At 38.1% G+C, this 72,089-nt stretch overlaps 1 protein-coding gene and 1 long non-coding RNA gene across 3 annotated transcripts; both read right to left on the bottom strand.

Moving 5' to 3' along the window:
• Nucleotides 1-22,781: 22,781 nt before the first annotated feature.
• Nucleotides 22,782-31,207, bottom strand: LOC109022472. The gene is made up of 2 exons (XR_002001364.1): nt 31,120-31,207; nt 22,782-23,771 (listed from the first exon to the last, which is right to left on the bottom strand). It is a non-coding gene; the product is annotated as an uncharacterized LOC109022472 (long non-coding RNA).
• Nucleotides 31,208-41,909: 10,702 nt separating this feature from the next.
• INHBA (inhibin subunit beta A) lies at nt 41,910-57,722 on the bottom strand. Of its 2 annotated transcripts, XM_015618991.3 has the most exons (3): nt 57,633-57,722; nt 54,458-54,979; nt 41,910-43,473 (listed from the first exon to the last, which is right to left on the bottom strand). In XM_015618991.3, exons 2-3 carry the CDS (start codon nt 54,843-54,845, stop codon nt 42,587-42,589), a joined length of 1,275 nt encoding a protein of 424 aa, XP_015474477.1. In that variant the 5' UTR covers nt 54,846-54,979; nt 57,633-57,722; the 3' UTR covers nt 41,910-42,586. The 2 variants fall into 2 exon arrangements, with proteins under 2 accessions (XP_015474477.1, XP_018861225.1); XM_019005680.2 differs by lacking the exon at nt 57,633-57,722 and having other exon boundaries at nt 54,458-55,264.
• Nucleotides 57,723-72,089: the final 14,367 nt, after the last annotated feature.

Genomic DNA, 72,089 nt, shown 5'->3' with positions numbered 1-72,089 from the left:
CATCTGGAGAGGGAGGAAAAGAAGGGAGAAAATGGGAGCTGGGTATCTGTACTGTTATCTGAAGGAAAAGATACTTGTGTTTGCACAGAACAGGTAGATAGACCTGACCTTGTGCTACCACTGCTTTTTGAGGAGAGTCAGTTGCTGCCAGGGATTTACTAGGTAGTCAGGGGCCAAGGTTCTGGCTGCCAGGAGCTAAGTGGAAGGAAAAGGTTTGAGATTTAACCAGTAAACTTTTTTCTTGGAAGATTACATAAATGAGAGATGTTCATTGAATTTTAAGCCCTCCAGCCTCTCTGGGAATTACATGTGTCTCCTACACAGTGCAACGCTCAAAAGGCTTCTGGGGAGGGGGAAAAGGCTGTGTCTTCAAAGTTTCTTCATACATCTCCTCAAGGGATTTATTACTTTCAGATGCTGTTTATCACTCAATGTGTGTAATCCCACTCTTCAACATAGCTCTGACCTTTACTCAATAGGATTCAGTTCTTGTCAAGCCCTACAATGGGTCAAGACTGTTTTAGGAACATTTTCTCTTGTGTTGAATCACAGGCTCTGCGTAAGACTCAAAGGAGCACAGGAACTGTTTGGCTATGGCCTTTTAGGACTGCAAACCTGTTTCATACTCCTGTTACCGTATCTCTTTCCTTCTGAGATGCCTATGAAGTCCTTGCTGTAAGGAGGATAACATGGTATAAAGAGCAGCACGAGGTACAGCAGATTATATTCTTCACATTTATTGTATGTTACTGCAAATGCATTAGCTTTCTGTACAATGTGTTTTACTTGCACCTCCTTTTTTTTTTTTTGCTTTGCTTGCCCTGAAGTGGCTGATTTATGTGTTTTTAAATAATTGGTGTAAACAAATGAGTACATGAGACCTTTTGCAGCACTTGTGAAACCCCTCCCAAGTCCATCTGTCCTTTGCAGTTGTTCCAAGCCACAGAAAGGGGTGTGTACATGTGCTTGTGTGTGCATATGTAACTATATATATATATAGCTTAATAACAATCAAACCTATCATTTTTCCATTAAATTGTACTGAAAAACGCTCAGTTTTAATTACATTATGGCTTCAATACATGATTGTTTTTTTTTCCTTTTCACTAAAAAATAAAAATAAAAAAGGTATCATGCAAAGTTGCACCATTTGCTGAAGAAATCTGAAGTGGATGTCATGCAGAAAAACACTGCTTTTTGTACTGACTTAGTTATGAGAAGAAAAGGAAAATAAACAAGGACTGAAAATGGGCAGTACCTATATTTTCTTTGCAGCAACTTGTGATGTGAAGTCAGATTTTCTTCTTAATGTCCTATTCTCATCCTTCCCCTCCAAATGTACCCCCCACCCTAGAAATGTTGCAAAAAGGAAAGTTTTTAGCTATATATAAATCAGAAAGAGAGCAAACCTCTCTTTCCAGTGTGGCAGTTAGATGTGTTTGGAAAATTGAAAAATTTTCATTAAGATATTTCCTGGTCCCTTTGTGAAATCCATAATATAAATAGCCAAGACTTGCCAATATTTCAAATATTTAAATCAGAGAGTTGCAACTGTGCTGAAATGTTTATTGAAAACACAGGCCATTTTCTCACTGAAATTTTACTGCCGATGAAAAGTATTGCCACTTTTTTTCATCAAATCTAATGCTGTTTTATTTAAAATTAAATGAACAGCATATTAATGACTATTTGATGGATTGTTAAACATTATTAAGTAAGTTATCTCAGCTGGTAAAGATTTTTAAGTTTTGGGGTCTTTGTGTGCATGCGTGTGTGCGCATGTGCATGTGTGTTTTTAGTACAGAGATTGCAAACCCCTGCTGAGGCCATGCTCTAATATAACTAGTGGCATTTTGGAGCTAAGACCTGAGCATAATTAAAATTGATACCCATTTTTTCATTGTTGTGGATGAGACAACATGTCTAAATAAATTCTTCCACCAGTAAGCTATGCTGTTCTGTATCTGGTGTTTAATGTCATTCTGTGATTCTATGGTATTACTGGTTCTTTATCATCTAAGGAGTGCCATTTCAGTACTTGTGTGTGAACTCATGTGCAGTTTTATTTTCTGTACATACAAAGATGTGATGTGCAAGGGCTGTGTGAGCCCCAGTTATGGACAATCATTTAGGTTAGCTTTACTGAAGAATTCCAATGTATTTGTGGAAAGAGTTTCTTGATATTTCTTTATATCTGAATATCATGCAATGAACTACAGTCAAATTTCCCTCCAGATAAATGATGGAAGTGCAATTAACAATTTTGGGAGTAGTTTTAACCAAACAATTAAAATATCCGCTGTTTTCAATTCTGTTATTGTGCTTTTAATGGTGATACTTGCTTCAGTTTTCCTCCCATAATGCTATAGTTGAATGAAGCTTTGAAATACAGAGAGATAATAACAAGAATTATATAAATAACTAAAGAGGTGAGGAGAGAAAAGGGAAAGAACACTTAAAAGAATCCAAAGAGAAAAGGGATCTGTGTGCATTTTGATTTTTAAGGTGAGGTGTTCATCTGTTCTTAATTTATCCACACTAATACAATCTTCCCTATCCACCTCATCATCTCCTGATGAATAATGCATGGATAAATATTGCTAGCTATGAATGCAAAAGTAGTTTATAATTCCCCAGAAAGGTTTTATTAATAGTACAGTGTTAACCACCTTGGTCTGAGTCATAACTAATTGTTACTGTATATTTGTGAAACCCAAGGAAATGAAGACAAGAGGAGGCAGAAGACAGGAAAAAAAATCCAAATCTGGAATTAGTTGTATTAAAAGAATAAGTTCTTTTTAGTCTGAGCAGGAAGCTGGTAATACTTTTTAATGTAGTCGTTCTTTAAAATAGTCTTTCAGATGATTAAGTTAGAAATCTTCACTATGCTCTAGCCCTTAACAGAAACCACCTGAATTTTTGGAAGGAAGTCCAATGGAAATAGAGTTATAATATCCAGAAGCCTCTGTAATGGCATGCTAAAGTTTTCCATTGAATGGTTTCAGCCCTCATATTCCCTTCTCACTTTTAAAATATACTATTAAGAAGAGATGAGCATGTTTGATATATTATCCATTTGTTGTTTCACAACCTATTAAAGAGAATGATACCACTTAGTTTAAGAAGAAATAAATCTAATTAGTAACATTAAGTTACATTATACGCACACCACTAACCTTGTGCTTCACACTGTTTCCAAAAAACCCACATTGGAAGGTGACATAGCAGATCACCAAGAGGACCAGAAGTGAAACCTGAATGTGCAAAATGTAACCCAAAGTTCCTCTGTTCCTTCATCAGTGTGCAAACTTTGTAGAAGATAAAGTCCAAGAGAGATCTGGCAACAAAACCATTCTTCTCTTAGTGCAGTTGAATGGATTGGACAGGAGAGAAAGCCTGGTAAACAGTGAAAAGCACTAGTAAATAAATATAAATTTAATGCTCTGAACTCCTCTGAACCCTGACAGTGGCAATTCATTCCCAAAGAATACTTATTTGTCATTCCACCCACTGCTGTGCTATAGCTGACACTGAAAACATATTAGGAAAGTGTATGTAATGTTCAAGGCATCTTCAGACTCTTTCAGATCTGAGAAATCCAGACTGGTTGCTCAACCACCTTTTCTACCAAAACACCAGCTGGAGAGAAGCTCCTAATTATTTGGAACTCGGTGTGCTAGTATGAGCTTGAACAGATGAAGACTAGATGGAGCCAAATTGCCCTTTCACACCACCTTTACACTGGTATAACACCACCAATTTAAACACTATTAAGTGACAGATGAGTGTGTCTGCATATCTGTGTATAGAGTGCAGAGGAAAATGAAAACTTTTTCTCTAAAATTATCTTAGGAACTGTTGTGGGCAGAGGAGGGAAGAGGAAACAAAAAATATTAGGTGGTCAAAAAAAGAAATTCAATCAGTTCACAGGGGAGGAGAAAGGAAGTTCACGAGGGGAACAGAATTCCCATGTTGAGAGACCTCTGTGCATGGTGTGTGTTTCTTACTGTCATACCTGCAGTGTGTAGCAAACATGGAAAAATACTGTGAGTATTTGTGATCACAGATTTTTCATTTCTGTGCTGTGGAATGTCCAGGTTAAACTGCATGAGCACTGGACATGCATGCCGTAAGTAATAACATTTTGTTCAGGAAGCTGCAGAGGTTTTGGCAGCTACTTCAAAATTAGCACAGATACTTGGAGATTTACAGAATCTTTTTGTTCTCTGTCAGAACAACATTTCACCCTGTTATCACTTGATGTAAATTTATTCTTGCAAGAAATTCCATTGAATCTATTTAAGGAAATAGGAATTTAGAAAATAAATCTTTCATGACTTGTAATGCTGCTGGTTTCACTTTTCCTTTAGCCCACTCTAGAATGTAATTGGCTGGATTTTATTACTTGACTATTTAGACTAATATACGTCTAGGCAAAATCTCAGGCAGAGAGTATGTATGCCATCCCTGAGCCACTGATAATAACATCATTAACATGACCTATCAGTTTTCATGTTTTTTAGCAAGAAAAGCTAACAGAGTCAGACTACTTCATTAGAAGAACACAACTGTGAGTCTCTGAAGTGTAAATTACATCTCTTTTTGCTGCCTTTGTCTCTCCAAGTTGAGGGAGCATTATCAAACCATTTCTTTACACTGCAGGGTAGCATTACTCTTTTTAAGATCTCCAGCGGATGCTGCAATAAGCCCTTTAGGGGCAGCTTTCCACAGTTCATGCTGCTTTCTTCTTAGTAGCATGGAGTCAGAAAAGGGGACCATGCACAGGCAGAGTTTTGTTATCCTCCATGAAAGAGCCTGAAAGATCTCTGAGTAGTCCTCTCTCCTCCAAGACACCCAAGAATGAAAGACCTAGTTGAATGAAATTGCCTGTTAATAATAGAATCATAGAATATCCTGACTTGGAAGGAACCCACAAGGATCATCCAAGTACAACTCCTGGCCCTGCACAGGACATCCCCAGTCACACTGTGTGCCTGAGAGTATTGTCTAAACACTTCCTGAACTCTGTCAGGCTTCATGCTGTGACTGATCCCTGAGGAGCCTGTTCCAGTGCTCAAACACTCTCCAGGTGAAAAATCTTTTCCTAATGTCCAACAAACCTCCTTGACAGAGGTTCATAATGTTCCCTTGGTGTCCTATCCCTGAGCACCATAGAGTAGAAATCAGTGTCTGCCTCTCATGAGTTCATTGTAGAATGTCGTGAGGTCTCTCCTCAGTCTCTTCTCCAGGCTGAACAGACCAGGTAACCTCAGACTTCTCATTTGACTTCCACTCAATAGGCACATCTTCATTGCCCTCCTTTCAACACTAACAGCTCAATATCCTTCTTATATTGTGGCACCCAAAACTGTCCCCAGGACTTGAGGTGAGGTGGCCCCTGTGCAGAGCAGAGGGGACAGTCCCCTCCCTTGCCCAGCTGGCAATGCTGTGCCTGATGCACCCCAAGACATGAGTGACCCTCCTGGCTGTGCAGGCACTGCTGACTCACATTCAACTTTCCATTGGCCAGGACCCCCAGGTCCCTTTCCATGGTGCTGCTCTCCAGTGTCTTGTTTCCCAGTCCGTCTGTACATCCAGGGTTGACCCATCCCAGGTGCAGAATCTGGCATTTGTCTTTGTTCATATGCTTGATGGTTGCCCAGTCCTCTAACTTGTCCAGGTCTCTCAGCAGGGCATCCATACCTTTGATGGACTCAATGATTTCTCCCAATTTGCTGTAATTGGAAAACTTGTTTTAGTGTACTTTTGAGTCCTGTATGCAAGTGATTTATGAAGATGTTGATCACAGGGCCTAGGCTGGAGCCCTGCAGAACCCCACTAATGACAAGTCACCAGTCTGATGTGACCCCATTCACTGTGACCCTTTTTGCCCAACCTGTGAGCCAGTTGCGCACCCATCACATGATGTGTTTATCCAGCTGTGGGCTGCAAATTTTGTCCAGAAGGGTCCTGCGAGAGACAGTGTGGAAAGCTTTACTGAAATCCAAAAAGATTACATCAACTGGCTTCTCTTGATCAGGGTTACTTTGTCATAAGTGGAAATTAAATTTGTCAAGTAGGACTTTCCCCTCATGGAGCCATGTTGGCTGTGACCAATGACTGCATTGTCCTTCAGATAATCTTCTCCATAATTTTCCTGATCACTGCAGAGACACCAACAGGACTATAATTTCCAAGGTCATCTTTCTTGCTCTTCTTGAAAACTGGAAGAAGTCCCTACCCGATCAGCTGGAACATAAAAGAATAGGAAAAAGGTTCTTTTTTTTTATGGTACTGTAAACAGTACCTTAAAAATGCAGTCTCTGTTTTAATATACCATCTTAGCACTATAATCCTGCTAGCATTATACAGTATACTTGAGTTACATAGAAACAGTCTAGTTAGTGCACTGAATACACTATTCAAGACATAAGAGTTTGACATGTGGAGAACATACAGCCCCCATGTAAGCCAAGAAAAAATGTTGTTATTATACATAGAACTACAAGGAAATTTACATTATCAATGAGGCAATAGTATGTCATGTATTTCAGTTCATAAAATTGACATTTTTAATAAAAGGTGTTAGTTTAATTTAGAGCACAAGCAGAGAACCTAGGCAAATATTTTCCAATTCATTAGGCCACAGGCCCATAGCATGGAAATAAATTCTTCTGATGAGTCCTGTCACCACATTGTAATTCCAACACTGACATTTTCTGAAATTAAGCAGACCCATGCCACCCTTTTCTCTGCTGATGTAACTCCAAATATTTCACGTGAGTTTCCCAGGGCTGTGATGCTGCATAATAGTGGGAGCCATCTCACAGGATGCATATGGGGAATGGAAGGGGTGTTTTTCCCTGAGTAACTGGTTTAAGATTAAGTTATGAGCTCATGAATCAGGAAAACAAGCTATTTTCAGTTGGTCCTCTCTTCCAAGTAATCATCTTGATGCCCACTCACACAAGCATATTTGTTCTGCATTTGTAGGACTCTAACAAGAGCAGGGTTTTGAGGATCCGAATATAAGCTGTGGATGCTACCCCAATGTAAGGAAGAGAAAAGAAGAAAGACCTAAGTCAGTGCTACAGCTTCTGTGTTTTTGGTAGGGAGGAATTCTATCATGTGTGGCCTGTTGGAGGGGTTTCCCTACTTTATTGTGCCAACTGGCAAATCTTTTACTGAAACTTCTGTCAGTTTTCAGTATTACTACCAAAAATCAGTTGGCAGTTGTAATCCTTTTGTTTAGATAATTGCAATCCACTGTAGAACAAAAGATTTACATCATCTGCAAAAGTATCCGTTTGTAGAAAGTGCATCGAATTTTTTGTTATTGTTGACATTTCCTTTCAGCCATTCATATTTATAAAGGAGTAAAATCTCTTGGCACAGCTTGCCTGGTGATTGCATTCAGGATAGATATTTGGAAACAAATATTGCTAAGCTATAGCACTGTTGATATTGGTAGGTGAGGTTTTTCAGATTGTCTCATCAGATGTGAACTGGCTAGAGAGGTGAGCACACCCCTTTTGCATTTCTCCTCTTTTTATGAAACAGTTCATCATTAATTGTGGAACACTTAGTTTAGCATAAATTATGCAAAAAACAGTTCACTTACGGGAAATACTTGGAAAACATTTCCAAGTGGAAAAAGTGGATCACACCACTTAACAACAAAGATAAAAAAATAGTTGGTTTTTTGGGGTTTTTATTTGTTTGGTTTTTGGGATCTGGCTAATAATTTCACTGTGAATGATGTCTTTGCCCAACTCATAGATACAATATGGGCATGCTGGTGTTTGGGAAAATACCTTTGCTCTCCCAAGACCCCATTTGGAGTGCTGCATCCAAGTCTAGGGTATCCAGCAAAAGAAAGATATGGACCTTTTAGAGAGAGTCCAGAGGAGGCCACGAATATGATCCGAGGGACCTATCCTGTAAAGACAGGCTGAGAGAGCTGGGGTTGTTCAGCCAGGAGAAGAGAAAGCATTGGGGAAGCCTTACTGGGGTATTTTCAGTATTTAAAGGGGGCTTTTAAGAACATTTTTGCCAAGGCCTGTTAATGGTAGGACAATGGGCAATGGTTTTAAACAGAAAGAGGGAAGGTTTATTCTGTATATAAGGAATTAATTTTTTTTTATTGTGAGGTTGGTGAGAAACTGGAAGAGGTTGCCCAGAGAAGTTATGGATAACCCATCCTTGGAAGTGTTCAAGGCCAGATTGGATGGGGCTTTGAGCAACCTGGTCAAGTAAAGGTATCCCTGCCCATGACAGGGAGTTTGGAACTAGATGAATTTTAATGTCCCATCCGATCCAAACCATTCTAATAATTCAAATAATTTTGTCATTCTGTGATTCTATGAAAATTAGACTTTCCTTCCATTTCTATCGGCAAGATATTGGGTCCAAAGGGAAAACCATGTGATCCAACACTGGACACAGCTGTCCTTTGTCCTGCAGCCCAACTTCCTTGGCCTCAATGTGAGTGCAGCCATCTTATAGTGATTATTAGAGAAATGGTCCTAATTTGATATTGAGAGGAACTTTGAGGGGAAACAAGAAATTGAGATGCAACAAAAAAAGGTTCCTGGAGACTGAATTTGGAATTAATCTTCCAGAGGTTTATATTGTGTCTACAAAAAGTAGCATCATATACACAAATTTTTCAGTTACTGTGATTTAGGAAGTAATAATATAAGAAGATTTTGCAAAAATTAGACAATTTAAGTGTACATTTCATGTAATTCTCTCCTATAGTTAGGAAATGAAAGAAAGTTTATGTGTGAAAGTATTGTTTCCCACTATCTTTTAATGAAAAAACCTTGGATTTGGTTGCTGAACAAAATTTTCAGATTCAACAGTGCTAAGTACTATTCTCATACTTTTTTCTAAAGTGTTAAAAGCAAATATTGCACTTGAGGTAGATTTTTTCCTAAAGGTTTGTCACAAGAGCTTTTTAACTTGCTCCATTTCAGTGCCATGGTAACAGAGACATAAGATATCTGTGAATGTGGTATTTACAGTGCTATGTTAAATAATATAATTATAATCCTCTTAAGTACTTCTTGCATAAATCTAGATAGCATTAAACATATAGATTCTCTAGAAAGTATTGAAAATACAGTACGTAGTCTTACATTAGGTAGCCCACAACAGAATAGCCATTGAATTTGACAGTGCTCAGCCTAATTTGAGTATTATTTACATTCTTTTGTTAAAGAAATAATTCACTATGTCTCCTGGTTATCAGAATTCTTATGTGGAATTGTAATGCTTGTCATAGATTTGCACTAAAATCAGTGAAAGTATGCAAATTCTTAAAGATCTGTACTTTAAAATATTAAAAAAATCTGAATTAAAATCTGAATCCTGATTCAGATTTATAAACCCTAAAGCATTGGAAGTCTTTTCACTGATACTAACAATAACTGGGTAGGAATATGAACTGCAGTAGTAACCATATTTTTACCATAAGTGGTAAATAGAAGACCCTATACTTGTCTTACATGCTTGTATTTTTCTGTTCTATTCCCCTTTTTTTGCAAACAAGTTGGTGTAGCTGTGCTAATTTTTTTTTTTTTTAATGGGAACAGTTTCAAGACAAAAGTTTTCAAACATCTTTAATGGTTTCCTCTTAAAGCAGTAATAGGTACTTCCATCTTGAAGCAAGGAATGTCTGGTTTTTGTTGGTTATTTTTTTCTGTTCCCCGGATAACATAAAACCTCAAATATGCTTAGGCATTATGTATAGTGATTAAGGTTTACATAGTAGAAAACATAAGTTATATATTCAGTTTTGCCACAAAATAGAAGTCCTTTTTTGCAAAGGAATGTCTGTATTTCCCCTATGTCAGTCTGGTTGAAGAGCACATGATTTTCTGTAATTTGTTTTGGTGTGTATTTTTTTTTTAAGGGAAGCTTTTCTATATTCTAGTTTTAAATAGTTTCTGAGAGAAACTAATAGGGTGCTAGAAGGAAGTTTGTCTTATTCAGTAGCCAAAAATAAGCATAATTGGAAGTTTGTGGAAGGGCATCTTATTAGTCTGGGTCTTGATTCAGATTTGTAGTTGTTGTTGATGTGGTGGTGTCTCCTGTTGCATCAGGCAAGTAGGTGGAATGGGGCAGGTGGTCCAGCTAATTGCGTTAGTGTTTATCATGTCTTGCATGGGGATTTTTACATCTAGGCACAGGATGAATGGATGATTAGGAGTTTGGCAAGAATGTTTTGTGGGAAGTAGCCTAGGAGGAATATCACTATTATAAGCATAGCACAAAATATAAAGATAAGAAGAAGAGAGAGCTTACAATGGCAAAACACAGTGTGTATCAGCTTAAACTTCTGAACTCATAGTTTGGAGAAATTAGAGCAGTAGCTATTATCTGAGATCTACATGGGTCACTGAAATCTTTTACTACAGTCTGTGTGCAGACAGCACTTCCATTTCTTTTCGTCTAATTGACAATCAAGAGGAAATTTTGGTCCACAGTCGGGACATTTAGCTTGCTGGATTGTGCTCACTGAGGTGATTTCCTAATACATGATGTGGTTGGTCATTTCAAATACCTTTAACCTCTGACTCTCACTACTAATTAAGAGGTGATTCTGTCATTTTGAAGATGAGCCTTCATCTTTAATAGATTTTGCATATTTCGTAGTAAATTCTCAGCTCTGATTTTATCTCTTTAGTCAAGCAGCATAGAGGGACCCAACCCAGATGTCTGCTAGAAATCTGAGGAATGCTACAGATGCTTTTAGGAATCTCCAGCTTAGCAAGATCTGGCAGAACTTAACTACAATCACCATCCCTCTCCTAGGTGCCAATGCATATGCCTGTCATTCTCAATATTTGTAAAAACCTGCTTCTCAAGTAGCTCCTCATTCAGTTTTGAGGTTACATGGGCAGAACATAAAGTATCATACAGCTGGGCCAAATATCATATCCATTGGACTGCTGGTTATTCCATATAGTTAGGAAGTACATTGTCTGTGTAATATCTAAATCTCTACTTTCTTCCTCTTTCATCTTTTTGCAGCCACCAATTCACCTCTTCTAGGTTTTTTTTTTTATTAATAATTTCTATAATTTCTCTTGAAGACTTAAATTTTGACTTTTTTTTCCTTTTTGTAATTTCTTTTCCCCAGCTTTTTTCTTTTGACACAAATGCTTTATTTATAGCTACCTACTTCATTTCATATGATTTTAATGAAACCCATCTTGCACAGCTACACAGGAGTATACAGCATTTATGATATTTTGACTTACTGATATGAGCAGTAATAGAGGTAGTAGAATTATCAATGACTCAATGTAAACAACTGGAAATAGGAGGAATAAAGTGCAACAAAATGAACAACTGACTGCACCCCCCATCCCCTGTCCCTGACCTGAGCTTAAGGAGAGGCAGAGCTAATTCAAAACTGCGGTTGAACAAATAATCTGTGGAAGATAAAAGCAGTCCTTTGAAGTTATAAAATACAATTTATGCTCTCTTGTTTTCCTTTCTGGCTGTCTTGGAGGCAGTTCTCTCAGAAATGGCTAATCTGCATGTTTTGCTATATGTATTTCTGGCAGCTATGTTTTGCATAGTTATTTAAATGGAGAAAAAGGTTAACTGAGTAAGCGAATGTAATAAAATTCTCCAGTGATAGTAAACACTAGGCCCAAACTGAGAGGGAGAATTGAGCTTAGAAAGCAGTTTTACACTGCTGGCATTAACATGTAGTCTTGAAAACACTGACTGGGCTCTGCTTCTCATATTCAGAGCAGGAGAAACAATGAAGCATAATGCTATCTGAATGTAAAAATACTATACTCCAATTTAGTTTTGAGTAGTATGATCCTAGTGAACAGAAGTCAGGTCAGATCAATTTGAGACCAAAAATCATTTCACAAGCCCACCTCAAAATGTTAAAGCTGTTTTTGCCCTCACAAGGGTATTTTGAGGATTAATGTCCTGTCAGCACTTTGAAAATGTAAAGTGCTAAGTATATATTATTATAACCCTTTCCATTTATTACTTTTATTGATGGTCTCGTGGTTTCCATGACGCTATGTTGATTTGCACGGGATTTTCCTGCAGTGTGCATTTCATCTCATGAAGAATAAAAAAACAAATAGTTCTTTTTAGGCCTTGTGCCTTGTTGGATAATATCCAGTTACTGGGGGACTTGTTTATGACCCACTATCTCTGCTGTGAAAGCCTTACTGCAATACATTATGCAGCTGTTTGTTTTCAACTTTGTTTTCTCAACTGTATAAGCCTCTGCTGCTACTGAGACCCATGTGCTGCTCCTAACTGACTCCTAAGGGGTTCCTGAGTGAAAAGCAGACTTACCACCCACTGAACTTCTGTATTTTTTAGTAGTAGGTGCCTTTTTCTCATAGCTGTTCTGTTGTGTTGAAGGTGTGGGACTGAAGCCAGGCTTGTCAATCATTGGCAATCAGGGAGCATCTTTCTTGTTGAAGTTCAGTCCAGTTTTTTCTGCCTCTTCTGGCATTGGCATTACAGTCAGACCTCCTGGTAGCCAAGCTTTTCTGAGGAAAATTCTGAAATTTATTTCAAAATTTTAGATTTACACTTTGGCTCTGCAACACGTCTGTCTAACTCCCAGCCAAGTCCCCAGGCGGCATTTACTTTTGGAGCAGTTTGCCTCCTCAGCTCTGCTTTCCTGCAGACTTCAGGGATCAAGTTAGGCCAAGAAAAGCCAAAAGCATATTAACCATGTGTGCCTTTTGCTTCCTCTTCTATTGAGACTCTCAGCATGGAGGTTGGCCCTGATCTGTCAACAGTGTTCCCTCAGCTGACAGCTTCAACCAGGTGGGTTTTCCTTGGCGCTCATCTCCCCTTAAGACATAAAGAGCTGTGGAAGCCACAGCTGCAGGTCAGACAGCCCGTCTCTTGCAAAAGGTCATGTGACAGGGCAAAAGTGCAGCAGGTAGTTCCCAAATGCATGGATGAATTGCCACACAATGCAGATACCAAAGCTATCGAAGTCTGTGCTCTTGTGACACTGCTGACATTTTTTAGGGCCTGTATCAACTGCTGTACCTTTAACTATATCTCTCCACATCTTTTTCTCCAGGGGTCCAGGGGGCTTGGGGGTGGAAAAAGCCAGAAGGTGTTGCAAAGAGCCTTGGAACTGCTACCGCTTGTAACCTTTCATGTCCCTTGCTGAATCATTTCACAGACTGGCATCTCCAACACAGGTCCACTTCTTCCATGAAATACACACAATAAACTTTTTATCACATAGAACAGTGGACTAATGTAGGTTGGAAGGGACCTCAGAGGGTCAACTCCGGCTCAAATCCAAGCTAGGGTCACTAGGTAATAATCAGCAGTGTGGAGCATGCAATATGGTTTCTTTTCCAGAAATCTATCCTGAATATTTTTCTACAGCATTTTCTTAGCTTAGTCTTCCTCTCTTTTTCAATTTAGTGAGAGAATAGAGTGCAGAGAGAAGAGATAAGAGGATAAAGAATCTAATGATGCAATCAACAATGTTTTGTTTAGCACCTTTGTGGACAAGAGCAGACGTGATATTGAGGAGTAATATTGAAACAACAAACCCTCAAATCTGATGATTCCTCTAGACAGACAGCACTCCAATTCTGTCAAAGCAATTCCTTCTATTAGTGAGATAAATTCCAGCTGTCCATGCTGGAGGAATAAGTAAAATATTTTAGCGTCTTAGGATGTTGATTAAAAATAATCAAAGAGCCAAAGGCTTTAACTTTATCCAACAAAACTTAGAAGTTTTGTTCTAAGAACAAAACTTGTTCTTAGAACTTGTTCTTGTTCCTTGTTCTCTATGAGGAAGAACAGCCAAGTTTTCCTGATACACCTAAAAGATGCAGTTAATGTATTGAATGTGCCTAGTACCTGCTGTATATTCTTCTCAAGGCATTAACTGCAGACTGCTATGGTCTCATGCTCACAGTATTGGTCCAAAAATGCTGCCATATCTACTTGGAATAGCTTATCTCCCTTCTTCTGTGTGCACTCCATATGACTGATGTGAAAAAAGAGCAAAAGTCCAGACACTAAGAAAAAAAAAAATGCGCAAAAAGGAGCCTTTTTGACAGAATGCTTTTGGTATAAAAAAGGAGTAGGAAGTTGTAACGCAGTGACTGCTCAAGACACAATTTAAGATCTTTGGGCACTGCCCCTTCCACAGGCATTGAGTGTCCCATCATGGTGCTTTGAAGTGTCTGGCATTGTTCCCACCCAAGTCAGACAAGAACAATCAGCTTTATCTCCAAGAGAAACTGTCCTGCTTCCGGTGGAGATCTATCTCTGTGTGTGCTGTCTGCTGAGAGGAAAGAAAAACACTAAGACATATACAGAAGAATTGCATGCAGAGGTACCTTTCTTGCATAGCTTTGTGGGCTGGCAACTGACTTCTTTGGCTGTCAGAATAGTCAACAAGAAACATCATGCAATCCATCTGTATCTTGTGACCTCACAGATGAGTTGATAAATGATGTAAAGTTCAGAAAGTTCCTTGGTCTATGTGTGTCACAGTCCCATGTTTTCCATTGTTCCTCAAGGTGATGCTGAAATAGTGAAGAAATTGAGAGGTGATGCTTGTTATGCCATTCTGTCTCTGAGGTTACAACTGTCATGTCAGATAAACAAAACAGATCTTTAATCTTAGAAGTTCCAAAGAAGAGAAAAGGACACATATTCTCTCTGGGACCAGTTAGGCTCAAAATAATGAGTAAATGAAATAATATTTCTCTGTTGATCTCAATAAAAAAATAAAAAAAATAAAAAAAAAGAAAAATAAAGAAGTAGAAGATGTTGCAGGGTTTGAGTTTTTTGTTTTGATTTGTGTATACATTTAAGGCCATTGTATAACTAATATAATCTAACCAGTGGGATGAATTCTCCACTAATGCCAAAACAGAATATTCAAATCTCTCTCAAAACCAGGAAATTATCTGCAACTTGGAACGTTAAAGATGATATCCTTAGGAGATTGCTCAAATGTATCAAATCCTGAAATGTAAAAAAGACAACATTTAACGTTATTTACTACCTAGAGTAAACCTTAGAGGGGATAACTATATTTCATGTGCCATAAGAACACTTTCTCTTACAGGACTCTGATATCTACCGTTAATTCTGCACCTAATCTTCAGAATTGCAATAGTATTCACTCTTAAGCTACTGTTTCTTGAACTTACTGAAATATCCAGCTACACTGTTTTACAACACTATGGGATTTGGGATCCGTTGTTCTAGAACCATGTTCCCCTACCTGTGATAAGCAGTCAGCTTATCACAGCTGGCCATCAACACATTAAATACTTCTGACAGCAGACAACCATCTCTTTTTTTTTTTACAGTTTTTACAGCTTTGTATTTCTTGCCCCGAAAATTTTTCTTCTTTTCTCCTGAGAAATTTTCATAAATCTGCACTGCTTGGATAGCCATACATAAAAAGTCTTTTCTACCCTTCTACATCTTTAGATGTGTGTGAGAATCCATTTGTTACTAAATCTACATATGAATATGAAGGAGAAGAGAGATATTTATCCATACGCATTTAAGTATTTTGATCTTCTGGAAAATAAGATTCTAAAATCTAACTCTTCACTGGAAAGAATATAATCCTAAATAGAAATGAGTATTGATGTCCAAGGACTGAAGTTTTTCTTGGAGCAGAAGAAGTCCTTCACGCTTTTTCCTCCTAGTGCTGAATTATATTTAACAAGATTGGTGGTCTGAGAAAATATGTCAGAGTTAGCCCTACTGTGCAGATTACATCAATTAGAGAGAATGTTGGGAGGCAGGGGATCCTCTGGTGTTAATGCCTTGAACAGTCAAATTTTGTGCCTATGCATCTAGCAGGTTGAAAAAACACCCCATGGATGGACTTTTATGTTGTGTTACCTGATTGCAATACATTTGCAGCTGACCAAAGATTAATTGTCCTCAATTCTTGTTTTTCAGAAAGGCCGAGACCACATTTATGTTGCCCAAAAATCACTCAGAATCAATCACTGTAACCATGTAAACCCTTTGAGTTTATTTCTGTAAAATATGTCTCTGCTAAATGTTAATAAAAGTATTCAGTCTGAAAAAGTTTGGCCACACACTGGACTTTCAATGAAATAGAAAGCTTTGAATGGGCCAAATATCTGTGTATTTTCAAGTTAGTGCAGTAGCTGAGGAGTGACTGTAGGTTTCTGTCTTACTCCTCACATATAGCATAAAACAAAGTAATAAATGAAAATCTGACTTTCTGCTTTATGGCTATGTAAAAGCATTGAAAGTGACATGTGATGAATGTGAGGACGATTACAAAATCTTCATGTGTAATGCAACTTATTTGGCTGTTTCCTTTTCAAGGAAATCCAAGGAGGGCAGCTAGACTGTTAAATCTGGATTATAAAATAAATAGCATTAAAGGGAGAAGCTAACACTTGACATTATTTCTGCATTCACTATATTTTTCCAGTCTCTGGAGAATGATCAAATCTCCTTCCAAATAGTAAAATATTTAAAACAAAATAGCTTCAATATATATGCCTGTATATGCCAAGATAGGTCAAATGCTTTATGAAAGGGATGCAGGAGTTCACTGTATTTTTCCTTTTACTTTACACATTGGAAGAGACCCAAGTTATAGTATCATAGAAATGGAAAAGACCTATTAAATGATGTGTTTCCTTGCCAGTGGAAGTGTACTTCCAGTGTACAGAACTTTCCATCTCAGGCTAATAGGCACCTACCCTGTCATTTGAGGACTCTATTCCACAGCATAATAAAATCAGTGTTGGAAATTTTCCCTACATCTCAGCCTAAAAATAGATTTGTTCTCTTGTATTGCCTTACACCTGTAAGCCAACCTTTTCTCTGCTTGCTTCTTAAGAGTTCAACTATCAAACTCTTGTAAATTGTTGTGATATAAACTCCAAATCCTGTGAAGTCAAACAAGTGCAAAAGCAAAGTGGAAAATATGTTTTTAAGCTGAAATTCCAGACAAACTGTTTTTATTTACTAGAGGTGAAATATCTTCCTCCTCTTTCACAAAATTTCACAGTTGTATCAGGTCAAAGCTCTTTGGACCAATTCTTACCTTTCTCAATGTCTTCCTGAGCATTTAGATGACTCAGAGATAAGAAGGGCAATATCACTGATACAGTTCTACACTTGCAATAGTATCTCAAATTTCACTTTAGAAACTGCTCAAGAGGTATGTTTCTTTCATAGAAGTCTGCTACCTCGTTTAACATGAGCTCCACTTCAGCTGTTCATAGAAAGAGTTAACTTAGGAAGCAAAAGCCCTAGTGAGCATGTTGTGTGCTGAGCTGGAACAGGTTTCTCCATAACTCCATATAGTAAATGTAGTTTCATGGGCTTTATAACTTGTCTGTTAACTTGTGCCTTCAATCACTGCATTATTATTTCTTTTCTTACTTCTATTTTATTTGTTTCCCTTAAGCTCTTCATGGTAGGTAATGTGGACTGTATACAAATGGTGAAAAAAGACATTTGAAAAGTGCAAAGAAGGTAACAGGCAAACATTCTAAATGTTCATGTTGGAGAAGGGCTGCGTACTTAAGGGGGGAAAAAAAAGGCGCCACCACTGGTTTGCATGGGAATTTGTGGGTCGGCTGCCCATTGTTAAATTAAGTCCATCTATTCATTTTCAAGAGTATTCATTTTCACCATACTACTTACCCTACTTTTTGCAGTGGATACAAGCCAGGTTGGGGATTTACAGCCTTCTATGGCTACTCTTGCCAACACAGAGATCTTGAGAAGGTTTTCAGTGTGCATGAAGAATCTTTAAAACAAAATTTGTTTGCTGTAGGCACTCACTGCTGCCTCTCTTTCCCTTCTTTCTCTCTGCCTCTCCACCACCTTAATTTGTCTGTGGACTTGGCTTCTTTGTTCTTTCATGACTAATATTACCATCTGTGACATTACATATCAAGATAGCAATGCAACATATTAAGTACAGGAAAACCCGGAATGTTTGAGCTCATCCAAGCATTTGTTGCTTAAAGCTCCAGCATTACTTGTAGCCACCTGAAGCATCCCAGAGTTTCTAAAAACACATTGCAATAAAACAGCAGGTTTCCATGTTGTTATTGAAATTGAGATATAAGACCTTATTGGAGCTGCCTTCTTGCAAACAATCTTGGCAACTTACTCGGTTTTATTTCTCACTAAAGGCTCATAAAAAGAGCTTTCTTTTTTATGGCTTTAGCCTAACTACCACCTAGGGCAGCTCATTTTGGGAACTCCCCAACTCACTTTTGTCAAGATCCTGTTCTTTTTGATCAAGTTCCTGCTCTACAATGGAAGCACCATTCCCAGCTCAGACCTATGACCACAGCCTATGTGAGCTATGCCCTCATGCAGCAGAAGCCCAGCAAACAGGCAGGACCACAAACAAGTGCTTATCTCTGCCACCTTCTGCCCTTCTAAGGATGAGGAGGGGGCAGCAGGTGTGAAGAGAAATGTATCAAGTAAAAGAATCTTGAAATGGACTCTTCTCAAGGTGAAAGCTCAAAATCAGAATGGAGGTCTCCTCCTCCTGCTTTTCATATAGTGCTAGACAGATCCACATCTTATTTACCTAATAGGGATTGCAGTAACCACTAAGATCTGATATTCTGAGACAGAGTTTTCCCTCCCATTGCTGATTTTTCAGACATGAGTTGCTTCACTGTTTATCTCAAAACCCATATTTATCTGCAGACATCAACCTGTCCAATTTATCTCTGCATTAATAATTTTTCACTTCAAGTTCTAGTACCTTCATGTGGAATTCAATATTGAATAACTCTATGTTTCAGACTGTATCTTATTTGCATTATTACATTCTACATTTTAAAAGAAAAGAGCTATATCTATAGCACATAATAAAATAGTGAATTGTAAAGATCTGTGTAAGGTTAGGGGAGTTTCTTCATGTCCACATTAGAAGTCTGTTATCTCTTTTCTAATTTATCCAGATTGCCGTTATCACAAGTGAGGTGATAACAAGCTTCCTCCCCTTATCTGTTCCACCTTAGCACCCACAGCTCCTAAGAGCTGAGGAGTTTGTGAATTTACTTCTCATCCTTCCATATACATGTGTGGGTATGTACATTATATCACATTTCTATACTTTTTAATTCCCCTGGATCTGGACATTTGCAAGTCTTTCATGTCTAAAATGACAAATAATCTAGTAGTTTCCTGATTAAAAAAAAAAACCCAAACAAATAAATATAATTATTCTTTCTGTGTAAGTCAGAAATGAGAGCAGTATTTCACAAGAGAGATATAAAAAGCACTATGGTAATGTCACGAGATGGATTTGTTAATTTGATTTGGCATGATAGACTTAGAAAAATACGTAATGGTTGTATTATTCAGAGGAAGGAAAAGGTGAGCTGAAGAAAGGAGGAAACTAGAAGGGCAAAAAAGGGGGAATGACAGCTGAGAAAAAGTGTGCTTCAACAGAAATCCCCTCATCTTTTGCCCTAGGCCTGCAATCGACCCTGCAGGGCGAAAATATTTGCTAGTGGTGACGTCACCAGCCTGTGTTTTGTGTGGACACTGGGTCATTTATGACCACTGTGTTGACATGTTAAGTTGTATGTGATTTATCACTACTGTAGGGTAGATAATCTTCCTATGAACAGGAATTTAGGGATAACCAACATGCACATTAGATGAATGTGTGCAGACTCAAGAGTGCACAAGTAACACTATAGATGAAAATCTGTCTGTATAGAAATCAACAGAAGTGCAGGTGTTGCCCCAAGTGTGCATACATTTTTAGTCCATTGAACACATATGTTGAAATATGTGTGTAACTTACTGCAGTTCTCTGCACTACAGTGAGAGATACAGTGTGATACAGAAAGTGTATTTAATATTCATTTGTGTAAGTTGTTCAGATCCTGCCCATTTCTGTAGCTGATGCTTTAAACACTAAGTGTTATGGAAATACTGACGGTATACACATAGATGACTGAATTAGACATGTGGTTAACTTCTGATGTCCACCCCAAAACACCTCGGGGCCATAGTTAAAGTTGATAGTGGCTTCTGTTTGTGAGCTGTCTTTCTGGCTTGGGTCCATGGGACCCCAGTCAGCTGAGATCTTACCCAAGGAGGTGGGGCTGGGCACTTTCCTCAGTGGGGTGTAGAAAAATCTTCAGCAATGAACCACATTGCTCACCGTCCCTCAGAAGTTTTTTATGCCACTGCTACCCCCTCCCTGTGGCTCCAAAATAGGGTTGATGAGGCACAGGAGACTTTCCCCTTGCTGTGGTTGCTCCTGGCCCCAGGCGCCCGTGGGGCGGCAGCAACCCCTGTGGAGATGGGGCTGGGGAAGGCAGGTGTTGTTCCCACGGCCAGAGCCCAGCTCCCAGGGGGGAAAAGTGGGGGTCAGGAAGTTAGCAAAGGTCAGCCAAGTCCCGCTGGCTCTTCTTAATCCTCTTTTCCACCCACAGCCCCTTGAAACTCCCCTGATTTCTCCCAGTGCGGTGTCTGGGGGAGTTGCTCTACTGCTGCAGGATTCAATTTATTTTTCTCGCTTCCAAACTATGCTTCTGCAGAGTCTCAAGTCAGTTTTGTTTCAGCTGGTGTCGAGCAACACACAGGAGAGATGCCGCTCTATTACAGTGGTTTGTTTTTCTTTTCCTTCCCTTTTTTTAACCTTTTTTTTTTTTTTTTTTTTTACTATTTTGACAGGAAGTCTTGCTCCTTTTTCTCTTGCATAAGTATGAAGTAACCCTGTAAAAACAAATACGATTACTTGTTGTTTACATGTGTAAAAATAAAAGGACAGTTTTGCTGATCAAGTTATGTCTGAAGACTAGAGTTGTATAAAGGATTTATTTATTTGTATTTTTGTGCTAGCCAAACAACAAAAAGAACAACAACAATAAAAAAAATTCTTTTGGTCTACCCAGAATTAAAATTTGTCAGTTTTACTGCCAAACAGCAACATACAAATTTGAAAGAAATGTCATTCCAGGTCAGAAGACATTTCAAGTAGGCTTTTTAACATTGATTAAAGATAAATATAGGTAAATTTCAAAAGAAACCCTTAATATAAAATGAGAACTGGAAAGTTTATGCTTGAAAACATCAATATGATTCTACTTGACATTTCAAAATGCTTCTTTTGACCAAAGAATTTCATTCTGCTGTAATAAAGATTTTTCCTTGCAGGGAAATTAAAGCAAGCTTTTTGAGATCAATGATGCTTCCTTACATAGAAATGGAAAGGTTAGAAAGTGGTTAACTAGCAACCTTCTTAGGTATAGCTGGAGAATGTACTTTTTGGGTTTGGCTTTAAGCAAAGCATCCAGGCACTAAACCAAAATTAAAATACATAGGCTATAGTGTCTAGGGAAAGTTTTATCCAAACAAAATTTAAACAAATTTATGCATTTCACTCAGTTAAAAAAATCAAATAAACAAATAATTTTGCACATATGTAATGGTCTCAAGATTTTGTAATTTCTCTTCTACTTTTAAAACAATAAAACCCAAATGTGGACAAAATCATCTCACTCTTCCCACTCAAAGTGAAGAACTTATTCCAAGTTCTTATGCAGAAAAAATATGTTTCTTAGGAATTTATGATTAAAACGATATAGAATAAGGGGTTTAGTGCTCTAGTTAAGGAAAAATAAACAACTGCATTAGCTAATCTGAGTTCAAATAAACAGATGTATAAGCTGGGCTCTCTCAAAGCAATACAGAACTGAACAGGGACCATTAACACTCAAAACACTTCATAACGTTCAGAGATTAACCTCTTCAAAGCAAAATGTGTCTAGGTCTTGCATTATTGCACTGAGGGAGTGAGTAGTAACACCTCTACATAGTGGCAAGCTGTAACTGCATATTTGCTGAGCATGTATGCTAGTACACAGTGAGGCTCACATGAACTTAATTTTAAAGATGAAGAGAACAAAAAATGTGGTCTCATTTACTGTTTACTGCAGCCAGCAAAGCTGACCAGACATAGTGGTGTCCAATATGCTTTTGTGTCTTAGCAAAAAATTAGAATTTTTAGGAACATTAACTTCCATGTGCCAGAAGAAAGCCCCTTTGAGATATTATCTAAATGTTGTAAGATGGTATTGAGCCTTTCTTATTCAGCACTGTATACAAATGATTGGTGTCTCATTAAAACAATTTCATGATTTTTAAGAATATCTTGGCTATCTGTGCAGCTGGGTTACAGATAAATAGCACAAAATTTGTGCTTTGGTGTATTGTGGATTTTCAAACAGATCTCACAAGCTTCCAAGTCTACCAGCTATTTTAAAAAATCTCAAACCAACCAACCAATTAACCAGAAACCCACCCCCCAAAAAAAAACCAAAAACAAAACAACACATAAAAACCCATGGCTAAAAAACCTAACAAACAAAAAACAGAACCATTTGAACTAGGAAAAGACTGTTGTATGTAGGTCTCAGAACACACAAGAAATGAGGGCCTCATGCAATAGTGTTGATATCCTGATAGAAAATTTAAGACCTGCCTGTTACTGATATGAAATGAGTCTTGTCTTTTCAGGCAAGAGAGAGCGGCAATTCTGACATCCTAGGGTTACCCAAATCTCATTTTCACCTGCCTGGGGACTCTACGTCACTACAGAACCTCACCTCTCACCTGCTAAAGTATTTTTCCAAGCATTGTTTTGCAAATGCTTTAGATTCAAATCAGCACAGATTTCTTTTTATAAATTTTTTATTAAATCAGATTTCTTCATACTTTTATAAAATAATTTAGAATCACTATTTAGCTTTTAACATTTCAGTTTATTGAGGGAAAGGGGGGAATATTTACCATTTTTTGAGATGCACCCAAACAAGATTTTTCTCCTCAGGAGTCCAGTCCAGGTTTTACATAGACTTTGGTACAAGCCAGGCTAGGATTTTGGTGTTTTAGCCAGCACTATGTCATTATATATATAGAAATGATCAATAAGGTTTCTAGTTGCAGAGGTCACTATTAAAACCTTTACAATTGCCATTTGCACATAATTAACGTTACCACACAGTTTACTGTATTCCCCACGCTATGAATGCTGCTGTAAAGATAATTAGGGAAAAGTTAGAATTGTAAAGATTTGAATTTGTGTATTCCTTAATAGAGAGTCTCAATGCTATGATTTAAGGAACTCCCAATAACTGCAGAAGCTCCAGGGGACTTTGCATGGGAAAGGAAGAATAGTATTTCTTTTAAGAGCTTCTTAAAACTTTGTTCCACATATGAAATCCTCTATAGTATGTACTATTATAACCTAAATAATCTGTACTATAACTCCAAATTTGCATATTTTAATTACTTCGTTCTCTTAGCAAAATGACTGTTTCTTCTGTTGGAAGAATTTCGCTTGGAAATTTCATTTTCAGGATTCAATAAAAATAGCTGTAAGAACTCCTGATGGGCTTGAGGTCAGAGCTTTTAAACAGGTTTCCACATTTGCCAGTTTTTACAGTCCATTTTGAAAATGTGTGCAAGTGGCAAAGAAGCCCAGCTGCGCTGAAATGATAAACATGATGTGGGATGCTTCAGACTGTGGATGACCTCTTCAAAACACAGGAATGAATCTTGACTTCTCAGGCAATAGAGAGGAGCAATTCTGACATCATAGGGTCTTCCTGCATTGTTCTAGGTGGATACTTATGTTCTTCCAAAACATGGGTCCATGGAATGTTCACTTTTCAGTAGAAAGCCATAAGCTATTTCAGCTGAGATGTGGTATCTCTCCGTTATCCCACAGCCTGCAGTGTAGACAAGTCCAGAGTTTATTTGAGATGTATAAACATAACCACAATCCAAAGAGTTTCATTGTTCAATACAGTTTTGGGCTGTGTTTGCAAACGGAATTATAAATTCCTTTCCATAAAAGCACCCTAAGGGTAACAGATGCCTAAAATATACTGGCTCCATTATCAAGAAGTAGACTATCCAAGCTGAATACACAGCATCAGAGTTTACTGTTTTGCATATAATCTACATTCTTAACATTTTCCTGGAGTGTTGTTAGTTTGGGTTAGTAGGACTTACTGTACTCTGAGCGTTGAAAGATGAATAGGCCTATCAACCGAACGGCACAATAAATTTATTAGGCTGCACACATCGTGCTCCACCTCTCTGTCGTTCCTCATCGTGTATAATGTAGCCTAATGCAATATGGCAGCTGTTAGCAGAAAAATGGTGCAGCAGCCATAAAAAAGTGATTTATGTCTAAGTACCAAAGCAGCTAATATTAAGAAGCTGGTGTTTGGGAGGGCAGCGAACAAGTGAAATGTGAAACACAGCATATATATATTCATGAAACATAGGAAGCTGTGAAATGTTAGACTGACAGTGAAATTTTCCCTGGGTATCCACTGTAAGGTCAGATTAATAAAGGGGGTAATTGGTGGTGATGGTTGTGGATGTTCAGAGTTGCCCACATGTCACAGCTGCTTATGCTGGAGTATCAGAAGTATGTTAAATGCATCTCCTGACGGGAACCCAAAGATCCTTACTACCAAATGACATAAGAAAGGCTAATTTAAGGTGGCAGCTGACAGAAAGAAAAACATATCAAGCAGGAAAGTTGTTCTTAGCAGCCATTATGTAGAGTGGAAACAGTGGGATGAGAGAAATAATGTGGGCCTCATTCCTCCGCTGCATTTTTCTACTGGTGTAAATCAACCAGTTTAAGGCTGCAGTCACAGATTATGGATTTCTCGACAGATACTGAGACTGCATCAGAGAAAATTCTGTCTTTACAACTCTCCTAATGTGACTAAACATGATCAAGTTATGTGTTGTCAGTTTTGCCACTGAATGATGTAACAGATTAATATAAGACACGGTGAACTATGGCTGTCACGTCAGATTAATCCTTGGTTTCTGTTCAATGTATTCTGTGTGTATATATACTGAAAACTCACATATGTCTATATGTATATACTCATGCTGCTGCTAAGTGTGATGTTTTTGGTTCAGTGGGTGGCACTCTTCCTTCTCAGTCAGTACTAAACTAGTTCTTCCTCCCATGGTGCTTAAAGCATAGTGGAATATGGTCGGGTCAAAGAGGTTAATAGCCCTACTTTTGTGAAAAGTGCCATGGAATCTCTCTTAGTAAGCAGTGAGAACCTCACATTAACTACCCTCTGAAAGAGAGCCTGTGACTTGCTCAGAGTTACAAACTGGGGTGTTGCTGTAATGCAGAAATAGGGGGAACCATGCTATGTACTTAAGTGACTGAGTTGTCCTGCCCCCACAGATGCAGTGAAACTTTGCTTCTGTGGATCTACAAAATCATACCAAAAGGTAGTATTGATGGAAAATACTGGAGCTTTTCTTCATCATTTTTTTAAAAATAAATATGAAAGAAGCTCTCACCTGGATGTGTTGTAGTCATGTCGTAAATAATTTGGATGGAGATTTCTCAGACCCTTTGCTGTCATATTCTGGATTCAATAAGTTCTGAACAAGTTCAAGCACATGAAACCTGTGGCAAAATGGCCACATTTTGTGTTGTTGCTAGAGGCCTTGCCTTGGAGAAAATTCCAGTCCTTTTAGGAAAGGGCTATGGGATTCCTAGCTGCTATGCTTTAGATGTCCTAAAGTACTTTCTAGCCACTGGTTAACCAGGAAAGAAATTATTCTAACAGAATGTTTTATGCTTTGAAGTTTTGATCCTATCCATGGCCAAATGAAACAGCCAGGAGGACTCTATTTTGTGCAGCCCTGTTGAGTTCTTGCCCTTTTCAACTCAGTGTGGCTAGAAACTTCACACTGGCAGTTATATGAGCTTTCTGGACAGCCACTGAAATTTAGCTATCAAAGTTTGTGTGGGTCCAGGACTAGGTACTGGTTTTGCAAATGCCAGCAGTGTCTTAATATTGTCCTAAAGAGGCTTATACAACCACAGATCATTTCTGTACCTAACTCCACAGAGACCCAGTAGGTCACTGCTAACACTGAACTTTTCAACTGTGATTCAAATCACATTGAGGTCCTCAAATAACCATTATCCAAGGGCATCAATCTTGCTGTCCTCTAACATAGTGATGGTGAGTTTCCTGAAGATGCAACTGCAAATGTGTCTTCTCTCCCCTTCTCGGTCTTTCTGTCCAGTGCCAAGGAGACCCTCTTGTGTGTTCAGAAGAGCCTAATCTCTGTTAGCCCATTGGTGTTGAATTCTGCCTCCACAAGCCACTTCAAATACCAATCGTCAATCATTTGGGATTCAAATACCAATCATCAATCCATGCTATCATCTTTAATTTTTCAGCACTGATTTATGGCCGAGGAAAGGAGCATGCCCTGCATTGCCGTCACTAGAATTGACTGACTTGCTGCAGCAACATGCCAAGGAACTCAGGCTGCCTCTGTACCCATGAGTGGCTTTTTCTTTGCCCTGTGCACCATGTGTAGGGAACCTGTAGCTACTAAACATGGCAAAATAGCTTAGGAACAATCCTAGCAAAAGGTGTACCTAGCGCAATAGGAATTCTTAGGAAAAGACTTGGGAAGGACAGAAAGATTCATCCCACTGTCTCTGGGATTGAGACACCTCTTAATTGTGTCTCTACACCATAACTGTTTTCACAACCTAGATGATTAAATTCTATTGTGAAATTACGGTACCATACTATTAAACATAATTTTTTTCAGCAGTTTCTCCGTAATCTCTCTATTGGAGGATATGAAATAATATCTTTACATTTCTGGTTTTTAAAAAAATCATAAATCCCTATGTTAGACAATACTGAAATAGTATTTCTATATTTATTATGTTGTTCAGTCACTACTTATCCCTTGAAAATTGCGATTGTTTCAGAAGTCCAAATTAGATGTTCAGCCTTAAGACTTATTCCAAGCACACAGCGATTTATCAGATAATAACACCCCTGCGTTGGTATGGCCTGTTACCTGAATAGATTCCAAAAACTAAGTACAAACCATGTTAGAAATTACTTCAGCTGTCATTACTTTGTGGTATTCAAGGTGAAATGAGGTAATTTTTAAATAGTATGAAGTAAGATTGCATAATAATTTAGGTCAAAAAGTGAGTAATAAGTCATATAGCTGAGATGAGCAGAATATAGTAAGTGTAGAACTGCAAATACAAGGCATGCCTATCATAATTCTAGGTCCTATTAAACTATCCATTTCTTGAAGTCCAAGTAAGAAAAAAATGTTAACACTTCTTCCAGGAACTGTTCTTACAAAATTTGATTACAAAGGGTGATTTGTATTTTTATGGGGACTGAGTGAAACATCTTTAGAGATACAAGGTACAAGCAGTATACAATTATTGGAAAGCTGAAGAACTTTTCTCATGAGGTACAGCAGTTATTAAAACTGCAATAGAAAGAAGCAATTCCTGCCCACTACAGAAGGATCTCTTTGCCCAGTTATAAAAGGCCGTGTGATACTGGAAGATAAAGCAATTTGGGCAAATTAAAGCATCTACTTTCTTGCATTTCACTTTTGGAATGGGTGAGCAACACACATGGATCAAAGCTAAGGGCTTTGTTTGTGGCTGCAATCTCTACCATTTGTCTTTTATATGCCAAATCACACAAAAGCATTCCAAAGCAAATTTTGCCAAATACTCCTGATCTTAAAGGATTATGATTAGGTTAACTTGTTATTCTATATAACTATTTTACTGACTCATCATTTTTATTATTTATTTGTTGTATTTCAGCTTGGGCAAGTATGCCATTGGAAAGAGTATGTTTCTACCTAAGAGTATGCTTTCTATCTTTCAGTGGCAACCTATGCTTTGGTTTTGTGTCCTTCCCACTTTACATGAATCACTAAAGAAATCCTTTACTTTTTAACAACTACCTTTGTAGATTAAAGACTTCCTTTGATGGAAGCACCATAGCCACCTTGTTTGCAAGACAAGGAATGGGAACACATGTAGCTTTCCATCTAAACAAATAAGTTTATATGCAGCTTTATTTTCAGATCAGAACTTAAAAAATCTGTCTTGTTCTGCTTGCCATATCTTAGAATACTTCTCTGACTTCCTGCCTATTCACTCTCTCACCTGACAAAATGCATAAAAACATTTCCAGGATCAGTATCTTAAGTAGCTTTACATGCTCCTTCCACCCCAGAGTTTTCCTCAAGAACACCCTGAACATCCTTGCAGTAATTCTAAATTAGGGAATTTATTTGACAGAACTGAGTTCCTGTGACTCTCTTCACATCAGCTGAAAGTACCTGAGCTTGGGTCAGACATCAGCTTTTCAAGAAGATCTATGTTGTGCTTATGTACCTTTTTGGCTTATGTAACTTTTCACTTTTTTGTATATTTTTTTTATTTTTTTTGCTTTGACTGTGTTCAAGTGTTTCATAATGAAGGATATTTCTGCTCTTGTTTATTCCAGAGCTTGTTGGTCAAACTGGACTACATCAGAAGTAATCGAAATGTAGTAACTCCAAATCTCTTCTGGTGTCGCTAAGATCAGGTCTGACTCACTTCTCATATACCTAGTCTTTAAAATCAAATCTGTTCTTTTTCTCTTTAAAACTGTAATTTTATTCTGCTGTACTTTAAATTGTAGTATTACTTTGAAGAAAAAAAAAAATGACATTTCAGGCTTCTATATTTGTCTGACAGTTGTTTCTGTTGCAGAAGTGCTCATTTTATAAGTTAAAAAGCTGTCTTTCCTAATACTTTCCTAAAACTTAGACCAGAATGCACAGGGTGTTATGATTTGAGTTATTGACACACCATCTTGATATTCTGCAACCACTGTAGGCCATTTTACATTTTAAAGCCTCTGTTTGCTTGCACCACCCTGACTTCTTCAAATCATGCCCCTGGTAACACTGGCAGACCTTTTGCATTGCATAAGCATGTTACAGGTCTAAAGGATCATATTATGCAAGGCAAACATACACTTCAGTAAAAAAAAAAAAAAAGGCAGCTCAGACTTCAGGTTTGAATGGCAGGAATCACAATTATTAATAACAGTAAAATTTCCTTTTTCTATCAGAAACAAATAAGGTTCTATTCAAGGTCATTCTTTGGGTGCCAGATTTAATGCATAGCACTTTCAGCACAGAGATCTGGCCACCACCAAATGAGTCAGGAAAGCCTTAATTTGCTCTCAGAGGAGAGTCTAAGAAAATTAGAACAGTACCTTTCAGTTTGGCAGAAGTGGTGGTGTGTTCAGCTGCTTTGTCAGGGAATATGCTGCTGAGGGTATACAGGCAGGAGTTGGCAGAGAAAGGGGTTAACTGAAAATTACTGATGTAGGACATTATAATGGCACCAAGCAAACTTCCACATCTCCTTGCAGTCAAAGGTCTGTCTTTCATTTTCTTTTATAAAATATCTCAACCCATTTAGCTTTAAAAGTACAACTTCTGTCACATTGAGAACAAACACAAGGAACAAAAACTGGAAGTTGAGAAAAATTTTAAAAAGTGGAAGAAACAAAGAAAAAAATGAAGACATGAAAGAGTTGTGTTTATTTTGGAAAATAAAATAAACCAAAACAAAAACACCATCTTTCCCTTCCCTCCTTGCCTTCTTAAAAATATACTTGAAAATGCAATGTTTGGAAAAATCTACACATGTCTAAATTTAGGGTCTGTGTTTCTTTACTCTGCATTTCTTTATCACACTTTGCTCATCCATATATCATTTTGTAGAAAGTCTATGTGGCAGGCTGATGCATGTCTTACTTTATAAATATTTATTACCCACTGGTGTATTCCTATCTTTGAAGTTACAACCACTTCTCCTTTTCAGTCCATGTTCCATCCTTTTTCTTATTAAAAAAAGAATCTTGTCAAACAATTTTGTTTATGTGAAAATGCTGCGAAGACTAGCTTTGGTTTTAGCCTCATCTTTATTTTAGTTTGCCTTGCTTCCCCCCTCACTTTTCTTTTTAAAAAGCATAGGCCTGGAATAAGAATGTAAACAGCAGGATCTCGGCTGCTGTTGCATGAATGTAGCAAGGCAAACCTGGCCATTCATAGGCTCATATGCCCATGGATCTGTCTCCACAGGGACTCCTAAGACAGTAAGGAGGACTTGAGCTTGAAGGGACTGGCCTTTGAAGAAAGTTCAGAGACAATCATCACAGGCTGTAGCTGCTCAAAAATGAGGATAATACAGTTTTGTGGTTTAACAGGAAGGGATCTTAAAAACATATTTAAAAACAAAAACAACAACACAACAACCACCAATAAAACAAAACAAACAAAAAACACGCAAACAAACAACAACAAAGACCAAAACCACACACCCAAAAAAAATCCCCCCAAAAAACACCAAAAGCCCCAGAAAACCAAAAAACAAAAAAAAAACCAAACCAAAGCAATCCCAAAACAGACAAAAAGGGCAACAAGAACCCAAAACCACCAAGTATTTGGCTGTGTCAGAAGGATAACCAAACTGTCTGGTTTGCTACAGCATGAGTGTATTCTTGCCTTGTTATGCAGAGTGAATTCCCTCTGTCTACACAGGATCACTGTTTTCTCATAACCTGATCCACCATGTTATTCTACCAGAGAAAGTGTGGTAAAGGAAGTATTTTACAGTGCTAAAAGTGACATACCTAAGTGAGAATCAGCAAGTAGCTTTTCCAATCAGAAACATGATCACTTAAATTTATGTCTTATTTTTCTTCCCTATCTCTGTCCCTCAAAAAAATTTGCATGTGAAGAGTTTGAGTAAGCTGGACTCAGAGCAAAAGAGTGGCCTAATTGTTGTCTTGACCTACTTTTACCCCAGACACTTAAATCCAGGGGTTAAACCTAGCTTCTTTTCTTCTGGGTAAACACAAAGGAGAAATACTGACCAGATATCCTCAAGAAGTAAAAATCACACTAAATTTTACTGGCAAGCTATGAAAAATCAAGGAATTTTGGCAAATTATTTAGTACATCATAAAGCACTTATCATGGCATAGACTTAGCCCAATCAACGTAAAAACCTTTAAAGCCATTTTCATGTTACCTTCTGTGGAAGGAGAGTTAAAGAAGAAGAAGCAGAGAAAAACAGAAAGAGAGGAAAGATATAGAAAGACAGTCATATAACCCCTCAACTCCTGGGTTCCTCCGATGTAATGGGTAGAAAACTCCAAGAAGCCTTACCTACTACCAAGAAGGTACAGTTAAGGAACAACATTCTTGCCTCATGGTCAGGCTTCTTACTGGCTCATCCTGGCCCTTCTTCCCAGGTGGGATTTATGGTCTCTTGCCCACTCAGGGGCTGGATTAGGCAAAATTGGGACTGCCTCCAGTGTGCATGATTGACAGACACTGTGGGGCCGGGGGTATGGGGGACAGGGCACTACCTCACCAGAGCAAAGCCTGACCCATGCCCTACTACACACTCCAAGAATCCCAAGATGTCTAGAGAGAAATTATTCTTTTCAATCTCTGACACCTACCAAATGAGAGTTTCTGTTTTACCCTGAAGTCTGCCATTCTCCTTCGATACTCAAAACCATGTCTGCATTTTCCAGCTACACCAACCAGTCAAAAAAAATGTTTAGCTTCCTTTTCTTACTGATAATGTGCATTTAGCTCACACTGATCATTATAATGCTCAACTCCCATTTCTGAGGCACAGTTCATTTCTGTGCATGCAGCTCAGTTCTGTGCAAGTGTTCAAGGCCAGGCTGGATGGGGCTTTGAGTAACCAGGTCTAGTGAATGGCATTCCTGCCCATGGCAGGGGGATAGGAGCCAGATGATTTTTAAGCTTCCATCCAATATGAACCATTCCATGATTCTATGATTACTGATATTCAGCTGCTCTTTCATTATTTTGTGAAGTTCTTCAACAACTCCATGCCATCAAGCTTTTTCTCATTCCCTTTTTCAGATTTTCATGCTTACAACACAGTCCCTAATGCAGAGCTAGACATTAATGACATCTCTCCTTTTCTCTCATCTGTTTTAATTAAAACTATTACTTGTGTGCTGTCTTCTTTATTGCATGATAGGTTGGTTTCTTTAGGAAGAGTTAGGGGGGTATATTTGTAACTTCCTCCTGAAAAATCCAAACTGACTGTGTCAATGTGTTGGGGGGTTACCATGAACTTGTTAATTCCTTCATAGAAATTAAACAGGTTTTCCATATAGCAAGCACACATTTACCCTTATTGTAATTTATGTTATCTGATCTTTTAGCTCATTCTTAGATATTATGGATTTTGCAGGCTGTTTTCATTCTTTTGCAATTTTATCTAATATGTTTTTAGAATTACTTACTGACATTTCTGTTCAATTTTTCCTCAAATTTGACTTTTTCTACTGTCCCATCATACTGACTTTTGGTCTGTTTTTAGTACTGTGACTCTACTGCAGTATCCCTAAATAGTCTGCAATCTGCTCTGAAATATTCAGCCATCCCTTTTAGCCTCTTGAAGTCTTCATTAAATTTTGCTTTTTATTCTTCTGCTGTAGCAGAAGAAGGTGGAAAGATGGACAAGTACAACTTACCTTCTTCCTATTTCAGAACAATATTATGATAATAGATTATTGAGTTGGGTTATGCAAAGAAGTTTCTTCTTTTCCTCTTGTCCAGATGCTCTCTGAAGAAGACATTTGTGGCAGCAAAAATATCAATCTCTGCGTCATGACCTGATGTGATTATTATTGCCCAGGAGTAATTGAAAACACTCCCCTGTTGCTGTGTTTTCTCTCTCTGCAGTCTTTCTTCTTTTCCTTGGATGCTACAGACCCTCTCAGTACCTGGGTGGGTCACTGGCAGGGCAGGTCTAGTACTGGACTGCTCTTGTTTGGACTTGGAGTTTCTATTCGTAGAGAATGTCTCTTATTTGTTGACATAATTAATTTATTTATCTGATCTGTCTTCTTCCTGACCAGACATGTGGGGGTGGCATAAAGCTCCAATGCCTGAGGGTACTTTCTTAGGCTATAGAAATAGGAATGGAGGAACAAAGCCTGAAGCCTAAACCTAAAGACAATTTCATCACAATGGCTGTGTACAAATGACCAGGCTGCCCACTGAAAGCGTGAGAAAGGAGTAGGATTTTTATGAAAAGGTATGCATCTGAAAGCATGCCAGATTTGAACCTGATTCATACTAAGGTAGTTTTCCATTGCTGAGAAGGGCCTGAATTGCTTGTGAGGGTTGTGTCATCTGCTAGAAATTAAAAAAAAATGTAATAGTGTGGTATGTCACTTGTTAACCAATCTGTCTGCCCAGACTCAGATTTCTGGCCTCTGAATACTCTCCTGGTGGGAAAAGCAATGAGTGTCTGATGTCTGAAAGTGGTGCTGTGTCTTCTTCCTGATTTGTGCCTGATTTGTCCTGATTTCTCGGGCTGACATGACCTTGAGTCGGTGAAGAAGACACATAACTCATCTGAGAACCAAGATTTAGACTTTTGAACGGGCTCCTTCAGTAGAAAGACCCTGTGAAACTGTATAATTGCATTCTGTAACTGGAATTTCTTTACTTCTAGACAGATTTCAGTTATCTTCATATTTTTCAAAGGTGTTCAACTCTGATCACTCTCATATGTAGTTCAGTGAGGTACACATATTTTCTGCCACCTTACTTACTGCTCCTTTATACTCAGTGATCTTTCTTGGAAAATAGGACTACGTTTTGCTTTCAGTTAAGCCACCCAGGTCTGTAACACCTGTTCTGTAACACCCACCTGCCTTCGTTAAGATCAAGCCAACTGCATCCTAATTCAGCCATCAGAGGCATTCTTCTGTGTGTGGAGGAGCAGTCTGCTCAAGAGCCCCTCTAGGGATCTCCACTAGTATCTCTTGCCAACTTTCCTCTGAATGTTTTTGTTTGAATAAAGCTGCTATATTGTTTTTGTCTGCTGTTATATGACATTCTAGAAGCCATAATTCTGTTGGTATACATTTCTATCTTCTCAGAAACAGTAATTTGCTAATGTAATAGAAACTGTATGAGTCAGATATAGTAAATAATTCATAGAATTGTAGAATGACCTAGGTTTGAAGACACCTTAAAGATCATCTAATTCCCTGCCATGGGCAGGAACACCTTTCGGTAAACCAGGTTTCTCAGAGCCTCATCCAACCTCACCTTGAACACTTCCAGTGATGGGGCATCCACAGCTTTTCTGGGAATCCTGTGCCAGTATGTCACCACCCTCACAGTGAAGCATTATTTCTGTCATCTGATCTAAATCTACCCTGTTTAGTTTAAAGCCATTCCCCTTTGTCTTGGCACTGGAGGCTCTTGTAAAAAGTCCTCTCCAGCTCTCTCGTAGCCCCCTTTATGTACTGGAAGGCTGCTCTGAGGTCTCACAGGAGCTCTCTTTTCTCCAGGTTTAAAAACTCCAGCTCTTTCAGCCTGTCTTTGTAGGAGAGGTGCTCCATCTCTCTGATCATCTTTGTGGCCATCCACTGGACTTACTCCAGCAGGTCCATGTCTTTCTTATGCTGAACCCCCCAGAGCTGAACACTGTACTCCAGGTAGGGTCTCACAAGAAGGGATTAAATTTGTCCCTGTGTCTGCCATTCAAAGACAAACCCGTTCCCTCTCACAGTATAGATACTGTCTAGTCACATGGACCTTTTTCCCAACTCTTTCACTTTTGGTGGCCAGAGTCAATGTCTATTGGAGGGAAAAAGGAAACCTTATTAACTTAACTCTGTAGTGCAGGGAATATTTGGGATTCTCTAGCAGATAGTGACTTTCTGCACTATCCTGCACAAGTCAATGCAATTTTAGCAAAGCTGATGAGAAACAATAGTAGACAGGAGAGATGAGACTATATGGTGACATTAAGTGATACAGCTCTTTTGAAACCACGAAGCACCCAGAGGTCACAGAAGTTGGGCAGCAGGTATTTGCAAGCCATGGATTTGATCACTGTGCTATACTTCTATCAGCAGTATAAGGGAGGACAGTCACTCTGACCCCTACGCAGTACTTCAGTCTGTGTTTGTATTTCCAGGAGACAGACAAACTTAAGTAAGAAATGAATCACTGAGGGCAGCCAAAACTTTGACTCTGTTAGCCTGTTGACAAACATGGAAAGAATCATGATATTCACTGAAACTAATCCAGTGACTCAATAGCCAAAGCAGCAGTGTGAAGATGCTCCTCTAAGGTATGAAATCCACACTGAGTAGAAACTATCCATGTATCTTTTTACCAGAATAATTTGGTATTATCTGCCTTTGTATATTATTAACTTGGTCTAATTTGTTTAGGTTTGTTTTTTCAGTATTAGCATATTGTTCTACCTGTGAAAAAGGCAGCTCTTAGTTCTCCACTGTTCTTTTCAGATGGAGCATTTCAACAGGTTTATACAATAGCAACAATTCTCAACAGCATTCTTAAAGGAAAAAGTAAATAAAATGGCTGGAGAAAATGGAAAACACTTGGATTGCACTATCTAGTATGGCACTCTCTGTCATAACAGAGAAAGGATAGCTCTCAAGTGTAAGGATCAGTTGTACCAGGTTAATACACTAGCAGTTGGAATCAAGTAACTCTTATGGTTTTATTATCTTACAGCAACTTCCAAATACAGTTGGATTTGTCTTTGCTGGCAATAATAATCATAGAATCATCTAGGTTGGAAAGACCTTTAATATCACTGAGTCCAACTGTATGAACAGTGATCATAATGAAGGGAAGAAATATTCAAAAATGTCTTAGTGGTCTCTGAAACAAATGCTTTCTCTTGCACTGATTGCATTGACTTTTTATTTTTTTTTTTAGATATATTTTCATTAAAAGAAAACCAATTCAGTTCTCCAGGCTTTGTAGAAAGGCTTCCAGTGCCTAATTATTTAAAGACCTGCTGATAGCAGTGATGCTTGAGCACCATGCAAATAATCCATTTAAAGATCAGTTTCAGAATTCTCACCCCACTGGAATGTAGCATGAGTCCATTCATCACCATAGGAATGCAATGACTGGTGAAAATCCTTCATAAATTCACTCTACTTTCAAATATGAGGATACTCAGATAATTTCTCATTAAGAGCAGGAATCAGATGCTTGTTATCAGGCCTCTGATCATTTAATCTGACAATTTATCAATTTATAAATTAACCCATGTTTACTGACAGCTTTCCAAATTTTTTTTCTTAGTAATGAAAATTCCCTTTTATCTGTGTAAGCATCTAGTACTGGATTATTTCAAGGGAATTGTGGTGATAATAGCTGAAGACCTAACAGTCTACAGGCAAATGGAAGTTGCAGTTGGCTTTAGTTTTTGTACTCCATGTGTTTCACAAGGAGAAGTGAACAACCTAAAATTCCATTACTTGTTGGGCCATGAATTCAAATGTCCATTTAACATACTCACTCTGAAGAGAAAGATATAATGCTGTTCAGTCCAAAGAGATATTATTTCCCAAGTTCCCATGAATTTCCCAACAAGGAATACATATTAAGGAATGATTACACAAGGCTTGGTGAAACTCCCTTTATTTATTTCACTTGTGTTGTTGCTGCTGTTGTATAAGAAAGAGCAAAATAACAAAAAGAACAAAGTAAAATAAAGTAACAGCTGATCCAAACATTTTTAACATGTTGAAATCCCATTCCAAATGCAAAGACTCTTTCTTTCTGCCTTCTCTTTGCATTGATTTGCACAAGTATTTTCTCTGTGAGCCAAATACATCTCTGGTATAACTTCACTGAAGTCACTGGACTTACACCAGAGGTGTTTTTGGTCCTCTCTCCTGGGTAAATACAGTAGGAATAAATTGGTCACGCAGGCAGAGTGTCTGGCAATAAGTGCACTGAGTGGTCCTGGCAAATCAATAGGAAAAATCTAAAATAAAAAGCCCAAATAAGTCTTTTACTTAATATAGGGCCTAAAAATCTACTGGGAGCTGCTGAATACTGCCCACTAACTGTACAAAGTATAGGTAGCATGCCTTCCAAATATCAAAATACCAGACGGAATGCCGTGAAAATAAATAACTTCTAATATAAACAAATGAGAACATATCAAACTGTTACCTCTTTAAACATAATGTAAATAAAAAAAATACCAGTCCTTCTACACAATAAATATTAAGAAACCATTGACATAGTTGAAATGTACTCATATAAATTAACAACTTTAATTACATTAGCCAAACAGACATTGGTTAAAGCACTGCATGTAGTATGCAAAATAATAATAATAACAACAATAATAATAATATCAACAACAAAACACAAAATGATAAAAACAAAATAGGCTTCATAATATCTTGGCTTTCATAATTTATATATATGTATATACATATATATAGTTGCGTGTGTATATATATATACTGTAGACATATATATAATATGTATATATATAATATAATACAATGTAATATAACATAATATATTATATTATGTCATATTATATTTTATATATACATATTATTATGAAGATATATCTATATACATATATATAGATAATATATATGTGTATATATATCTTCAACCCATTGTCAATGTATTGTTTTAGAAAGTACTTAAATACAAAGAAACCCATTGAGAATTAACAGATTCATTATATCTCAAAAAATAAATAGCTATAAAACCCAGAAGTGCTGCTTGTTTCAGCCCATGAAAACCTTGCTTCTAGTTGTTCACAAAAGATCAAGTTATGATTTTTATTTACTCATGCTGAAAACGTTTTACTCCACATGTAATGCAGTGAGAGCATATGGGGGAGTAAAGCTTTTTTCAGTGTAAGGAAAGGGATTAGCATCTGGTTCTTATACTGATGCACACTACTGACATGAGGTTTAACTTAAAGAACTTAATAATTTCCATTGTATCTACCTACACTTCAGAAATAGATTTTGCTCAATATATTGGTGCTGACTGGTAGCATTTTAGGAAAGGAGACCCTCTGAAAATCAATGGCATTGCTTACAGAGTAAGGCACAATTCTACAAGAGTAACTATAGTCCATCAATTTTTAATTTTGCACATAGACTTTACAGATGCCTGAACTTCTCTACCTAAGAGATATTGCTGCTAGCTTCTACACGGTCTTGTGGTGTCATTGTTAAATGAACTTGAGGGGTTAATTCTCAACTAAATGCAAAAAAAAGGGGTATATATAATGGAGCCCTACTTTGCAGTGATTTGTTAGGAGACTGTTTCTGTTGAAGTCAATGACAAAACTCCCATTTCACTCAGTTCTACGGTTTTGGGCACTAGACCATATGAGTGCACAATAATTACAAGCATCTGTAAGCATTTCCTTTTGCTAAATCTAAAGAATACAAATACATTCAGCCCTCCCAAAGAAACATCTTAGCATGCACTTATGCCAGTACCTTAGGCTTTGTATCCAGTGAGCACCTGACATGGAGATGTGGAAAGACAACCAAATGTAGTCAACTCTCAAGCAAGAAGATTATGGAGGTACTAAACAAATGCATTTCTGTGATTAAGTGTATATTGAAAATGTATTTTCAATATAAACACTAAGTAGGTTATATAGAAAAGAATGTGTTAGTAGTTAAGAGCCTTTCTTTTTTTTGGTACAGTCATACCTGAAAGTAGAAGTAATTTTTAAGGCTGCATGCCCTAGAACTGCTTAAATATGGTAACAATTTCTAATGCTATTTTAAGTACATGCAGATTTAATTAAATCAAATTATCAGGGATGGGCTATTTGCTGGAATCAGTCAGCCTTGATTAACATCCCAATTTCTTATTTTACTTTATCATACAGTTTTTCATTTCCCCCTGCTTTAAATAACTCTGACCACAAATCAAAACCCCGTGACTGATTCTAGAATTTGGAGGGAGAAATCTTTAAAATTTGTGACTAGTATACACACACAAGTGAAAGCTAAAAAGTAGGGCCTGGGAATAGTAACTTCTTGACTTGAAAACTTCTACCTGTTTTTGGTGTAGCTATCATGAAACATGCTCACAATATCTAAAATCCTATTTTCTTTCCTCACTTGGAAGTTGTCTCAGGCTAGTTTCATGTTTTTCAGGTCAGTCCCTATTCATCACTTTAAATCTGTAAAAATTCAGGATCAGAATTATTTTTTCAAGGATTTTTCTCCTTTAGCCAGAGAAGCCATCAGTCTAAAACTACTTTGCTAGTAGACAGTGGGAGCTTTGCCATTGTCATCGAGGAAAAGGTCTCCAATTTCAGGGATTTCAGGTCTCCAATACTCTCTAAATAATCACTGTTGAGAATAATTTTTATCCATGTGAGCCATCTGACCCGCTTCCCTTACCACTGTGCTCAGAGATCCACCATGATGCAAACAGCCTCATTTAAATGATTTAATGGTGTTGGCTATGGTGCCATTCATTCAGAATCCTTTCTCTCTGTTGACAATGCTCACAGCAGAAGGAACCTGTGATTCGACCTGGCACAACTTTACCCATATAAGTAGTTTTACTGATCTTGTTAGGAGACCAGTTGACATCAAAGGGCCTGTTGACATGAGTAACCATTCTGGGACATCTGATGGTATAAATAAGGGTTCTGGGGCATCCAATTTTAAGGCCAAGTACAAAGACCAGTGAACTAAATGATACACTTCTCAACAATTCTCACAGTTTTTGAGGAGAATATCATATTGTGTCCCTGCTCCTGCTGTTCCAAAGCCTGGCTCTGCTTCTAGAAAAATCAACAGAAATTCTGTTTCAAATAAGCAGGGCCAGGAACTTGGTTAAAGTTATAAAGATAAATTAGTTGTGCATCTTTTTTTTTTATTTTTTCTGATAATTTTCCTGCTAGCATTTGGTAACCCTCCCTTTCCCCAGGAAGAAAACACAGAAAACCCAAGAAACTTTTGCAAATAATTTAAATCAGAAAGCCTTGATATTTTACAGAACACTTTAGTGACAAATTTAGTGTTTAACCAATTATATTTTTTCAACTTTTTTTTTTTTTTTTTGCAAATTGCAAACAAGTCTGTAAAAAAATGCGTTGTATAAAAAGTACATAAATGTATAACCAATTAGCTGTACTATGCAATCTAAATATTGTGGAATAAATTAGATAGAAAACTTAGCTATATGCATGTATGTCGATACCTATTCAACAGAGGAAAGGGCTATTTTTTTTCTTTCTTTTTTTTTTTCTTTTTTTTCCCTTTTCTTTTTTATCTCTATAGATACATACAAATACGGACATGCGCCCATGCGCACATACATATGCACACGCAGAGAACACACACGCACACATGCACACACAAACAGTTTTGGCTGACAAAAAATGAAGGCCCTGATTACACTGTTTAAACATGGTTCTTGCCATGAAGGTGCTAACACACTATCCCTAGCCAGTGTGACTGGGTTATATTGTGCTATCTTTTTTCAGTTTTCTTACTTTTTCTTTTTCTTTTTCTTTTTTTTTTGGTTTTTTTTTGTGTTTTTTTTCTTTTTTAACAGACTGTGCTCTCAACAAGACGGGGAGCCATGTTAGTACTTCGTTCCAGGAAAGGCATTTAGAAGCCTGTCCCATCAGAAGGCAGCTAACGGGCTTGGTTCAGCAAACCTGTGAGAGTCTGAAGTTTCAGGCTCAGGGTTCTCAAACTCAGTGTAAACAGGGCCTAAAGGTTTCTCCCATTCCCTCTTATCATCTCCCCCTACCCAAAGACAGATGTAAGTTTAACATTCTTTTAAATATGACAGCGAAAAATTTTTAAAAAACAACTACTATCTACCTATGCCCTACAGGTTGGACCCTTCAGGTTAGGTATTGACACTGAAAATTAGGTCTTACAGGTAATGCGCAAACCCATTAAGAGTTGTCATGCTAGAGGGTGGTGGTTGAGAAAGCCAGTATTTCAGCAAAGACTATATTCCAAACAGAAATCCAACCACAGTTGCCATTTTCTGTATATTTGCAGGAGCAATGGTGGACAGGGCCCAAGGCTGCTTGCAATTTTACATCATCACTTTTTAAGTGTATACCAGCACTTTAGGTTTCTCTAGCACAAATACCATTTTGAACATGTAGCCTCCCACTTGGCAGAAAGAAACAAAAAATCTTTTAACATACTGTGATTTGCACACAAACATTCATTGTTTTAAGAACAGTAAAATGAAGCCAGAAGTGCTTATACCTTGTGTATCCATACATATATATATACAGAAATATATACATATATATGTATATTCCTTGGACGAAATTGTTTCCCTACAGTGCACATTTGCTGTGCATCAGGGCCAAGTTCAGTGTTGTACATACAAAACAGTACAATTATGCTCAGATGGACCTCAGATCCGAGCACCTTGGATCCAAATCCCAGGGATTTTCTGGGCTTACTTCAAATGGCAATTTTCTGTTGAGGGCACTATTTGAATTCAACTGGTTAACAGATATTCTAGCCTGAATGTAATCAACCCCCCTGACTCTGAATTCAAACCCTAACTCATTACAGGTGAATGGTACCAACCACAAACAGACTTTATAGAGGCTTGCACAAATGTCTTTGGTGTATGTGTCTATTCATTTTAAGGTACAAAATAATAATAATTATTATAATAATAAAAATAGCTATTTTGTGTGCTGTAGCAGTTCTTGTATAGCTCACAATAAGTGCAGCTCTCAACCCCACCCACACCCAACCACCCTCCCTTGCAAATATTTGTTAAATAAGGATTAGACAGGTCAGACACCATTGTAGTGCAAATAGTAAACGATTAAAAATTTTTTTTACAAAATATAGAAATGTTTGTCTCCAGTAACTGGACAAACATGTTCCTTTCAAGTATCTCTCACTGATGATTTTTTTTAAAACAAGTTACTTCCATTTTAAAAAAAAGTCTCTCTGGTTTGTTTTTTTTTCTTTCTCTTGCAGGTAAACAGTTTCAAACCATCTAGGTTGCATAGTTCTAACATTGTAAGCACCTTTACAGAATGTAACTTTTAATTTCATTAATTTTTTATTCTGTTTTTTTTCTTCATTTTTCTTTTTTCCTTTTTTCTTCTCTTTTTTTTTTTTTTTTGTAAATGTAGTGCAGAAGATGAAGGTGTGTACACACCTGCACACTATTGATCCTTGATCAATGTTAAGTACATGTATTTGTATTGTGTCTGTATATATAAAGACATGTATATAAATACATAGCCATATATATATACAAACACAAACACAACACACCTACTCAGTTGCTCTGTAAATGTGGGGGGAAAGCGCCAGTGACTGTAGTGATCATACACATGGCTTTCATTGACCTATTGGACTTTGTCCAAATTTCTGTGGGTTAGATGAGCTGCTACCATGGCTTGACCTGATGGGTAACTAAGGGAGGGAACAGAACTTCCTTCCCCTAGTGGTAACTAATGTTTAGTATACTATGTAACAAGATAAGGAGCATACTGAAAGGAAGGGGAAATCCCCAACCCATAACCAACATTCAGACCTATCTTATTCAAGCCCAGCTTCATGACATTTTTTTCCTTTTTATAGCTGAAGCCTTTACTGATCCTCCATAATTTATTTTTATTTCTTTTTCTCTCTCTCCCTTTTCTTGCTCTCTTCTGTTTTTGCTTATATTTCTGATGATTGTTTCACTCAAAAAATATTATACCATGTCTGGTCTTTCCTCTTCTTGGGCTTTTGATACATTTTCTTCTTAAAAAGAAGGGTCTTGTGCACACCAGTGTCTATGAACAGCCACATTCCTCCACAATCATATTCTGTATGTCTTTCTTAATGATGTTCTGGCCATCATCATAGTAGAGCATGGACATAGGCCGGAGCTTGGTGGGCACACAACATGATTTGAGGTTGGCAAAGGGGCTATGGCCCCGCATGCGGTAGTGGTTGATGACAGTGGAGTGGAAAGATAATGATGAACCAGATGTGCCTGCTATATGGCTGGGACACTCTCCTTCGCAGTAGTTGGCATGATAACCTGTAGGAGCAATGATCCAGTCACTCCATCCTATGTCCTTGAAGCTGACAAAGAACTGCTTCTTGCAGCAGATGTTGACTTTGCCATCACACTCCAGGCCTCGTCTCCGTCGCCTGTGCTGGCGATCCTCTGAGTGCCGGGCAAGCATCATCAAGAAGGGCCGATGTGATTGCTCCTTCTCCTCTTCTCCTGTGAATTCTCCAGCTTCCTTTTCTTTCCCTTCCCCATCGTCTTCCTTTTTCTTCTTCTTGCCCATTAGCACCAGGCTGGCTCCAGTCTCTTGACACAGGTCACAGGTAATCCGCACATCCAGAGAGTTCTTGCCTTGGTCCAGGAGTCTCTGGACACTACTGGAGACAGGGAAGATGTGCCAAGTGCTCTTACGGGTGTCCACTGCCTTTTCTGAAATCAAAGTCTCACTCTTTTCACCTTTCAGCCCCCCATCCTCTGTATCTTCTGCTCCTTCAGAATTGCTTTTTGGCTGCCGCTGCTGTTGAAACAGGCGGATGGTGACTTTTGTCCTGCTCCGGTTGGCCTTGGAGACCTTCAGGAAGAGCCACACTTCAGCATGCTCCACCACCGATAATTCACTGCCTTCCTTGGAAATCTCAAAGTGCAACATTTTCTTGGCTGTGCCTGATTTGGTAAATGGAAATAGACAGGAAGAACTTGTTAGTATGTCTGCTTGCATTTTGTTAAAGAGACTTCTGTTACTATTTCCACAGGCATGAAGTGCCCTAGGTTTTCTATTTGGTTCTTTAAATTTTTATGGATCTTCTGTTCTAACCTTCCTTCACCCCCTCCTCAGTTTGTATTTTGTGAAAATTTCCTTTTTAGAAAAGTATATATTTGCCTGTTTTCCAGCATATTTTAACCAGAGCATTTTTCATAGTAACAATATAGTCATCTCTTGGCAAATAAGCATCAGTGGGTGCCAAGGGTTCACTTGCTTAAGCTGTCTTTGTGATCACTGTTAGCTGAAAGGCAAAAATGCTTTGTGATGGCAGTCCATATGTATCATATGCATAAAAATCTACACCTAATATCTGGTTAGGGAATGAGGTCCAGTGCTGCCAATTGTTAAGCAATACTTTGAAAATGTGGAAAAGAGGTTTACCCTTTCTCCCTCCGTAAAAATACATCCTTCATTTGCATCTTAAAATGAGTTTAAAATATCTATTGTTTCAAAAACAAACACATGGTAACATATGAACCTCAGCTTTAAGAAGTTTGCAGAGTTATATTGTAAAGAATTGAAGAACTGCAGCAGGCAGGCTTTTCATCCTGTTAGATGTTAGCTGTAGATGCTGTTCCTAATTTAACACACTGTACTTGCTGTGATTATAGTAATGGTGAATACAGTGAGAAATGAGCTAAAGAACTGTATAATTATGGGGATGGTTCTCTGGCATAATTGTATCAACTTGCTGAGATGTCATTATGATGATTGTGATGGTGAGGAGGTGTTTCTCGGATACAGAGCTCATATCCCTGGCAGAAGTTGGAATGAATAATGAGGGCTGTTTAATGATTTGATCACTAGAGCATGAAGAAGTTAAGAGAGAATGAATTAGCTGGGGGGTGGTGGTGATATTATTTTTTCAAGAGAGATACTTTTTTCTTGACAAAGAAAAAGGCCCTGATGACATCTTTTGTTCCTTCTCAGCATGGAGGCCAGGGTGGACTGGGGTCACATATTTGCAATGTACAGATATCTGGCCTTAGTGAGAAAGAAACAGTACTCATAGTTATCAATTTGTCATTAATCTTATTCTTGAGCTGCCCATAGTTCTTTACCAAATTTTCTGTGCAGCAATCTTTCTTGTCAGTGAACCAGAACTTTGCACCCTAAAAACAGCAAATGGCGATCAAAACAGAACTGGTTGGACATATACAGGAAAAAATGTCCTCATTGTAGCAAGGCTCTTTTCCTTGCTTCCCACTGTAACTGAATTCACAAGTACAGCCTCCCTTACCATTCCCCTGTTCACTCATTCTCAGGTGAGACAGAACTGGAGCAAAATCACAAGAGACATCTACCTTGTGTTCCCTTGCAGATTCAAGAGTTACTGATTTCTGAAGTTTGTAGGCAAGCTGTGCTGCCCCTTGAGCTACCTGTTGCTTTTTTTCTCTGTGAAGTACTGGCACTGACATATTCAGCTGTCCCTCATGGGCTTCCCAGGTCAAAGAGAGAAACATTTCTGAATTACACTGTCCAAAGGGCACAGCGTTTTGTTTTTGTTTTCCCTGTAAGTGAGAGTGTGAAATTGTAGACTTTAACTGTCACTGAGATATGGAAACACATGGTTTGTGTTAACTGTGCCTCACAGACTGCTGATGCCAGTCTCCAGAGTGAGTTACATTTATTTCTCAGGGAGCTACATGAACCAGCAGGACTGTGCTTTTGAAAAGGAAGTAGCTTATAGAAAAGACAGAGCAAGCTGACCAGTACTGTGAAGCTTGATGAAATTACTCTTTTACTATTATTTTTTAATTTATTTATTCAATAATGACTGAATGGCTAATGCTGTTTCTTTTCCATGCTGGTAATCAAACTATGTCAAAGCTGCCAGCTGTTTTGGAACAGAGGTCAGCTGATAGACACCAATCTCAGTCCTGATTCAGTTTCAGAGCACGAGGAGTTGTACAATGACATTCCTCCAGACCAAAAGAAGTCTGGTCCAAAAGGCTGGTTGCCTTGTATGCAGAGATGTTTTAGAGTGTTCTCTATGAGAATGGATACTTCTAAGAACCAGCTGGCCTCTGGCTTTATTCCCCTGACTCTCTCTTCTAAACCAAGTTTCTAACTTTAGGTTATCCCTTTCCAGTCCTGATAAATCCTTTCTGAGGGGGACCTGGTCTTCAAGGGAACCTGAAGGCAGATGATGTGCCAAGGGTGGGTTGCTGCCTATCAAGACTCTCCATCCAACCCATTCTGCTTGCTGCCTCTGCCCAAGCAAACCTTGGTGGAAAAAAAAGGCGATTTAGATCAAGCTACAGAAAGTCTTCTGGCACCAGCAGCCTCTTCCCAGCCACTGTCTTTCCTCAGAGCTCACAAACTTGTGTGTGGAATAAGCATGAATTACTGAGAATTGCCATGCTTATTTTGTATTCTTGAGAAACCAAGCTGGGCATGGACAGCAGTTCTGGCACTAGCAGGGGTCCTGTGCATGAGCAGATCAACTGTGCTGGACATGGTCAAAAAGCCTGGTCTGGTCATCTGCTCTGGAGAAAGCAGGTGGGGTGCGCAGACCTGACTCAACAGTGGAAGAAGCTGTATGACCCACCTAATCTGAAAAGCCAGGCAGTCCTGCATTACAGAATAATGTAATGCTGTTAAGTGCTAGCGCATGGTATTTCATATTCTGCTATTTCCATGCTAGTGGGAGTTGAAAATAGTTACGAAGTGATGTATCTGCAACAGCAAATATTCATATTACCTTTTGCACTGGCCAGAAGCATAGTGATGCAAGCAGTCTTTCTGACAAATATTACATGAAAGAAATAGGACCTTAAAAACCCTCTTAAATAGCTTTTAAAATGCTCGTCTATGTGTGAAAGTAGAATTCTTCCTCATTACTAAAAATATTTGAACAGTATGGTGAAAGTACATAAGTACTTGCTTTTTCTTTACTTAAGGGAAGTGAGCTTGAACAAGGTAGCCTAAGATATGTCCTTATACAGGGATAACAGCCTCCTTGTAGGTTGTTAGCTACAATAACAGCCTCTCTGGATGTGGTTAGCTACATTTTCAGAAACAAATGGTGGATTAATATTCTAATGCAAAAAGATGCAGGAAGCTTATCTGAGCCTAATATTTCTGAATGAAACAAAATCCTGAAACCTGCATAACTAATAAAAGGTTTTATAGAAATTAAAAAACACTTTCCCTTTCATAGGTCTTTTTAGAAGGAGACTGGGAATGGTGCAAGGTTGAGGATAAAAAGCAAGCTTTCACATTAGGAAAAAACGAAGCTTTTCTGAATTCTCTCCACATTCACAACTAGTTTGTTACGATCACACAGCACAAATGGTATGAATCCTGCAGTTTTTAGGAGGTCACTGTTCTCAGACAAGCTCATTTTGAAATCAGAGTTTGGCCTGTGCTAAAACCAAATTGAGACCCTAGGATCTGGCTTAATATGGTTACACATCCACTTTATAACAGGATCTTTGTTTCCAAAAGGTTCAGTGCTACAATAAAATAAATTCTTCAAGTGTTCTGAGATAAAAAAAAATAAATCTATATTTAATTTTCTTGAAATATTTTTTAGGGATTTAGCAGTCTTTTCTTTTAGGTTTGAATTAATGGTCAGGATCAAAGCTTCAGAAATATATACTGTTCACCAAACTGAAGGTAAAAGGGAGATTCCTGAAATTTGGGGGTGTCATCACTTCCATAATTACATAATTACATTTTGTTTACCCTTTACATTTGTCACAGCAGATTTTCAAGGGTCTTTTTCCATTTGTAATCATCCTGCTCCTCCTGCCTGACTGCTGAGGAAAGACCCACAGCCCAACAGTGATAATGCCTTCATCACTTCCATGCTCATATAAACAGCAATGTCAACAGCCTGGATTGTTATCATAGCAGAAGGCAGCCATGATAGGAAAAAGGAGACAAGGGATTGCTTTGGGCTCCTTTTGATTGCTTTTCCGCACTTCCCTTTCCCAAAACTTTGGAGAGGCCACCTCTCTGCTTTACTGCTGAGCAAAGTCCCTTCCAGAAGGAGGGCTGTGATGCCAAAGGAGCAGTCTTGCAGGGCGAGCAACACCAGCAAATGATGTGAGAAGTGGTTAAAAATACAAGCTCTAAGAAGCAGTGCATATATGGTAAAAGGTTTAATGGAAGGAGTTACTGAATGGAAAGAGAGTGTAGCAGTATATATAGCATGGGAGTTTTCTCATATCTGTTTTTCTCTTCACTAGTGCTCATGCACCTTTTTAGGAGAGAAATCTGAACATGCAAGCAGAGGGGAGCCTGCACAGGTACCCTCCTCTCCACCTCTGGAGCAGCTGGCCAGGGCTCACACACAGCACTCTGTGGTCAGCACCCGCTCCCAGGCAGCACTTGGGTGATGCACAGGAGCCCGTGGAGAGATTGGCAGGGCCCAGGCACGGGGGGTCTGGAGGGGCAGCCCTGCATGAGGTAGCTCCTGCTGTGCTCTGGCAGGAATCTGCAGGGCCAGTGTGCTCTTCCTCTGAGGCTAAGGATCCTTCCTTCAGTACGGACGGCTTTAACTATGCAGCTGAAGTTCTGTTATTTGCAATTTGCAGCGGGATTCAAGATCAAGCCCTGTTAGCTCAAGCTACATACATATACTAGGTGGGGTTGAACCTATACAGTTGAGAGTATCTTCTTTAGAGTAGAATAAGATATTGAAATTTTTTTAACTATATGCTGTTAAATTATTAAGGCTTTTTCTTTAATAATGAAAGTGATTATCCTTTATTATGTGTGTAATATAATAGACATTATAATGTGGCTTATTCTTAATTTCTCTTAATACACAGGATTTATTTTCCTTTGAAAAATGCTCAGTGTGTAAGAAGGTGCTATTGCTTTAAATTTCTATGCTTCAATGGTGCTTAATTTTGAAACGTTTTTACATTATACTGTAAGTGAACTGTTTTTCCATACAAAGCAAGCTTTTTTTTCCTTTTTTAGTTGCTAACTTTACTACTGCCTATGTTTAGATTTGGGGGAATTTGTACTGCGTGCCAATCTGTAATTACATTCAAAAGCATCCTTCCCTTCACTTCTCATTTCCGTTCCCCAGGAGACAGAAAAAAAATAGGTTACTAGAAAGGTTCCTCTAAAGAGAGTGAAGAGAAGAGCATGGTTATTGAGAGATAATTGCTCAAAATGTTTACTAATGAGTGACCACTGGAGTTAGATGAATTCTTTGCAGCTTAGCATTTATTCAGAGAATTTAGTGTTATCGTCTGGTAATTATCCCCTAGGCAGACTGATGATTACAAACGTCCTATTGCCACAGTTAGACAGTGGCCATTTCTGTGAATGCATTTCAGCCTATGGATCACTGGCAAACAATTTATTCTGATTATTCATTATCCGACCGGTCATCCAGGTTGCATACTTTCATTCCTGCTCTCTTTCTGTTGCCTCTTACAGTGGGAGGAGAAATAACGGCACAATTAATACCTTATCTTTATGCTCACCTACCATTAGCTGCCAGAAAAGGGAGATTTTGTTGTAAGAAAAAAATAAACTGAAAAAGAAAATCAGGAAAAAGGACTATTCCCAGAGCGTTTGGGGNTTGAAGCAGCAGCTACTTTCTTTAAATACCTTTTCTTGAAAAGTTAACCCAAAGAGGCATTGACAAGGTCATTCAGAATGTGAAATAATTCAGTTCTGGTGAACCTTGACTCTCCTCTGCTATTTTGTTAGGAGGGAAGCACTTTACATCCACAGCTTTGAGTTCTTTCCAAATTGAAAGCCCTTCCCCCACATGGCTTTAAATATTTAGAAACAAAAAAGGTGTTTGTTTGGTTGAAGCTGGGGTTTTTTTATTTGATTTCTTCATTTACGTCTAAAATAGCTGAAGCAAAGTTTAGTATCATTTACACCAGTAAAATATTCCAAGGTAAAAACAATCCCAAGTCTTTGTCTCTTTTTTTTTTCTTTTTTTTGAGAGGGCAATTTTTTTGTGCATACTTGTAATAATTTGCTGTAAATTCTAAAATTAAGTGGATCAGAGGCTGCCAGTCTGTTTTCATTAAAATATTTAATTTCTATGCAATAAGGCCCAAATCCCAAGCTCACTGAAATGAATTACAGAACTTCCAGTTGCTTCCAGTAAACTAAGATTCAATCCTAAATCAACGTTGCAAAGCTCTGTTGCATTAAATGAGATTGCCTTCTCATAGGCATATCTAGATATAAATATAGATATAAGAACTCCTCACCATGAATCACTTATGTGTATGCAAGGTGGATATATCCTGCACAGAGGAAAACACATGAATGCCCATTCTTGTCTGCAGGAATGGTATGGACACAGGTACAGGTATATGAGCATGTCTGCCTTGGCACACCTGTATGTAAGGACATACATGTTCTTATACACACATACAGGCAAATACATATTCAGATATTCCCTACTAGTACACAAAACTGTGGGCCTGGCTACACAGAGATGGACACATTCAGTACTTATTGTCTGTCAGAATGTTTGTTATAACATACCTCAGAAGGTATGTTTTTCTAAACTGGTTCCCATCTTCCTAGATTCATCTGTGCTTTCTCAGGTTGTTCTCTAATCCATACAAGCCTCCTGAATTCTCACATTTTGATACAATTAAACAAATCAACACAGAGTGGCTTTCCTCTTCTGGTAGGACTTCTTCTGATTTGGTAGGCCAAGGGGGGAAAAAAAAAGAAAAAAAAAACACAAGGGAAAATGGGCTTGTTTTCTAAAAGTGAGGAGATTGCAATAAAAAAAAAAGATATGAGCAAATCATCTCAGATGATGATTCATGGTCACATTTCTCAGTATCTTGTAAAAAAAAATATTTATAATTTCTGATCTCTGTAGATTTCCAGCACTTCTAGCATCCATCGGTTTATCTTTTACCCTTCTACCTATTTCCTTCCTGCATTATTTTCCTTGAAGCTTTTAACTCCAGTAAATCCCCGCCTTTTAAACTATAAGAGAGAAACGAGCCCCACTCAGAGCAGCTACAGATAAGCATAAAGGTCTCTGGGATTCAGAATCCAATTAGGTAAAATAAGGGTTTGCAGGAAGGTTGCCTCGTGTGGAGCAAAAACCCTTAGGAGTGTGCCCTCTCGTGGCCGTTCTTTATTCAGCAGGAATACTTGTACCCTCAAATATAATCATTTTCAAAAGAAAATTGTTGAAATTATCCAAAATACATAAGCAGCATATCCTTTGGGGTTTTTTTCCTCCTGAACTTCAGCTTGGTTGCATAGGGTAGGTGTCTTCTGAGAAAATGCATGAATATGTACATACATGTATCCCTCTGCACATCAAAGTTGGCATCACATGATCAAGTCAGTTCACCTTGAATTCTGTATGAAGTAGTACAAAACAGCAGAAGTGGTCTAAATAGCTGGCAGATTTCTCTCTCTCTTTTTTTTTTTTTTTTTTTTTTCCTCCCCCTGGAATTTCTCCTGATGATAAACCTTTAGATTTCAGTATTTCCATCCAATAATTCTTATCACCTTCTCAGGGGCTGATGTTAGCAACGCATTTCATTGGTAGTTTAGTTGCCAGGATCAAATTCAGTTGGCAAAATCCCAGACCTGCCTAATAAGCTGTCTACTTAAAATAATAAACGAGTTAGTAGAGTAGTAAATAATATAAGTATTGAATATCTCTGTTATCAAACCTGTTGGATTTCCTTGCCACAAAATTATATGACCTCTCTCCTCAAAAAACTGTTTTTAAGACTTTGAAGTAACACGCAGAACTCTGGCACAGCTACCCTTACAGCAGAACTAATCAGGGTTAGTAATCTTAGTTTGATATGCAAGTAGAAATTTTCATGTTTTACTTGTAAGAGTGCCAAAGGACAGTAGGGTGCATTTGTAACTTTTGCCCAGTACTCACAGTCATTAGTTTTGCAGAGATCTGTCTGAATTTGTTAGCTGTGAAAACTACCTGCCAACTATTTTGCCGATTTCCTGGACATAACTACACCTGTGTTTCAGACAAGTTGCATTTATTTCCCCTCTAATTGTCTGAAATCTGTGCTTGTTTGAATTTTGGTCTATTTTAGAAAATAGTCTCAAGCCAGAGCTGCATGCACAGGGTGCTGTTTGTTCATTCACTCCATTTCTTTGTATGTTTGAGAATATGGCTGATGAAAGATGGAAATACTACTTTTTTATAAAAGGAAGCAGTAAATGTGGCATCTGAAAGGCATGGGGTAAGGCTGGTTTATGTCAAGCCATATCCGAAGATACAAGAAGCCTAAAGTCCTGGTTTTCTTTTTGTACACTTTTATTTGATACAATGTGTTTTCTCTCATTTTCATTGATTTCTTATTGCCCTCTATCGAGGCAGAGTGAGTTTGACATTAAAAGCAGGAAACACATTAACCTGGCTGTGAGCAGAACATGTTTATTCTCCTGCTTGGTGTTTAAACTTCTTCATGCTATTCCCAGTTCCCACAGAATGAAAAGTGGAGACTGTCCCTGTGGCTATATTCTATTCCTGTCTCTGTAACTCATACTTCCTATATGACATGTCACTTGCCCTTGTTTTTTGCCTCACTTTCCTTTACAGGAAAAAAATACTGGTTTAATATTTGACAGTCAAAACTCCCAGTGTACAAGAGGACAGGATCTCAAGTAGAGCTTAAGTTGTTGCAGCATTGGCACCTGTAAAATGTGGTAGATCCTCTGATGTTAGCAAGTCACCAGATATGAATGGCTATAGATAAAGAATATGCTTCAGTAATCTGAAGTTACTCCACAGAGCGAATTTATCATTTCCATTATAAGCCCAAACCAGAGCTGGTTTTTTAGGTTGCTAATTGTGTCTCCCTTGTCCCAAATCAAAGAGGTATGGAAAGGCAGCAGGTATGGAAAAAATGGACAGAGCAGCCCTCCTGCCTGGGCATCCAGGACCGCCTTAGTATGAAGGAAGAGAACAGTGGCAGGGAGGAGAAAGCATGAGAACACAGTGGATGCCCCTGTCCTGCAGCTCCATAACATAAGTCCTCTTCAAGAAATTTGTCTAGCAGCAGTAGGAGAAGGCTGTGTGAATCCAGCTGAGCGACGTGTCAGTGTTGGTGGCTGGTGGCGGGGGATCGGTGGCGGGATGATTGGCCAGTGTGTGGGCAATGGCATGGGGTTTGCTGCTCACGTGACCCCAAGAGCCAATGGCTTCGGGAGCCGCCGTTGGAGGGTATTGTACAGAGTAGGCATATATCAAATTCCAAATTCCTTTGTGTCAGAGCTCAGGAGAGACAATAATGTGTTTACAAATGATTGCGACTCGCACAGTGAAGAGAAACCACTGTTCATGCCATATGTGTTCCACTGTGCTCAGAGCGAGCTTCTGAAAACCAGGTGGGGAATCCGACTCATAGATAGCTTAGAGGTTTCCTTGCTTTTATAAATTAATTTCTAAACTAACGTTGAGCTATTCCTGCTTCTAATGACCTCTGGCATTGACAACTTCTCCCTGCTTTCTGAAGTGGAGAGGATGGAAAAACTGAAAAGCCTGAGCTCTCATGCTGAAAGAACTGATAATGTGTATATTGACAAGGGCTCCAAAGGCAAGGGCTCCTTGTACAGTTGGAAATCAGACAGCCAGCAGGAATGTCTGCACTTAAAAGCATGCACACTTCTTGTGCATGGCTTCCCTGCAATCAGAACATCTGAGTCAACAGGTTTTCAGGACTGGAAACTCTGAGTGTTGTCTTAATTGTTTATACTGCTGCAGCAAACTTTTAAACAAAAATGCTTGGAGTTCCTTTGCATACTTTGCCTACCATATGCTGTACCAAACAAAACAATGACATTCTTTTAAAACCGTCTTGGCAACAGGAAAAATGCTTTGGCTAGACAGCATCATAAAAAGTTGCTGTTAGTTAGATGATAGACTTATTGCAAGTAACTGCTATTGATGCATGCATTAGCATACTCACATACACTAACAGATATATGTGCAGATGCATACACGTTGAATTAAAATGGGTTCTGGTCCTATTAATGTAGGAACAAGACAGCAAAGTACAACTTTAGAGCTGTTTCCTATGGGCAGTTTATGTGAGCCTTAAGACTTTACTTATTAAATATGTATGTTCTGAGCTCTTACTGCCTAAGAGTTAGGGGAAAAAGAACTGTGAAATAGTTCAAAATACACCCTACCAAGGTTTCATTTTTTGGCAGGAGTGTTTTAGGAGTAGAATCTTTTTTCCAGTATGCAGAAGTCTGCATTACAAATTGGATCAGCTACAGCAACTTGTCCCGTTCTATTGAAGTCATCTGACAGTCCCTGCAACTCTTTATTGCCGAAGATGCTGTGTTAAATTAAAAAAAAAAAAAAAAAAAAAAAAAAAANAAAAAAAAAAAAAAAAAAAAAAAAAAAAAGGAAAAACCCACAAAAAAGCCCTCTCACTTCTAAAATTTAAAACTGCTTCATCTGATTTTGTAACTTCCACTATAATTTTTACATGAAAGGGTTGTTTCTGAAGTAGTTTGCAGTTTACTTTCTGTCTTGATAAACTCCCCAAAAGGCTACAGCCTTTTTTCTTTCACCATGAACTCTGCAATCCAGCCCTTTACTGCAAGTACTCTGGATTTACAGGCAGAGTTTGGAGGACCCTGCTGCAGCCTGACTTTATGTTCAAGACTGGTTAGAGAGCTTCCTCCCTGTGTGACTGACTGTGCTTAGCAAGTGTAATCTGTAGCCAAGACTAAGCCAGAAAAATCAAATTCCTTCAGAGTCCTACCCCCCCATCCCATTCCTCCCTCTCCCTTCCCCCAAGTCTCATCCTACAATCCTGCAGAAAACATTATTGCTGAGGAGAAGAAAATAAGTTAATTGCACTTTTGGCACAAAGGGTATTTTTCAGTATGGGCACAAAAGATATTTTACAGTTTTGTTTTTCAAGCACTCACCTGATTCTGCGAAAGTGATGATTTCTGAGGTTTGCTCCACAACTTCATTCATTTCGGCTCTTCTTCCAACATCATCCTCTATTTCCACATAGCCATCCTCTCCCACCTTTCCCACGTGGAGTTTTTTGATGGCATTTAAAAGTGCTGCCTTGGGCACTGGCTGGGTGATATTAGGTCTGTCCCTCAAGTGCAACATGTTCAGTATGTGCTTCTTTACTGCTTCCACCATCTCAGGCTGTGAGCTGGGCACATCCTTTGAGAGCGTGGCGAGGGCACATGATGGACAGTCAGTGACTGAACTGTGCCCCTCGGATCCTGGGGTTGGGGAACTCCTCACTATAATCCAGCAAAGCACCAACAGTAATCCTCTCTTCCAAAGCAAAGGCATCCTGGCAGCAAAAGTTGTTGTGATTCCCTTTTTAAAAGGCCCTGCTTTTCCTCCCCCTTCACGAACAGTTTTTTTGGGGGCTGGTTTAGTTTGTTTGTTTGTTTGTTTGTTTTTCCTTCTCTTCAGCAAATTCTCTGGAACAAGAACCAAAAGTTTTCTGTGAAGTTTTGTTTGCAGGTTCCCTCTCTGAATGCAATAAGTGCTGTAGATGTTTGTGGCTGTCAGGGAGAAGAGTTCTGACTCTGTCTCAGAGTAGGAGAGAGACACAGAGAGAGGGAGAGAGAGAGAGAGGACGGATTGGCCTAAAGTGAGTGAGTGAATGAGAGAGGGAGGGAGTTTTGTCTGTGAGTAAAGGCTATGATTAGGAAGGGGGAGGAACAGGCAGGCTGGCTTCCTTATGCTCATTGCTCCCCTAACACACACCTCTCTTCAAATATCACTACTCGTGGTTCCTTCCCTCCCCCCCTTTCTAAAATATCTTCTCATTCCTGTAAATTTACTCTTTTTTCACCTTTTTTTTTTTCGTCTCTGTTTGACCCTCCCCCCCCCCCCCAGCTGTCATTCCCCCCCTTTTTTCTCGCTTTCTTTTTGTTTTGTTTTGTTTGTTTTATTCCTTCAACAGTATCACTGGCTTAACTAAACAGAGGAAACATGAATGAATGAAAAGAGTGAAATCTTTAACGAGCACCTTGCTCTTGGTCCTGCCTGGTATTGTTGGGGATAGCAGGAGATGTTAAATAGCTTGTGAATGAGATGGGAATGAGGGAAGGGGCTCTGAATATTTTGAACAGAACATTATTCTGCCTGGAGTAGAAGAAAATCTTTTCTGCTCACTTCTAAGTGCTGGGGGTTATCAACACTGCCAAGAGGTCTGACAGGCACAAAATAGCACTGTTGTTTGGAGGGCTGTATAATACATGATACACTCCCCAGCTGCAATATGCAGTCAGGCACTGAAAGCCTAAGCAGGAGTTGGTACATATATGTGAGATGCCATGGTAATGCCATGTAATATCCCCGCTTCTATGCTATACTTCTGTGCCTGGAAGTTCTTGGGTAGATATATTTAGGTTTGGGGTTAATCAAGCAATGCCTGAAAAGTGCTTTGAATGTGAAAAGTCTTACATGTCATCTGGCCAAATCATACTTGCTTCTGACTCAGGCAAATCCCTCATCGATGCCAATAATAATTCTGTCTGAGTGAAGGCTGAGTAAGATCTACATTTGGCCCATTGTTATTAGAAGGCACTTATTACTTCATTCATTTAAATCACGGAGAGCAATCATAATATTAGAATAAGACATTGGAAATTAAAAGAAATCTAAAGCACTACAAGAAGCAGGAGTTTCAACTAGTGTTGGTAGCCCCTTGTCAGTTTATGCCCCGGAGGGCTTTGCTCTCTAGTGAAAAGGCATTCCCTGTGCCACTGCTATGGCTTCAGGTTGCCTTTACATTCTGTATCCTCTTCGTTCTGTTCCTTACAGAGCAAAGTTGAAGTTTGCAAACTCACTTACATTTGAATTTGGTAATGGAAAAATATAGCTCTAACTATAACTTTTGAGATTCTTCCCTTTCAGGCATTATCTTGCACAGATTTTCTTAGAGCAGCTCCTTCTTTTTTTAGTGTTTACCCTCTTTCTTTTCATTCCTTTCATTCTCTCTCTCACACATCTCTGTCTTCTCAGATAGGCTTACCTCCTACCCAGCAAATATTCAACTCTCAGTATATTATTGTCAACCATTGTATTTCACAGTGGAAAGGAGTAATTTATAAATATAAGCATTGAAAGGTCTCTAATTTCCATGAGATGACTACAGGCACATGGGCTAAGAGACAGGCAAGGAATTATAGGTAGAGTAAATGAAACATACAGAAGTAATTGAACAATCAACTAAAGTCTTACAAATGTTATATATTGCTAGTCCTTTTCAATTAAGATCTTTTATAAGTCTTTTACTGTTATAAGGCATCCACAGTACCCCCTCATCTGTGTTTTACTGACCTCAGTTGCTATACTGTTATATACTGTTACACTTACAGGTCTTTCAGCATTATAAACCCTGCAGCCATTCTTATAAACACATCCTTGTAACACAAACCTCTCTATAATACATCGAATTTTCTTGGATCTTGTGAACAGCCCAAAGTCTGTTGTAATTATACGAAGTCTGAAAGTCAGCTTGAAATAGAACTAAAAGTTTAATTGGATGAAAAAATAATTTCAGATGAAAATATGCATTCATGATTAGATGTACTAACAGATGACATAATTAAAGGAGTTATATATAGTTCTAATATAGCACCTATCCTAACAGTGTCTGATGAAAAGTAAGGGAGAGGCATAAATCAAAATAAAATACAGACAAGTATGTCTGGGTTCTTGCTGTGGGGTATAGGTTGCTTGCCATATACTACAGGTACAGTTATCGCATACAATCTCTGTTACATAGAGGTATAGCATATTTTGCTTGCATGCCATGATGATGACAGATTTAATGTAAAGCATAACTTTCTAAAAACCACTGTTTTATAAAAGCGAGTCTTCCGATACCGCTGATACATGGTTTATTTGTACTTACATGTATATGCATATATGTACAAAAACACATACAGAAATGTGTTTGAATACATACAGAAATGGTGGTTCAGACTCTTTCTACAAATTACCTGAACTGCAAAGTTCTGTATATGCATTCATTCAATATAACCCTAACAGTATGCAACAGCATGCACAGGAATTTAAAGTTTCAGTTTTAAAGGAAAAAAAGCTGATTGAAAGTTTTACCTCTCTAGTCCTGACTCTCAGAAGGAGACTGCTGTATTGTGCTTTAAGAACTGCTGAAGTTCCTCTTTGTGGTACTTATAATGCGAAGCTTTATACTGTACTTCTCATGTGTACACTCACATATAACGTCTGTCAAAAGTGGGCCGGATCACTGTGCTGGATTGGTTAATCCTGTTACATCAGCAATTGACTGTTTTTCCTGTATGAGACACACTTCTGGTAATTATCTAATGGAAACTCCTAATTCTCTAGCATGACAAAATATCGTGGATCAACTTGTAGTGGTGATTTCTGTATCCATTTAAAGACTAGAATTTAAAATCAGACAAAGCAAACATTATGAGTCAGGAAGATACACTCTAACTTGTTGTATTGCATAGCTAGATATAGATATTATTAGATGTAGATAACACTGTTCTAGTTCAAATACAGTATTTGCCAGATACTTAATTACTACTTTGCAAATTGTTTTCTTCTTCTTACATACTTAAGGATATACCAGATAATCTTTCTGCAAATTTGGATTCTTTTCAAATTCAGGAAAATGCATTTGAGTAAGAATTCTTTTGCTTTGGATGACTTTTTTTTAAATTCAATCTCTGAATAAATAACTCCTTCTGTTTAAATTAGGGATCCCTTTAAAGCTCTTTAAAAAATGAATCATATTACTCCTGTCCAAGTCTTCTGGCTCCTTGACGTGCAGATTGCATCACACTATTAAAAACTGTTTAGACATCTAAAAATAAATTACAATGAATGACAGGTCACATTTTTTGCAAGTGTGGTATGAACATTTGTGGAATAAAATAAAAAGCAATCTTCATTTCAATTTACATTAATGAAAATCAGAAATAACTATGCCAATTAGGCAGTACAGAAGTAATACATAAAAGGTCAAAAGTAAATCCGAAATCCATCTCCTTTCTTAAACACATATAATAACTGGCTTTATGTGGTACCGTTTATGACAAATGGCATGATCATGCAGTCTTTACTCATTCATAACACCCACTGATTACCAGAAAATCCCCATCCCTCAGATTTTTTTATTTTTTTTTTTTGGCCTGAATCGTACTTATATTTTTATGTCCTGTTGGTAATGTAACTTTAATCTGTCTTGGAATATGGCTGATCTGGATCAAAGAAAGATTTCGAACTTTCAATTTACAGTGATACCAGGGAGTCCTCATAGCAGTGTTGATCCCAACTGGTGTGTGTACTGTATTCACACAACAGCTTTAGCAGAATAAGAAAAAATCAGAAGTTAATGGGAAACATATGATCAGATAGGTTGTTTTGTTTCCCAATTTTAATACGCATATAATAAGTGAAACAGGTTGCAGTAGCTTTTCTGCAATCTGAGTTTGGTGTTCCAGTTGTTACAAAGAGCAGCGCCTTTTTTTTTTCTTTTCTTTTTTTTTTTTTTTTTAAATCTTTTGCTTTTTTTGCCTTTTTTCTTCCTCCTATTTTTTTCTTCAGGGACAGTGAGACACTAGCTTCAAGAAACAAGATAACGAGCATGTATGTACCTAGTTAGTCACAGGACACTCCATTTTTAGTGGGGGATCCTAAACCCAAGTTTCGCCAAATGACTTTTCCACCTTGCAGTCCTGTTTTCCTCAGGACCAGGCTGACTTTGGTTTCAACCGACACCCTAAAACTCTCGGGAATTAGTTGCGTATTGATAGTGCGGTGCCTGTTGCAATTTGGCAGCAGACATATTCTCAGCAAGAGCCCTTACATTGCGCTGGTTTTCCGGAGAGCAGAGTCCTTGCCCTGCGAGGGACGGAGCTGTCTTCTCCTTGGACTGAGAGCGGTGCGGTGCCGCGGGCAGCGTCCTACCCCTGCCGGGGCAGCACCCGGCCGGGACCGAGCTTCTCCCGCTGCGCCGGCGGGCAGAGGATTCCCAGGGAGAAAGTGTGTGGTCTGTGGCAAAACCAGAAAGCTACCGAGTGAAGCACAGCAAGCATGTATGTGATTTATAGCGCAGCATAACTTCTGAAAGGAGTTTAGGAGAAGTGAAAAGCATTATTCATTTCAGAGCATGCTCCTTATTGCCTCGGGGAGTTTGTGTACAGCTTTACCAAAGGCCTAATGAAAGCTTTACTCGGTGACTAATTTTTTTTCACACCTATTTCTCTCTTTATAAATATTTTTCTCCCCATCCCCCCCGCACTCCTTTTCATTTTGTTGAACACAGCAACACCTGCTGGCAGTGGTCCGGGAGTACTGCTGGAAAGACCCACTGATCTAACTCTTCAGACCAGCTGCCATTAAGCACTGCCAAGCCATATTAATGAGCTGCCTCTATTTTTACCCCTTCCTGCCAGAAAGGGCAATTGCTCTTGGGAAAGACTGTAGCTGGGTTTGGTTTTTTTCTTTCTGATTTTTTTTTTTTTTTTTTTTTTTTGTGTCAGCTTCAGAGTCCAGATAATCATTGTTCAATTGGGATTTGTAATTTAAATTCTGATACCACCGACTGAGACCACATAAAACATTGGAGTGATGCTGAGCCTATCTTGCTGGTTCACAGGCATATTTTAGTTCCCTGCTGGATCAGAAATAACTAAAGGAATGGGACTGAGAAAGAAAGGTTAGTACTCCAACAACCTGTCTCTCTCAGGTTTTTTTATTCTTTTCCTAATTGTGGATTTTATCTTACAAACCATTTAAAAAATGGTCCAATTCCACTTCATTATTCACCCACTGGATATTTACTGACTACTTTGGAATCCTGAATTGAATACAACGGTATCTGTCCATCTCCATCCCTGCTTTGAAGAACAGCCACTAGTGAACACACTGGCAGAGATTTCTGTGCAAATCAGATGGAATTTCACTCTGTTGGACCTTATTTTCCTGTAGTAATAAGAAATTATATGCCAGAAATTTATATTTTAAAGTTTTATGTTTCTACTTTTATGTAAGTGGACCAATTAAGGCTGGTCTTGCTGTTGCTGCTAACTCAAATGCTTATGTGCTGTTTAGAGGGGTCAGTGATTTCAATAATAATTAGTGAGCTGGTCAAAAAATAAAGTTCATCTGAGGATAAGAACTCAGCCTAGAGGGTGGGGTAAATAAGAGCTTTCTTTCCTTTCTTTTTAGTATTGATGGATGACACTTTTTACAAGGGGGCAGGATAAGTATAATTTCTGTTTTCCAAGAACCTTATATAGAGTCATTCTCACAAATAGAAGCAAGGATGTTAATTTTCTCTCTAAACTCTACCTGTATCTCCTGACATGTCACTCATTGATATTTTTTCTTGCCAGCACATGGAACAGTGAGCTTTAACAAAGATATTTCATGCCCATGTTATTTTAGCACATGTTGCCTTCTTACACTTAAAAATAAAAGCCAAGGCTTATGAATACATAAGCCAGGTGATAAAAATGATGTTATTAGTGTGATGCAATATGCCACAAATATGTGTTATAATCTGAGCTTGTTCAAAACTTTTCATTTTGGGAAAAACCTATTTACAAAGAAAAATTTTTCTTGAATTTATAGAGACAGTATGGATTTAAGTTGCAACTGGTGAGAGTAGTCCAAAGAACTAAAGTTGTTCATTCAGCTTGTCCATTTGGCATGTGACTTTTCAGTACATTACTGCAAAAGTCATCTTTTTTTTCTTGAGAAACAGTTCTGTAATATGTAAAGTATCTTGAGTGATGCTGTCTTCAGAGATATTTTGAGATTGTGATTAGAGTCATATCAATGATTTAAATTCCAAAGGGAAGGACCACCAGGTGACAGATCCTATTTGGCTCCCAGTAGGGTGAAAACATTTATAGGTGAATTAAAGCTATTCTTGAAATTCCACTAAAAATAATTTGCATGCTGTTGAAAACTTTGATTGTTGCTTGAAACATACATCAAAATAATTTCTTATGTAATTGTACTTCAGTCAGTGGAGTTTTATGAAGGATATCTTTGTACCAACTTCAGAATAATGGGAAATGTTATTTCTCTGACAAACCATGAATTCTCTGTTCTGTGTTCCTTTTACTTCATTTAATCAAATCACAGCACACACAACCAATTAAGGAACAGATTCCTGTTAGCTTTTAGGACCAGCTCTTGATGCCACTGAAGTTAGTGCTGACTGTGGGAGCAGAAGTCAGTTGAATCAAGCTTTGGCTCTGAGGATAAGTATAAACCACTGAGGGACAGAAAGAGAAACAAAAAATCATATCTTAGATAAAAGCTGTTCAGATGATTATTCACTGATGTACTTCCCAAAGTTATATTGCCTCTGGATTTTAGCAAGATTTATGACTGTGTTTGTAAGAGGAATGTTAGACCCTTAGTTAATATGGATTGGGGTAGCTCTTCTGACTTCAGAGATTGAGTTACATGAGTAGAAGGTCTGATGTAAGTCTATGTGCTTAATTTATCTTCTACATATTAATGTTTAGGATTTGGCCTTTCCTTTTAAAAACAGATCCCAGTTTTTGTCTTGTTTGAAAGGTCCAATTTCATCTTGGTTTAACTCCCTCTGTGATGGGGATACATTTGGTGTATTAAGTTTTGATTACTTATAAATCTGCTGATGTGTGGGAGGGAATTGAATGAAGCTCATAAGCTTTCTCTTTTCACTGAGCTGAACTCAACAAGAGATTATATTGGCAAATCTTCCAAGGTAGTCATCATGTACAGGCCATTGGAAAAAGTTGCAGTGTCACACATCAGCAAATACTCTCATCTGTGAGAGTAACCAGCAGAGAACTGACATAAGTGACATACTGAGGACACCAACAAGTGAATTTAAAAAAGTATATATTGATCTTCTGCATGGTTGCTGCTTTGTCACTGTGAATCCCCTGTGGAGCAAATAATTGTGGATGAAGTAAATACATTTTACAGTGAATTTTTTAACAGGAAGCCAGACTGCTTTAAGCTGCTTACTGAATAGAGTGCTAGATGGGGACCCAGGAAATCTCAATACTGTGGCTGTATCATCAACTGCTGGGGACAATTACCTCATGTCGCCATCTGTAAAACTGAGGGAATCGGTATCTCTTCTGAGATCTGTGGGTCAAAAATGACAAGCAAGTCCTTCCTGCTGTTTTGTTTCTCATGGTCACTGGTTTTCATGTGGGTTACTGTCCTGGGGTGATTTTGGATTTTGCTTTCCTGGGGGAACCCCATTTAGAGGTTCTCTCCTGAATTTTCCCTAAACTAGGACAGTTATGTAAAATAATGTTTGGACTCATTTCCAAGATAGACACAGGTTAAATCTGAGAGATGGGTTAGCTTCAATTATTATTTTCAGGGAAACACAAGGAATGTGGGGAAGTGAGGGGAGTACAATGAACAGTCATCATTTATTGATATAATGAAGCTGCTCCCTTTCTCTATGCACATATCTCTGCCCCAACACTGTCTTAACAAGTACTGGAGATTATCCTGAGATTACAGGTTCAAATGTAAACCTACCTATGTTTTGATAATTTATCTCAGATTTTTCCTCAAATCTAAGATGATAGCACTTGAGATTTAACTTGGTAGAATGAAGCTGAACTTTTGGAATGGGTATGAGATCCTCAAATGTGGATTTAATTTCTATTCTGTTAAATTTTCTAATTTGACTTCACATTTTATGGTTAAAATTTTATACTTGTAGTTCAGTGCAGGTGGGATATGTAACATGTAGACAGTTAAATACCTACTTGCCTGCTGTCTGCTTACAGACTAAAATGTGCACGAACAACTAGGCTTGAGCCACTTTATCAGTAAGGACAAAATAGTACCTGCCAAGCTCACAGGTCTTGGAGAAGTGCTTTTAAAATGAGCTTTATAATACCCAGTAACAGTTGGGGGAACAGAGGGCTGATAGGCAGCAGTGATGGCCAGTTGCCTAGAATATCAGTTCCTCTTCAATAACTTTTGTATGCCAACTATGAACTTATAAACAGTTATTTTCTTTATTCATTGTCTGCTTATTGGTGTCATGCCCTCATGATGACTCCTCTAAAAGGGGTGACATAAGGTAGCTCAGAATAAAGTTTTTGTGTGCAAACAGGGCTCAACTGTGCGTCTATGCACACATTTTTAATTGCTCCTTTGAAGCTGCCCATTCAGGGACAGTAACCAAGCATCTAGGAAGTATAAAAACAACAAAGAAGTGTTCAGATATTTCTCATAAAGCAGATTCTTTTTTGAGAGGGTCAGTTCTGGTTCTTTTTTTGCCCCTTAAACTGAATTTATCTCACGTGATCAGAGTCAAATTGACAGCTTTGAATAATAATTTAGTCTGCTTGTTCACAGGAGAGAACAGCAGGGACAGCCACAGGACAATCTTCCTCACCTGTGTTCTTGGGTACACTGTTGCTCATGCCCTCGGTTTAACAAGTTCTGGAGACATTCAGCACAGCTGCCAGTCTGCTGTTGTGTCTTGCTTTGAGTGGACAATGAGCTGAAATAAGTGAATCCTTTCATACAAATCAGCAAATAGCCAATGTAGAAGTGACATTTAGGTAAGTATTCATAAAGGGTATCTGCAGACTAGGGAGAAATGAGTCTCAGATGTATCATTTAGAGGTCATCAAACTTAAAAACCTAATGTGCAGTGACAGTTCAAAAAGCCAACAAAAAAATTGGATATTGTTAGGGAAAGTGTGAGAGCAAGACAAAGGGCACCAGGTTGCCTCTATGTATGGTGTAAAATGGATGTTGTCTGAAGTTCTGGTCTCGTCATCTCAAGCAGGACATAGGAGAGTTAGAGAAGAGACACTAAAACTGTTAAGGTTTTGGAGTGGCTGCCTAATCAAAAAATTGAAAGGCAGCTTGGAGAAGGGAAGACTGGAGGAACATGTGCTTGGGGAATAGAAAACCATGAAGATGGTAGATAAGTGAACACTGAACTTTTATCTACCAAATCTTGCTGTTTTGAGGGAAATGCGTTAAAACTAGTAGAAGATTTAAAACAGATACAGAGCTTGCATAATGGAGACTGAACTTCTGGGATTTGTTGCCACAGGAGGCTGTGGAGGCATACAGTATCAGAAGACTCAAGAAGGTCCATTAAAACTACCAGAGGGAATAGGCAGGGACATATCCTTTAACATCCTTAATACAACAATTGCAGATGCTGGGGATCTTGAAGGGATTGGCCTGCGGAGAGCAGCCTGGCTCACATTTTCTCTCCAAATAGCATCTATTGTGGCCAATGCTGGAATGAGATGAAGGGGTTAGATGGACCACCAGGGGGACTACTCAGGAAGTGTCCTTATGTGGTAGTGAGGCACTCCTGTCTCTATGCTGTGGAAAGAACAAGAAAGTTCCTGAAGGTGATTCAGAGCAAAATGTAACTGTTCCTGCCATGAGTCACCTTCAGAAAAGCCCATCTCTTGCCACCAATTTCAAAGGAAATCCACCATAGACAAAAGGAAGTCTTGTGAATAACCACATTTAATCACAACTGACACAGGTTGGGTTTGAACTGCTGCTCTAGAACAGAGAAAAGTGTCATATATAAAAACTTAATCCAGACACCTCGCAGTCATTTTGGTGAGTGCTTTTAAGAGCAAAAACATTGTGTCAGATTATTGGTTAACTTTGATCACAGGCAATTGGAAACATTTCCTCAGCCAGTGATGTTGAAGTATCATGTCAATGTCTGGTTAAGATGAAAAGTTAAGAAAACATCTTGTGTATACATTAGACTGCTCTCTCATAGTCTGAAAGCTGAATCACTGGGAAAGACTGCCTCTGCTGTCTAGTTGCAAAGCTGATCTGAATTGCCCAGGTATGGCCGGATGTCCTAACATTCATGGGAAGTCTGCTGCCTGTCGGCATCTGGAAACAGAAACAGGCTGTTAGGCTGCAATTGCAGGATGACATCTGACTCAGAAAGAGGGGTGAAAGTCAGGAGGTGATTCTTTTATGTAAAAGCCACCCCAGTAGATTCATTTGAGCTCTCCAGCTCACAGACATGGAATAACTGTTTAAGGGACAGTTTGGTATTTCAATACCTCATCTCTACAGTGAGCTATTTTGACGTCCAAATACAGACATATTTGGACATAAATTACCAGAGTTAAAGTTATAAGACGTTTTTAGGTATGTGCTGAAAATCCAGTCATCCCAGAAGGAAAAGTTAGTTGTTCCAGAACATATTCTGAGATTCAGTACTAGGCTAACATGCAATATGAACTGCACAGAATCGAAACTTGTCTTTTAAATGTGTTCTAACTGAAAAGTGAACCTAAGTATAAGGGATAAAAATTACTGATCTCTGGTAGCATGAATATTTGGTGTATGTATATATTTTTTAAGAAATCAAATCACTAAATGCTTTGAAATAGGTATGTCACTTTTTTAACTTTGAAGATATGAGGTGGGAATTTGCTGCTCAGGGCTACCAAAGTCTGAACTCAGGAGGGAACCTATGGTGGTTCCCAAACTTTTCTTCCTACTTGAAAAAATATGTTGCTACCTACTCATGAACTGTAGATACACACCAAGATGCACAAAGCCTCAGACAGAAAATGTTTAGAATACAGTTAACTGGTCTGTGGTTGACCATTTCAGTATCTGTAGTACTCAGCTCATCTTCTGCATGAGTTTCCAGGTACTACCACTGAGACCGTTATTCACTGATTCAGTTTAGAAAATTCTGCTTGTTTCCCCCTCAAGAAGTCTTTGTGAAAATGAGAACTACAACATTATTAGTGTTTGGACAAGAAAATTGTTAGCTTTCATACTCTATCTTTTGTTTAATAATGTTCAGAAAAGGCAATTGAATTGTCCTAGCTTGGGAAACATTTTGGCAATGTAACATCCAACCTCTGCAGCTCCCCATTGGAACTGTTAGTACCTGTAGGACAGAGAAGTTGAAAGTAATGTCATATTCCCTTTGTATTATAAGTGCAAAAGCTGTACACCTCACACAAAAAATGTTTGAGGAAAAAAGCTCAAAGTATCTGACCTCCTCTCAGAGCATCTTGTAGTTATACCCTGGGCTGCCAGGATATAACTACTTACAATGTAAGTGCTGTTTCTCTGTAGGGGTAAGAATTCAATTTATACTGGAAGTCTTTTCACATAAGCATTTCAGTTCAGTTGGTAAATATTTCCAGGTGGTCAAGTATAATTTTAGGGAGGGCAAATTTGCAGAGGTTAAATAGCAAACAGGATTAGTCTTTATCAATTTGAAAAAAGAAAATGTAATTAAACACAGCATTTTCCCACAGATGAACCAGAGGCTCAGGATTCTCCAAAGCATGTTTAACTTTTTGCGTTGTTGCTGGCAAAATCCATGCTCCAAAGATGAAAAAGCTGCTTTTGTAATGTTCTGTAACTGGCAATGAAAAAAAGTTATCACAATACCAGTAGACGAGGCAGAAAATGTGGATAATGCAGCTTTGTGTTAGAAAGACCATTGGGATAGCTTTTGTCTGGTTTTGAGTCTGTGTTTGTGCATTAACAGAGAAAGGGAAGAACTTGCTACAGGCCAAAAGAAACATCTTGCAACCATAAAATGAACCAGAAGAGTTAAAATGGTGTTTCCTATTCAGAAGTTCCACCAGAAGTGTCCTTCATTTCAAGGGCCCTTTGTGCTGTCAGACACTGTTAGCCCCTTGTTAGTCACTGCTAGAGAAAAAAACCCTCAGCAACATACAACTAAGTTTGGTCAGTTTGCTCAGCTGCTGTTGATGTCACTGCTTGCCCACTTAAGAGTAAGTTACTGTAATAATCCTCCCCTTTTATTAATCATAACTTTACAGAAAGCAAGAACAGAGTGACATCATTTTGAAGAAGACTGGCTAAATAATGCTCAGCTTTAGTCAGCTTTGCTATAACATCTCTTGTGTGTCACATCAAAATAATTACCAGCTCTCATTTTCCATGTCTGACCAATCATCCCCCTCTTCCTCCTTTATGAGGCTACAAGTCTCTGCCTATTTCAAACACCTGTTGAAGGTGTAATCTATTTACAGATGAAAGAGAATATCTTTAACTGGAAGTTGGGACATTCCAGGGGATCCATATAAGATGAATTCACTTGCCATATAAAACATTAGTGGTATTTATTATGGTAAAACATCATCATCCATAGTATAATAATATTGAAGTGTTTCAGATAGAGGCTACCTCATACTCTTCATGTGATTCCAGAATTGGTAGGTTCCAGTATATATTTTCTGCACGTTTTTGTTTTGGATAACATAAAATGTTTGTCTGCTTGTACATCTATCTGTATAAAAAAGAGAAATAAGTTAAAATTTGAGGACATCTTTTTCATTGTTGATGTTTTGAAGGATAAGTAATTAGTTATTTGCTAAGAGGTCAATATTTGCTAACCTATTGCCTAAGACCAAGGAAGAGATAGATTCTACCCTTCACTTTTGCCTCCATAGTTCAGTCATTTTCAAGCCAAAAATACCTTCAAGACAAGTGCAGGTGATAAGATTAATTTAAACAGTAAGCAAGGGTTAGTTCATTAGGGCAAGTGATTCTTTCTCACCAGAGAAGGAAGCACACCAGGACTTAGTTTGACAGCATGTCATGTTTGTCTGCTAATTAGAGATATTTTTATTATCTGATGCCTTCTCTTACTGTAGAGACTTATAAAACATCATAAAATTACATATTAATGTTCTCTTTGGAAGGTTAATCATTTGAGCTTCATGTGGTTTTCACCCATGAACAGTCCCCTAGGTTAAATTATTGTAATTTTCCCAAAACCCTTATGACTTTGTGTTCCTGTTTGAACACCTTCCAAAAAAAATCCCCAAACCTCCCCCCAAAAAAAAATCTCCCCCCTCAAGCAAACAAACAAAAAGGGATAGTTTGATAGACAGAAAAAGCACAATTTTTTTAGTCCTTTGCAATAAAATACAAAGACCTTTGCTCATTTTGTTAATTAATGTGACCACTTAACTTTTTCTCCTGGGGCAAAGTGCCACATACTGTGAGTATGACAGGTATTCTCTGTTCAAAGGTGTATTGCCTTGGTCTCCATGGTGCTAAGGCACCTGTAATGCACTTGAGCAGAACTTACAAAGTGCAGTCAGCAATTAAGACAGGTCACTTAAACAGATGATTGTCAATTGGGTACTCTGTCTAAGTGATCTATATTTTTACTATTGCTAATATGACAACAAACTTTCAGTGACTTGAGCAGTTAACAGTAATGATTAAAACTTATACTCCACATAATGTAACTTGTAGTACTGAGACACTGGAAGATTTGGAAATTAAAATGGAAATTAAAATGATTTGCACTTTTCTAAGTAGTTCCCAATGTGCAATAAGTTGTTATCTTCTGTACGTGTTTTAAGCTTAGGAAAGGTTGTTTGGCATAACTGAATCTTTAGGAATCAGAGAGACTATAATGAAACTAAGTGGGTTTTTTTCTAATAATCTGAATTTTCTCTATTTTATAGATATTAAGATATTAAAAAACAGTACTTGAGTGATAACAGAGCATTGAAGTCAGCTCCTTTAAAATGTTTGAAAAAATGCATTTGACCTGGGTTTTGTTAACATGGGTACACTATGGCAAACAACATCTGTAATTATTGCTAAACTTGAAAGTGATCTATTATAAAGCATGTGTGCAATCTCCCGTTTTCTTTTTTACAGAAAAAATACAGAACAGAAGTAGTTCTAATGCATGTTTGCTCTTTTTCTTTTATTATTACAGACATAAAAATTACAAATAGAATTTGACCTGATGTATTGCTGGTGTTCCTTTTAAATGTGATTTATAAGTTAATTGGGACAAGAAGTATTTATTTCTGCAGTTAATACCTACTGATCATGGAATTTTATTAATACCTTTTGCTTCCCTTACCAATTATTTGTAGTCCTCTGCATCTAATTTATATTCATTGAAATAGCATCCTGCTCAATATTTCAGCAGAATCTCAAGTTTTAATAGGTACTAAGGGCTTTAGGAAAAATGGGAAATCGTATCACTCAAGAACACCCGTAAAATAAGATGATTTGGAGAAATACATATTACTATAGATAAGGGCCACTTAACCTCATGTCAACTGATCATGCTTAATCTTCCAGTCCACTTAGTTTAACCATAAGTTGCCATAATGTTTATGGCAAAATAATCCAAAATATCCATCTTTCTCAAAAGTATTTGATATATATTTAACATCATAATATTTTTCATACATACCATTTTGCCTGATTTGCTCCAGTCTGTCTTGAAATGATTCTGTGTGATTCTGTGAATTATGCTATAACCCTCAAAAAGTGATTGACCACATTTGAATGGTGTTACTGGAAGAATGAAGAGTACTTGCACTGCTTCTGCTTGTAACATGCTATGCTCTGTGCATAAAGGGGATTTTGGTCACCAGGCCACTCTTCTGGCATCTTTCATGAACACAAAATTCACAGCCAAAAAGGTTAAGTTTAGAAAATAAAGAATTCTGTATCTGTTTGAAATCTCAAGGAAAATATAGGCAGTTGGAAGGGAATTACCCAGTTTATAATTTGGCTGGAATTACTTCATGTGCTTATTCATAAAATTCAGTGTGCCTAGACTGGATAACTTGCTCCCTATGACCTCACTTCAGTATTTTCATTTTCACATTATGATATACTTGAATGTACATTAGCATCATGCTGTAAAACATAATGCATTACCCAGCAACACTGTAAGTTAGAAGAAATTTTATGTTCTCTAGTATTTGTTTGATTAAGTTTTTGGACGTTAATTTATGAATACACCTGCATACATATATACATACATATATAATTTTTTTAATTTTTTTTTTTTTATGTGAATCCAAGTACTTCACTAGCCAGTTGTTAGGAAGTAACAGGAGGTGGACTTCTGAAGCATGTCTGTATGGATTATCCTGTCTGTTTATGCTTTTCAAGCACAATTTCTTTGTCTTGTATATGCATCTCAGACATCATATCTCATTCCTTCCAACCAAGCAGCAGGGGTGAATTTAAGGAGATGGCACTCTGCATCTTCCAAATGGTTGTGATAGTAGAGCAAAGCAATAAGAAACATTTCTTGCTTCTCTCAATTATATGAGGCTCACTGTCAATGTCTTAACTTCCTTTAGTTATCTTACAGAGTTAATAGATGACAGAGGCTGACTTTTTTCAACTGAGGTGCACCAGGCCAGTCTAGCAGCCTTCAGCTCATGGGGTGTCTTGCTAAAATGTTGCTTTTCTTGTGAAAGCTTCCTTGTCAAGGGCTTTGCAACTTATTTCAGTTTCAGACCAACATCCATTTATTATTTTTGAGCCCTTGTGGATTCTTCTCTTCAGAGATTCTTGTTCAAAGACAAGTTTCTGATCTTCTTGAGACTAGTCTCTCTTTTTGTGCTACATGGCAGAATGCACAGCAGGAACATTGTGCTTCTTAGAGCTCGCAGGGTGACCTAGGCTGTTACAACTCCTGAGACCTTAGGGAGAAAAGTGCACAGACCACTGGGAAGACTGGATGCTGGTCACCATCCAGTCAACAAGGGGTCAAGGGACTTCTGAGTTTGTCAGAAGCATTGACACTGTCACCATAGGTCTGTGAAATCCACCAGCTGTGGTCACAATTCACATATTTCCATTTCAGTGATTGTGTGCTCAGTGCTATCAGTCCTGGCCAGTCCTTGGTACTGCGCAATAGACAGAGAACTCCACCTGTTAAGCTTAATCAGTTTTTTAACTCTGGTGCATTTGTAATGTTTGTCAAGCTGCATATCACCCCTGATTGGCATCTTTGTTCTTAGACATTTCTTCTTTGTATTCAGGATTTAAAGTATCCTCTGATGATAGCTTAGATTGCCAGTAATATAAATATCATTACAACCATCATCTCTGGCCTTTGTTGCTGTCTTTCAAAGTTTTTCTTGTCAAAGTCATGTTAGTCCTAGCTAATCACAAATCCCATTTTCAACCATAACTGCACTACATTCTCTTTGAGTTCTTGAAAACTGATTAAAATATCCAGATTTTGTTCCTGAGAAAACCACTGGGAAAGAAGTCCTACTCACCGTAGAGAGAAGATTTGAAATTATCAAAAGTTCTCTATACTCTGTTCTGGGACATGACTGAGCTTTAACTTATGATTCCTCTTAATAATTTCTGTTGTGGCATCATAACAAATGTTTTCTTGAGTACAAACTGTCTTACTTTTCTAGGAATTTTTTCTCAAAATCAAAGAAAGATTTGTGGATGTTCTGTCACACGGTATCTCTGAATTTCTCTGTTAACTTTTTATTATTCAGTTGCATGTAGCTGCATGCCCTCAATTACTCTTTCCTTTTAAGTCCTCATGAGATCACTCAAATGTCCTTTTTTTTGCCTGGATCACACTCCCCCCTGTTATCTCTGGCAGCCACATTCAAATTTTGCCAGTAATTCAGTGCTCCCACAGCTTGACAGATTGATTAACAGATTGTTACCAGGCTTACTGTTTAACAGGCCAATTTTTAAAGAAAGTAAAAATTGGGGTGGCAATTACCTTGTGATTAG

This window comes from Parus major, chromosome 2 (genome assembly GCF_001522545.3).
Source record: "Parus major isolate Abel chromosome 2, Parus_major1.1, whole genome shotgun sequence".
Lineage (NCBI taxonomy): Eukaryota > Metazoa > Chordata > Aves > Passeriformes > Paridae > Parus > Parus major.
This window is presented reverse-complemented; position numbering and strand designations above follow the sequence as displayed.

Coding starts and splice junctions, on each gene's coding strand:
- INHBA (XM_019005680.2), bottom strand. CDS start 55,250: ATGAGCATAAGGAAGCCAGCCTGCCTGTTCCTCCCCCTTCCTAATCAT. Junction 43,474..54,457: donor CATCACTTTCGCAGAATCAG/GTGAGTGCTTGA, acceptor TTACCAAATCAG/GCACAGCCAAGAAAATGTTG.